The sequence below is a fragment of the Phlebotomus papatasi genome, chromosome 2 (genome assembly GCF_024763615.1).
Source record: "Phlebotomus papatasi isolate M1 chromosome 2, Ppap_2.1, whole genome shotgun sequence".
Lineage (NCBI taxonomy): Eukaryota > Metazoa > Arthropoda > Insecta > Diptera > Psychodidae > Phlebotomus > Phlebotomus papatasi.
This window is the reverse complement of record NC_077223.1, coordinates 110,843,953-110,904,900: the sequence shown is the minus strand read 5'-3', so window position 1 is coordinate 110,904,900 and position 60,948 is coordinate 110,843,953. Positions and strand designations below refer to the sequence as shown.

The 60,948-nt window shown below is 31.1% G+C and overlaps 1 protein-coding gene across 6 annotated transcripts; it reads left to right on the top strand.

Annotated features, from left to right (window-relative positions):
• Window positions 1-681: 681 nt before the first annotated feature.
• On the top strand, window positions 682-54,983 carry LOC129800844 (glucose transporter type 1). 6 transcript variants are annotated; one of them, XM_055845536.1, is made up of 18 exons: window positions 6,249-6,484; window positions 10,891-11,189; window positions 12,608-12,757; window positions 16,448-16,567; window positions 16,637-16,781; window positions 26,603-26,768; window positions 26,994-27,131; window positions 27,401-27,657; window positions 27,726-27,850; window positions 29,815-30,093; window positions 30,606-30,883; window positions 32,044-32,166; window positions 40,158-40,382; window positions 40,885-41,024; window positions 41,370-41,399; window positions 44,366-44,469; window positions 48,544-48,774; window positions 54,837-54,983. In XM_055845536.1, exons 3-18 carry the CDS (start codon window positions 12,625-12,627, stop codon window positions 54,950-54,952), a joined length of 2,610 nt encoding a protein of 869 aa, XP_055701511.1. In that variant the 5' UTR covers window positions 6,249-6,484; window positions 10,891-11,189; window positions 12,608-12,624; the 3' UTR covers window positions 54,953-54,983. The 6 variants fall into 6 exon arrangements, with proteins under 6 accessions (XP_055701505.1, XP_055701511.1, XP_055701506.1 ...); XM_055845530.1 differs by lacking the exons at window positions 6,249-6,484; window positions 41,370-41,399; window positions 44,366-44,469; window positions 48,544-48,774; window positions 54,837-54,983 and adding exons at window positions 682-810; window positions 42,034-42,239; XM_055845531.1 differs by lacking the exons at window positions 41,370-41,399; window positions 44,366-44,469; window positions 48,544-48,774; window positions 54,837-54,983 and adding an exon at window positions 42,034-42,239 and having other exon boundaries at window positions 40,179-40,382.
• Window positions 54,984-60,948: the final 5,965 nt, after the last annotated feature.

The window sequence follows — 60,948 nt, the reverse complement described above, 5'->3', positions numbered from 1 at the left end:
GAGTCCGACAATGATGCTGCAGTGTGTGTCTTTGCTAAAAATTAATTGTGACATGACACATCATTTGCATACCTCACAGCGTTTGACAATTTAAATTTTGGCGCTTAAAAAGGATTCGTAACGACTTTTCTCGTGATGATCGGATGGGTGTTATTTTGAGGTGATTTTAATTTAGAGATTATTTTGTTGTTATTATCTAATGGGGGGTAGCTTAATTTTGAGGATAGGAATAAAAGTGGCTGAAAGAGGGGTATATTGCTGGAGGGATAAAAGCGTAATAGTAGGGGTGATATGATGTTTTGGGGTGCAAAAGGTAAACAAACTCTTCTCTATGGAGACCACCTGTTGCTTGACCGTCCATGTCCTTTCAGAAAAGATAAATTTTGCTGACCTTTCTCTCTGTCTCCTCCTCCGCATTTCTATTGTGCTGGTCTCTCTTTTATTGGGTCAGAGGCATTTTATCCGATAAACCATCGACATCTTACGCTACAATCGTCAACGTATCGTAAAAAGGACACTGGGTCCTTGAAGAACATGCGGCGTCAGTAAAAGCTCCGCTAGAGGGCTCCACAAATGGCGGGGGTGAAGTATTTTCACCACATTTCACCCCCGAAAACAATGAGAGGGACAGTTGACTTATGCTCTGTCCCTTTTTAAATATAGATATTGATTCCGAAGTTGCAACCCGACATCAACACGAGTGACTTCACCACATACAATCGCAAATCGGGAACCTTCTTTTGCAATACTGTTTAGGGCGGTTCCGCAGACCAGACTCGTAGCCGTGCAGAAAATCGCAAAAATCACACAGTGAGTACCTCAATATCCAATTTTTCACAAGTTTTACCCACCATCGCTATCGCAGGGACACTCAATAACTTAAAATTCAGTGAAATTGCATATGGATTGAGGTGGATTGTGCTAAAATATTGTGCTCAACAGAGATTACTGAAATAGTGAAAGAAGTCCCCATAGTTAAATGGTGTTCCCATTTTTTTTTCAATCATATAATGCACCTAAACGAGGCAATAAAATGCAGTGCAAAAAGCACCAATTGAGTGAAAAAGATAAGGAATTGTTGAAAAAGTAGGGTAATAATTGAAAAATAGTGCCCAATTTGAAAATAAATCATTGAGAAAAGTCGGGAAAATCGAGCAAAAAGTGCACATAATAAATGAGTATACCCTGGAAAATTTTAAGTATATGTGTAAGAAAATGAAGTTTTAGTTCAATTCTGTAATCAAGTGCTTACAATTATTCATTTATACCCCGCATATACTAATATACTTAGAACGGTTTTGTGAGGTCAAAAGTCATACAAATATAAGTGAATAAGTGCACAAAATTGGCTGAACTTTTCACGAAAAAAAAGAGAAGAAAAGCAGGATAGTTAGGTGTACTACATATATACATAATTATACCTATTTTCGTTCTGATTTACTGAAGTGCGTGTTGTGTGCATAAGTGGTGAAAAGCTCATTTTCGCTATTTCATTCATCGGTCACCTATTTTCTTTCATCTTTTTGTGGATTTTCTGTCCAGGCTAAAAGACAACCTATATCTTCTTCCTCCAACCATTCTAGGACAGCTCGAGTTTGGCCCCAAAACTTGTGGTAAATTTCAAACACGTAATCCATGTAACTTTGTAACTACTTTAATTATCTGTACTCTCCTTCTAAAATCCTTTTTACTATTTTATCTTTTCTATTTCGCTTATACTCCTTCTTATACCAATATAAATATCATTGAAAAGTTGATACAGAAAATAATCTATGTCACTGAGACTGAGATTCGATTTATGTAGGCTATGTAGGTATCTCGTGTTGTACGATTTACATCCATAGACTGAAATTGAGAGATGAGAGAATGAGAGAGAGCATGAAATTGGTTCTCTCCTGGTTCTCCTTGTTAGAAGTCAGAATTGCACAAAAAATTGGTTCTAAAATTCTTCTTGTACAATTCTTTCATTCTCTCTACTACTCCCACAATTGATAATAATCTCTTTGAAATTTTAATTATTATATACCCAAGTAGGGTAAAATTTGGTTATTCGGTATTAGGGTAAAGTTGGTACAAGTTGGACAATGGTACAATTTGGACAGGGCTTTTAGTCTTGATAAATTTAGTACTTCATTTTTATTTGTATATTTTTAATGCTTTAGTTTTATAATTTGGTTCCTTGTGCTTAAAACCAAATTTAGTACTGTACTTATCAAGAAAAAAGTTATGTCCAACTTGTACAGGCGAATTGTCCAACTTGTAACACTAATTCCAAATTATATCACTTTACCCTATATCTATTTTCGAATTTTGAGATTTTCTCACGGTTTCATATGGTCAAAGGAAAAATGAAAACAACGAAGAAGTACAAGACTTTACATTCTTGAGCCAGGGGCCCATCAAGCCTAATAAAAAGTGAAGCTATTTTTCACTTTTCCTTGTAAAAATTTTGCAGCTATTCAACCACTACTTAAACAAATTTTCTCATAGTTCTTGTATAATTTTGGCGAACATTATGAAATATGTATTTTCAGATAGCTTTTAATGCACGATTTCGAAATATATCAGACTGATAAGTCAATTCTCTTTAGGAAAACTTGCCAATAGTTTTCAGTGCCTCTATGCAAAAACGTATGGAAAAATGAAATGTCGAGAGGCCCCTGCTTGAGCACTTCTTTGTTGTTTTTTCCTTTTATCATCTAGAACTGTTAGGAAATCGGACAGTTCCAAATTAGACATGATCCCAAATTACCCCATCTTAACCTATAAAGCGCTCTACCTTTGGGCGACTCAAGCTTCGGACAACTCAATCCTTTTTCTATGTCTCTAATGGATTTGACCCAGGGCTCTTTTCAGGAAATTTTAAGAATTGAACTAGCTATTGAAATATGATATTACAACAGGTCAAATTCATTAAAAACATTATTGATTAAAAGGTTGTTCGAAGTTTGAGTCGTCCGAAGGTAGCACGCTTTCCCGTAATATTGTATGATCTGTTATAAGTAACACCCAATTAGCATTTTCTTCTCAATAAGCACCTTGAAGAATTCTCGAAGTACGGTACATAGAACATATTTATTAAAAAAAAAGCTTGTAGAACTTCCTAAACAGTTCTAGTGACCCTAATATGTAAAAATTAAGGGGCCATTAAGAGGCTTGATTAGCCCTAAGCGTTGAAGTTAAAGAAAGTAAAGCATTCTAATAGAATATCTTTTAAAACTTTATATTTTCTAAAGATTGCATTAAATCTACAAGAAAAACTTGCAGGGGAAGGCCTTCAGGCTTCGAACACTTTATATTTTTCCCATATTCCTTCAATGAATCTGACCTATTTTTTCAAGAAGTGTGTGACTTCAAGCTAGCTAAGAAAATATATTGCTTTTAGATCACATTTATTAAAGGAATATGGAAAAAATATGATGTGTTCGAAGCCAAAGTGTGTACGAAGCATGAAAGCCTTCCCCTAGATGCATTTGAAAATTATTAATTTTTCTTTTATTTATTCTTTTTAATCATATACAGCTTTTGAGCTAGAGAATCTTGAAAACAAAAATTTACTGACAAAGGTTTTCAAGGAATTCAGTGTTTGTGTTATAGCGGCCACCGACTAGTGTTTAATTTAATGAATTTAAGTTATATTATTTTTTTATTAAGAGGGTTCACAGAATTATATCCTTGTCAGTAGCATATAAGACCATTTCAAAGCCTTGGTTTCATACGGCAGCTAATTTGCTATAGTTCGGCAGACTTCAAATCAATGTTAATCTAAAGATTGCAAAGCCTATAACTAGAGAAGGTACTTTTCATCATTTTTTTCCTTGAGGTGGTTGAAAGCAGTACTAAGACGGCAATGGTCACAAAAAAAGGGAGAATCTATAACCCCAATACATATAATCCTTAAAAATGGGATTTTCGGGACTATAGAAACCTATAATAGTCCCAAAGTAAGAGACGCGATACGAAAACGGTCGCGCGGCACTAAAGAAGGGTCAACAGATTCCATATGCGGGCTTCAGACCTAAGGCTTAGTCATATAGTTTAACTGCTCTAATTTCTTATCAATTACGATATTTCGGAAAAACTTAACTTAGGATTGGATGATTAAAGATAAGTGACCTAGATTCTCAAAAATAATAATAATGCTCGCTATGGAGGATTTTGAGACCTTCGGGAACTGGGCTAGACCTTTAGTCTGAAGACCGTTTTAGGACAGGAGTTAGGTCAATAAAAAAATGTTTTTGAAATTCCGATTAAGACTATATGTACATAATGAAAAGAAATAAAACTTACGATATGGTAACTTATTATTAAAATAAATTAACCTCATTATAAAGTGAGGGTTGCTCCCCATTGCGAAAATAAGACGTGCTCAAATATACTATGACCATTTGAATAAAGTAAAGTTATGCTGACTTCACTTTGATACTTGGGCGGTAGATTCAGTATTAAAAGTTTTGACGTCACGCTGACTATTAATTATTACATGTTTTACGATCAACAAAATGAAAAAATATAAAATTCCATTGAACATTGTGATACCAGTCTACAATGAGAAATATTTCCTCTTCAATTATGTTTATTCCTTTTTTTCGCAAAAATTGGTAGAAAAAATTTCACATTAAATACTTTTTTTTATTATTAATTTGTTGAAAAAATACTGAATATATTCAATGTTGCCAAAATCAATATTACAAATGAAAAATAGCCAAGAAATTATTGCAGTGCCAAATATTGCATTAAAAAAGCAGATATTTCTTTTATTATTGTAAGAAACTGATACTCCGAAAAAATTGTTCAGTAATATGAAAAGCTTTAAAAAAGCATAAGTTTTTTCCGTAGAATTGAGTAGTTAAGTGAGGCAGAGAAACTTCCAAGGAAACTTGGCAGTATCTTGCTCAAATAAGGCAATCTTAATAAAGCATTATCCATAACTAGTTATACATTACAGTTATACAAGTGGTTATTCAATAAAATATTTAATTGATATTCAATTATCTAATTGACTAGAACAATATTTGTTAATAAAATAAATATCCTTGTAGAATTTTTTATTAAATCCCTTTTAAAGTATTTAAGTTCAGTTGGGCGTTTGCCGATTGACTAAAGCTTAAGGGGGTCTCAAAAAAACTAAAAAAGAGAGTGTATTTTCCCTAAAGATTTTTGTCAAGATAATTGAAAAAATAAGGAATTTTAAAGTACAATATTTAAACTATATTTTTTGAAATTTTCACTTAAAAATTTTCAAAATTCACAGACAAGATATTGAAAGCATCAGTTCTAGCTTTAGCAAATTAATGAACTTGATGGAAGATAATTTTTTTGGAGTATCATAAAATTTATTTTTAAATTATTTTGATTGCAAATGATTACAGAGGAATACTTAATATTTTGGGAAAAATTATTAAAAAAAATCGAATTTAAACAGAAAAAAATAGATTTTAGTCAGTAAAAAAAAACAATTTTGATCATTATGCCTCTGGCACATTTTATAGATCGGTAGAATTTCACGAAAGCAAAATTCGCGTCCATTTCTCTTTAAAAAGATTTGCATAAGTCTATCCCACTCTTTTGAGCTCGAAATTGGACTGAACTAAATTTAATTTGGTGTGATGTTTAAAAGAAGAAAAAGAGTGCTATAGAGTAGGATAGACATATGCAAAACTTTTAAGAAAGAAAAGGATGTGAATTTCGACTTTATGAAATTTTCTTCTTCTATTACCTTACAATTTTTACTAAATTATTGAGCACAAATGATTTTGGTATATTTTATTTAGCATATTTTTTTGAGTGTTTGAGTCAATTTGTGAAGTAATATAATTTTAGGCAGACTTGTATTATGAAATAAAACATTTGATATACTTGACATTTTTGCTCTTATCATTCACTTAATAAGTGTTATTGCACACATTTTGAGAGCTTTTAAAGGAACTTTACCACATGCCCAACAGGCCCAACAATAATTATAAATATAAATATATTAAATGAAATATATTAAGCATGAATCAACACTAAAATAATCGTGTTTAGTACATAGAATAGAAAAAGTTTTCATCTATCAAGTGAAACATGCCACTTAACGCTCTACGAAGAGCGAATTGCCGTGTTATCATATCAACGAACTTTTATTTGAAACTGTTGACCGCCGTTTTCCATTCAGAAATGAAATGATCGCACTTGACGGCTTTCCAGTTCTCTGAATTTATTCACCGATTCTCCGGACTGGAAGATTATTTCCAATCCAACAAGCAGGTGGAAAGCAGTCTCTGCCTTTGCGTTCATGGGAATGATCGTACTACCCATAATCGCGGTGTTTTGGTGTTTTGTTTTTGAAATATTTAAAACTATTAATTCACTAGAAAAGTAAAATTAAATTGGAAATTCCGTGGCTAAATTGGGAAAAATTGAATTTTTTGTGCAGTTGAATTAAAGAACTTGCAGCATCACATAAAATTTCATCAGTGAGATTCATGTTCGATTGCTACAGGTGAATTGCTATGAAATGTACTTGAGTACTTTTATTGGCCAATCACATTGTATTTTTTTGGATCTTATCGACAATGAAATTTAATGTGACAGTCATCATCCAAAAAAAAGGCATTTAAAATATTTCTCTTCACGTTTTTCGCATTTCGTTTAAAAAATTAATGGATTCTGTGACACGTTTGCTGCAAAATCAATGCAGAAGAAAATAATTTGCTTTTACACACAGACAAACTCACTTTTCTCATAATTATAAATCTTCGTTGACACTGTAGTTATCATTATCACACAACAAATATGCAAATACAATTTGAAGACTTCGAGTAGAGAATTTATCTGGTTTGGTAGTAAGATACCTTTTCCTTTAGACCTGTTTTACGCTCAAAGAATAAAAAAATATATGTCAGGTACATTCTTTCCAATGACATTCATGATAGGCGGTTATGGTTATATACTTGGGTAGTGATATGGTTTTATTGAAGAACGAATTGAATTGGTAAAGCAAGAAAAATTGTTAATAAGATACCGTGATATTTCCTTTAATTTTTTTTACAATTTCTTGTGTATTTTTACATTTTAAAAAGTAGAATGTGAGTGCGATCTACTCTTAGACTCAATTGGGAATTAAGGGATATTGTGATTAATTCAGTGTGTCCTGAGTCCTGACTTTCAATGTTTGTGAAACATTGAATTCATGAGTTATTAAATACTTTACATAAAAAATTAATATCAAGCTGTTTAATTTACTAATAACTATTCTATTTAAATATTATTTTTTTAATCTTTACAATATTACGGCACTTGAGAATTGCAAATTTTTTTTAAACATTATATTAAGGGGTTACATGGGTCAAAAAGACTGGATATCAATCTCTATCTTTTTTTAACGTAATAATTTTTATTTCAATTGAAGTTCTTAAGTATGTAGGGTGGAGTAACCACTTATCGCCACTTTTAGGAAAATGTGAAGTTAATCTGATTACAACTTTTGAACCCTTATTATAAGATAATTCAATTTTTACACAAAGTTATTGAGATGTATTGGCTCCAGATTCGTCAAAAAGTAGTACTCCAATTTAACGCTGGACTACTTAAAAAACTGATTTTTATTAACAATATAAAAATAGCCACTTCGTCGCCACTTTTTACCACATTTCGCCAGTTTTGTAACCACTTCTCGCCACCCTCTTGGAAACGTTCACACTCGATTATTTTAGGCAATGTTTTAAAAAGAATACATTTAGTATTTCTTTTTCCTCATGATCACCTTATTATTACTCACTTTAAAAGAATTTTCTTTACTTTAATTTGGGAAATCAAGTTATAAGACTATTGCAGAAAGTAGATTTGACAACTGAGAATCTACAAAGTGAAGTTAGCATCGCTTATTGAAAAGCAATGGCGATATTTATATTAATTGAAATATTAATTAACTAAATACAAATTTTATGTATTCTACGAATGAAATTAAATATTCAACAGACAGATTATTTGTCCAAAAATGTAAATTTTGTTCGATGAAAATTTGATGACACTTGTTATATTTGGTAAGAAATATTGGATTCGATGCACTTGCTTAAAATATTGCTCTAAAAAATGCTCAAAATCGTTAATCCGAAACGAATAATTATTATTTTTCTACTCTATACGTAGCACCAATAAAAATACAAATTACTTTACGGTTCATTTATTTCATATATCGTGAAAAATAGCGATTTCAATATAAGTGGCGATAAGTGGGGCATTGACGAGAAGTGGTGATTCCACCCTAAAAGTACAACATTTTAAGTACCTTTATTTTCTGAAATTTTCTTTTAAAATCTTAAAAATTTAGTCGTTAAAGCGTGATTTTCAGAGATCATTTTTAAAAAGTTGAACTCGCACCTATTTGAACCTTGAACGTTACATTTTTTTAAAAAGTAAATTTGGATTTTTGGCAGAATTTTATACAAAATAGTACTATTTTCAGAATATTTTACAACACGTTTCATCTTATAAAATAATTTATGATCAAGGCAAAAGAAATCCACCGTTCAAGTGCGAGTTCAACTCATCAACTAACACGAAATATTTAGTTTTTTTAATGTCAGATGAAAAAAAATCAGAAAATATAGTTGAAATAAGTACATTTAAATGCTTTATATGCCTAAGAGTTTCAATTATTCTTTTTTTAATTTTTATGAACAAAACGTGAAGCAAGTATGCTGTTTTTTTTAGTCTGAGTGAGTGACCCATTTAACCCCTTAAGTAATATAAAAAAAATTTCAGCTAAAACACGATTTTTTAGGGTATATGAAATGGAGCATAACATTAAATAGTTGCAGTACCATTATCTCACGTTATTTATTTAGAATAATAAAGTTATTTAGCCGGAAAACTGTAAAATTTTACTTTCTTAACGTTAAAAACTATAAAATTTACAATAAATTTTAAGGTAGGATCTACGGTGAGTATATATTGACGAAATTTATTACATTTCTAATATACATTTACATGAAAAATAAAATTTTATTTAATTATTCAATTTAGAAGTTTAAAGGCAGACACATTATCATGAAATTTCCGGTTTCCCCATCAATATAGTTATCTTCACGTCGGTTGTTGCTTCACAATTATCATGAAAGTTTTGGCAAAAAGAAGCTAAAGATGTTTTTCTTTTAATCTGCAACCATCTTGGAAATTAATTATACTTATAATAATTAGACCCATTTTTGTAAAGATTGAGGCCTGTTAGTCAGTAAAATTGATCATTGTACTGACTTAATTTAATTTTTTATTGCTTATTTTTTGTATTAAGTGTTAATATTTTAAAAAAAATAAGAAAAAGATGTGTTTAATCCAATACGATTTGATAAAAAGATGTACTCTCTCCATCTCACTCTCTCTCATTCTGTTTCTGTCTCTTTAAGTCTAATTATGAAATATAGCCTTATCTACAAACGAAGAGTACTTGTTATCATAATACAATATATCAAAGCTAAAATCACTCTAATTGAGCAATTTTTTGTGACTGATACGATTGGGCAGTATTTCATTTAATACAGTAAACTCTCTCAAATTCGGGCATGGGACCGAAATGTCAGCCGAATTAGACAGAAATTCGGGCGACAAACTTTTTGAAATGCAACGATTGTTTTTATTCATGTGCATATAGAAATTGAGTTTACACACTGATATATATCGTAAATTGCATGAAAATCCCTCAATAATGCAAAATCACATCAAAACTAAGACAAACCATGCCAAATTTGAGCATATTTGATTCATTTGATTATCATAATCAAACTTGAAAAATGACAACAAAGTTTTTTCAAATGAAACTGGTGCCCGAATTAAAAAGTAGCCCGATCTTAAAAGAGCCGAATTTGCGAGAGTCTACTGTATAGCGAGAAATCATTTTTTTTTCTAATAAAAAAAATCTAATTCGAATCGGGGCAAAATTAGCCAGGAATAGAATAAGACAGTGGACTTTTCTAGCTTGTCTATTGAGCAAGGTGTTATTGAATTAAAATGGAAACACATCTTCATGTTTTCTAAAAAATGTAATAAGTCTAATCTTGTTATGCTACAATTCATAAAATAATCAATGAAGTTAGTTCCATTGGAGTCGATCTGTACTATCTGCCTTTTTTTATAATCATTTCTGTATTTTTTTTATACTTTTAAAGAATAAAAAAAAAGATTACAACGATAATCATTGGTCTACTTCGTTACCACAATTATTGTTGTTAAATTACAAAAATATGTACTTTATGAAAATGTATAAGAAGGTGTAATGTAAATTTTATGTAAACTGTGTAAGCAGATGACAAAATTAGCAACTGATTTCACATTTGAGTGCCTTGTCGTATACATTTTTTATACAATAACTTACACAGTAAAAAAATTTAGTTACTATAAAATGATCTTCATTGTAAATTTTACATAAACATGTAATTGTGTTTACTGATACATATATTTTTGAGTAATTTGTATATATTTTGTTTGAAAAGTGTGTAATTTGTGCACATTTTGTCTGAAAACTGTGTAATTTTACAAGAAATATGTAAGAAAATGTACGCATCTGTGTAATCATTCGCAGTTGGTTACAAAGTACATGAAATTTAAACTACAGATTTTCAGATTACGCTGAATTTGCTGAAATACATATTGGAGTAACTTTACAAGAATAATCGTGGTAAAAAAGTAAACCAACGATTATCCTTTTTTTACACTGTAGCAGTACACACACAAATATTACACATTTGTGTAAACTTACAACAAAAATCACGGTAATACTGCCCATAATTCTTTACTGTGATGCATAACATTTTGATATATTTTTAATATGGCAATTTTTTATAATATTTTAATAATCATAGCAATTATTATGTAAATGTTTCAGCATTTTTTCTCTTTTTGTATTCGCAGTTATTATTGGAATGAAAAGTGCAAGTGATGGGCTTTGTAAGAATTGGACTGCAATTTGACAAATTCTGGGAATAGAGAAGGAGATTTCTGGATTAACCCAGCACGATAATCAAAAGGATTTAAATATAATTTACTGAGTTTATTTGTTAAACATTGCAAAAAGTGAACTATTCAGTGATTTTCTTAGTGTATTTAAAGACTGAGAAACATATGACACAAGAAAAGTGAAAAGAAACATTAAACAATTGAAAAATTTTCTTTTGGCTTTAATCAACGAGATGGCTGGCATTAATGTTCAGGTAAGAATAAATCAATTATCATTATTTACTACGATAATGAGTTGATATCTATTTCATTTAAATTTGGGTAAGTGTGCCAAATTTCGCCCAGCTTGCAATTCCGGCCACCTTTTTTGTTTTTCAAATATCCATGAATTTTTAGTTATCACTTACTTAAGAGATTATAAAATGCAAATTAATAACAAAAAATGTGGCTTCGAGAAACAAGATGACGTGAAAAAGACATTGGAGGAATTCCCGAAGGGCAAGGAACTATGAGAATGAAGGTGGCCGAAATAGGACACGAAAGCTATGTATACATTTTTATTCATTTTAAAATGAATTAAGAATGATTTTAGAGTAAATAAAGACGATAAACTGTATACAAGGTTCCAAGCAATACTCCTTAAGAAGAAGGAATAAAAAAATCAATTTGTTTTAAAAATATTACATTTCAAACTTGAGACTTGGGCGCTTGCATGCAACTATGTCGAAATTTGGCACACTTACCCTATATTTTTTCCGGACAATGGAAATGACTTTTTTGTGGAAATCCTTATTTAAGACTAGCAATAAGTATTCCACATGCAAGAGTGAAGATAAAATATTTATGCATGAAAATTAAGTGAAGAATTTTGAAATAAGCTGAATATACGTGATCTGCAGAAATTAAAATATGCGATAAATATTAAAATTTTAAATACAAAAATAACACTGAATTTAGTGTGCAATATGGAGATCCTGAAGTCATTTCAAACTTAATAAAAGAATACTGTGTTACAAATAATAAATTATTTAATATCTAGATAGCGGAGGGTGAGGCAACTTCTCAAATGCATGACTGTTGATAAAACTAAATTTTGAATAATAAATTAATTTATGAAAAATATGCTGTGTATTTTTAAATATCCAGAACTTAAAAGAGAACTACTGTAAAATAAAAGTTTTGTCAAATTAACAACTAAAGTTTGTCAAATCGGCAGACAACTGGATTTTGTTAAAAATTTGTCAAAAGTATGTAAAATGCGAAAAAAGTTTTATAAGATTGGTAAACGACATCCTTTTGACAAAATTTTAATAAGACCTATTTGTCCACTTAACAAAACTTTTTTTCCAGTGTAGCTAAATTTAGAAACCTGGAATATATAGTTTAGAAACGTTTGGCAAATGAGTCTTGGAAAAAGCTTAAGGTGCCTAAAATTGCCCCACCCTCTTCTACTTTCAAAACAAATTTTGTATCTTTGTTTGTTAAAAGTTTGTAAAATCTACGAATGGACGCCATTTTGACAAACCTTTATCAAACATTATTATAAAACATTTCTCTCCGTGTAGAATCGTTCTCTATCAATATTACCAGATATTATTTATAATAAATTAATTGATGTTTTTTTGTGATATCGTAAATATTGTTATTCTTACTTTGAATGCACATTCTGAAGCTGGCCGTTTGCGTGTCATGGCGGCAAATGGCACTTCTTCGATGATCTCACCTTCGTCTTCCATTTCAAACGGCCCTGAGCCTCAATTGCCGCCATTACCGCCACCGCTTCGTTCGGCACAAGTATTGCAACCGTTATCAGTATTTCCAGGTTCGCGACTTAGTAATTTTTACAAATGTTTTGTTCTTTTTATACCCTTGCCTAACAATATTGTTTATTGGATGAAAAATGGTATATTAAATTTATAAAATTAAAACTAATATTTTAACAAAAATAATAATTAATTCTATATAAAATTTAGAAGTGATAATAAAAATTTAATTTTATTTCTTAAATTTAAAATGCCCATTTTTTCAAACCAATAAACAACAAATTTGTATTATGCGTTTTACTCAATGTTGCTGGCACATAAAGTAGTGTTTACATAAATATGAACCTATCAACACACGTTATTATTCCATTTCCTTATGTAAATTCCTTAAAGTACTTTATATGCAAATTCAAATGAATTGGGAAAAACTTATACCATATTCTCTCTTTAGACGAGATTGGAATTTTCACCATCAAAATTAGGTTATTAGGCATACAAAAACTATAACTCGGCAAATCTCTAAGTTTTTATTGTAAAAAGTGAATTCTATGACCTAAAAAAATATTTACTGATCCGCTTTACTATTAAACGCGACTAGAGAAATTTTGCAGAATTTTCAGAAGATATTATGCATTTTAAATAATAGAATTAGAAGAACTTTTTTTTAAAAATATTGTTTGCTTTATTTTGCATATCACTTTCACTATTTTTTCATTCTCATTCTGATATTTAATTTTCAATTTTATCTCTTATTTTCATTCATACAATCCTAATGTCTTATTCTTGATACTCCTGGCATGTTTTAATAAATGTTTTATGTCACATGTCATAATAAAAATTATTATTATGGAACATTAGTGTCATAAAAGATGTATAATCAGAAGAAATATGGGTGGCATTATTCATAAAATGGTTTTTATTGACTTTTCAAAGTTCTATCTATACAAAAATTTTTGTTTTCTCAACATTATTACTATATTTCCAATTAATTTGTTGAATTTTTAATGACAAAAATATTAAAAATGTAAATTGTGCTTGGGGGTAACTTTTTCTTCCGTGTGAGTGGTGCTGTCAACTGTTCTCAATTTTGAATTCTCAAGTTTTGTTTTTTTATGCTCCTCAATTTTAAATTTTTCTATAAAAAGCCGATATAGGCCATTGACTTGAATAGGCCATAAATTTTAAAATATTTTATTATTAATTTTTGAATAGTAAAATGTATTTACGGTGACTGTTCTTGAATTAAATTCTGCTTGTACGTAACAACAAGTTAATTAATTTACCAATATCAATTGTTAATTTAAGAATTAGGTTATATCTTAATGTTAGAAATTTTTGGTAGAGACTTGTCGCATTTTCTGTAGAGGGAGTTTAAAGCATTGTAGGGTTCATTAAAGATCATCAGTCATGAACAGAGATTTGTTTTGAAAGCGTTCAAACGATGACGAATTCATGATTTCGCAATTCATGATTGCTGCGTCTTTGGAGGGATTGAAAGGAAATCATCATCTATAAACTGTTCCTATAACTGTTAAATGTTCTCAATTGACTAACTACACTGAGAGAAATCCGAAAAAGTTAAAATAACATTCCGGAAATGTTAATTTTACCCTGCAGTATTGATCCAAAATCGGTGTAAATATTACCCTTTTTAGGTGTATTAGGGGTTAAAGGTACTCTTTTTCATGGTAATTTTACCCTTAATAAGGTATAAAATTAACACTAAAAAATGTTGATATTATATATTTTTATACCTAAAAAGTGTTAAAGTTCTGAGGAAAAAATGTTAATCGCACCCTCTTTTTTTCTCAGTGTAGACAGTGAGAAAAAATAATCGATTAGAATTGGCCAATAGGGAAGTAACTGGTGTTCCATAAGGACATGACCAGGTCACATACATCCTTGGCAACGCCCTAGAAGATTTGAGAAGATTCTAGTTTTTGTCATTAGGAATAGATGATTCTACGAGAAAAGGATCATTAAAATATTTTCAAAACGAATACAAAACAGCTACTACAATGGAGCATATTTAACCTAATCTTGTTGATTTTAGCATGAAATCAACTGTAGAAAATAATTTAAATTGCGGCAAGTCGCCACCAAAAATCTAATACATGCAATTTTTATCATTATTTAACTGAGATAAAGTCCTTATTGAAATGAGTGTTTAAATAACTCTTTATGAGACTATATAGTACATTCAAATCTTACATTTAATGTTGAATCAAAACAATGTTATTTTTTAAATGATTGTTGTGACAAATCTCAGAATGGCTTGGCTTATAAAATTATATAATATTTCAAATATAATGTTCCGATATTTGCATATCGAGCGTTGGATTAACACTCATTAGTGTTGACTGAAGCGTATCAGTGCAATACTTCACTGTTCATCACTTTTTAAACAAAATGTTGGCTAAAGTATACACTTAAATGTTTTCGATTTAAGAATATATTTCAGTCAAGATGAATTCGGATCAACAAATAGAAATGTGCTTAAAAGTGATTCATAAAAACGCATATACCATATGCAGTGAGGTACCTTAAATGACCCCTGCGCCCAGGGGGGGAATTCTGTAGTCCTGTGAAGTGATCACCTGTCATAATTGGTGAACGCTTCACTAAAGTGATCGCAAAAGAGATTCTGTAACTTGCGATAGCTTCACGTGAAGGGATCACTTTTAGGTTATGTTTTTCACTTGTCAATTTTTCAGTGAAGATGATGTTATCACTCGGTGAAGCCACTGAAATTTTTTTTCATAATCAGCTTGAAAAACAACACTACATCATTTCTAATACTCAATTCTAGTGTTTTCCATTGTTATTTAGTTCAAATATTGATGAAAATCTTAAATTTAATAAAATTTCAACACATTTCCCCTCTCTGCTTCACGCAAAGTTACAGAATAACTTTTCTAGCAGTCGTGAAGAGAAGCCCGTGAACCTTTCACTAGTGAATCGTTCACTAGTGAAGCGTTCATCGAGTTACAGAATTCCCTCCCAGGCCTTTATTTAGACCCATTATTCATCTATATTTGTCTATCCCATAACGCGAGCGTCCTGTAACTAAGAATTTCATGTTAAAAAAAAATAGAAAGAGAAAATTAAAAAAAAAAATAGTAAATTTATTCTTTGTCTGAATTGTGTTGTAGTAAAACAGCAAATCAACTCTCCATGTGAACAAAATAACATGTATCAAATAATATCATAATAATCATACTTTGTAAGGGTTGAAACAAGCCTAATTTATCCTCAAATTCGATAAGGTTTGTCAATAACCTCGATGAGTGTTTGAATAAATTCTCATGGGTTAATTTGAGCATTGAATGCGTGTTATGACAACACTCATTTCGTGTACCTTTAACCCCTTTAACACTCAACCTTCTCTCAGTGTTTGTTGGAAATTGGTAAAATTAATAATTGTATATCAACAATTGGTAAAGTTTAAAAGAATCTATAATGCCGACCATATTTCTTCAGGTATTGAAAATATGTACCTTTTTGTGCGATTTGTATAATTTTGTGGTTAAAAAGAAAGAAGTATTTCCCATTAGTGAATTACCATGGCATAATTTTTAGTTTTTACAAGTTGTGTTGTTGAACTCTTATGATTTTTCTTTTTCTAAAAATAACAAATGTGTGTAGTGCAATGTATTATTGCTTAGAAAGATGACTGGTTCAATAAGCTAAATACTTAATTTGGTGGTGGATTTGTATTAACATACGTATTCTAATTAAATTGAATGCAGTGTCAGCTGTGAGTGAGGAAGCAACGTACGATTATGTGTTTGGTGGGCCGCCTGTGGATAGACCGGCCCTGTCATCATCACTCAAGCTGACCTCTCCCCCAATTCGGCTGCGATCAGACGGTAAAAGTGCAATTTGTGACGAGTGTTTGAGTCTCATACATGTGGTCTACGTCTAAATGATGTTTGTAGATCACAAAAGTGGCCTAGAAGATGAACGTCCTTATCGTCGATCATTTGGACATACTTCAAAGCGTTCACGAAACCTAGTTGGAATTTATTCGGCCGTAAAGGGACATGGGGAGGACGAAGCCACTCTTCGACAATTACTTATTGAGTATGTATATTTTTTCTGCTATAATATAGCATAATTGCTGATTTTAATTTTCAACTCTTCCGTGGAAATATTATTTGTTAAAGGAACTGTTCTTTTTTTTCAAATTTCTTTGTAGAATACTAAAAAAAAAAACATTTTAACATTTTCTTTTCTTGAGCTCTTATATTGATTTGTTATTCTTTATTTTTTTTACCCTTTCATCCCTCTTCACAGGTATGAGGAGGATTAAATTTTGTATTTAAACTTGATAATAATTAATTAAAAAAATATTAAACACAGAAAAAACTTATAATACTAAAAATTAACACTACGATTTATGTTACTACACTATAAAGCATGATCTTGTTTGTTATAATGAATTTTGTTATTTTATAGTATTCTTCTTATTTTCATTTCTCCCTCTTTAAAGCTCCTGCGCACAATATGCTCATATATTAACGTATGTTTGGTAATTACGGCAATAGATATTTTCCTTAAAGCAAGAGTTATTTCACTGAGGTAACACCGATGTCCTTTATATGCATTTGTAGACTTAAGGGACAGTTAATATGGTTGGAAATAGTGTACAGCTAATTGGAAGTTAATGAAAATTTTAAGAAAAGTGATATTAACATTTTCTTTAGAATTAAAAATCGAAAAAATGAAACTGCAACTGAAAGTTTTCTTTTTATAGTTTTTTGTTACAAAGATGATATAAAACGTGAATTAAATTAAAATGTTTAAATGGAGACCTTGTGAGCCTTGATTAAGTTAGATGATTGCTTAATGTTACTTATAAGACAAACTATTTATTTTCAATTCGAGTCACCAAATTAAGAAAAAATAACTTTTTGTGTGTTCTAAGCGGAAAGTCACTAAACTAAATTTGGCTACTCAAAGTTAATAAATTATTTGTTGTTTTATTTTTTATAACCAAAAAATATTAAAACCGAGATACACGATAAAGAAGATATTACTTTTACCATCAGCGGTGGTAGCATAACAGGCAAGCGCGTAAGACTTGATAGAAGTGCCCCGGGTTCGATTCTGCCTGATAACGCTTCATTTTTTTTATTTTTTTTTATGTCCCATTGTTCTTTTTATCAGACTAATTTAGTGGTTTTTACTTGGTATTGTAGTAATAAAAAAATTGCCAGACGAGTAAAACACGATTAAAATAGTGAAAAGTTTCTAATGACGCACGGAATGACAACATGATTTCGGAATTTATTTTAGCGTTTTAAACAGACATTTTATATCAATTCTACAAAAAGTAAATGCGACTAGTGAATAATAAAATACGATTTGAACAATAAAAGTAAAAGAAAACGGAATATAAGAGGGAAAATAAAGCATCAGCAAATGGATTCGAACCCGGGACACTTCTGTTAGATCTCTTGCGTTAACTCGTTGCTCTATCACTGCTGATACTGAAAGTACAATATTCTTTATCTTATGTGGCTATTTAAATCTTTTTTTGTTTATAAAATAATTAAGAACAAGAATTAGGGGAAAGTGGTCATCTTCTGTACGCACTAGCCTTCGAATATTTTATTTTTTGGATTCTTTACAAAAAACTTATAAAATATAATTTTTTGTTTGGAGGTGTACCATCTGTCAAATAAATACAAATAAAAATTAATATCTAAGATATTAATTTCTTGTTTTAGAAAGAAATAAAATGGCAATTTGAAATTTTTGAATCATATTCTGGACTTATTCAATCGTTCCACAGAGAATCTTATTGACATTTTTGTACTTTTAGTTCAATTTTCTTAATTATTTTTTTTAAATCTTTTATTACCAGAATAAAAATTTTAAAATGTGCAGTGCTGGAAATATTGATTGATATTTTTGTGTACAGATTTTGAATCATATTATGCCCCCTTATTGTCAATGTTTTGTCAAATATTCGCTATACAGTAGACTCTCTCTCAATTGGGCATTTGGGGAGAAATGTCATCCTGTTTATCGATAGATTTGGGCGTCAAAGCCTATGTAAATTCCACAAAAAGCGCTCAATTATAAAGAATCACGATAAAATAGGAAGAACTACAGCAAATTAGCTTCATAATTAAACGTGAAAATGATTGAGAAAGAGCCGATTGAGCGAGAGTCTACTGTATTCTCTGATATTAGGGGAATGAGGGGCACATTTGAATTGGGGCAGCTTTGAAGTTGGTATTTTTTCTCCCATTTTTAAATGAAACTGAGCCTTATCATGATATAAAACCCAATTTCAATGCTTCCCCAATTCAAAAGCGCCCCACTTTCCCCTAACAATATTTTCCTAATATTTTATGAAACTCAGTGAATATCCCTTGCTTGAAATGAGTATTTTATTGAAATAAATACTAAGTAAAGCTGTATTTTATTCTTTTCAATGTTATATGTGCAAGTAACAACATTACATGGTGATATATATATTTATGCGACAATAGAGAGAATAATGTTAAGTCGAAATATGTTTGCACGTTTATTATTATTATAAAATATTTTTAAAAAAAATATATATCTTCGTCAGCTTATTTTAATAATTCTGAAATAGATTATACTGACGGTTAGGTTCTGGAAGGATAAAAACCTTCTGGTGATTATTTCGTCCCAATTAATTGGAAAGTATTACATTTATCATTTTATTTAAAATATGCACTTTTTTAGTGCATAAATAAAATTGATAGTACAATGTGTCGTGTCGTTATTTAATTGTTTATACACTTTTATAATTATATACAAATTATACAGATTATGCCGATTATGCCCGACGCACAATAACTTTTGTTTTGTAAACATGCTTTTTTCGAAGTTTCGAAAAGTATCTTGCGAAGCTGCCTATAATTCGCTATGTATAATAACTTTTGTTTGTAAATATGTTTTCAAAATCGTCTATGAGAGTGAGCGAGATAATTAGATCTACATTTCATTCACTCTCATAAATGTCAAATATATGTTTACAAAACAATATTGTGCGCTGGGCATTATACCGAATGACAAGCGCACAAAAGCTTTTGTTTGGTCAATATGTTTTTGAAATTTCAATGAGAGTGAGTAGATCTAGATATAGTCATCTCGCTCACTCTCATAGACAGTATCTAAAAGATTTGAGTGAGCAACATTTCTTGATGTTGAGCTTATTATCTCTCTCTAAGATGTCAAAAACATGTTTACCAAGCAAAGTTTTTGTGCGTTGGACGTACTGCCTAAGCACAATAACTTTTATTTTGTAAAAATCCTTTTGACATTTCAGAAAGAGTGTATGAAACCTAGATCTAGTCAACTCGCTCACTCTCACAGACATTTTTAAAAACATGTTTACAAAATTAAAGTAATTGTGAATTCATTGTAATTCAAAGTATATAATAACTTTTGTAAATATCTTTTCGAAACTCTTTATGAGAGTGAGCAAGATAACTAAATAGATCAGGTCTGACTCACTCTCATTGAAATGTCAAAAATATATTTACCAAACCGAAGTAATTGTGCGCTGGGCATTATGACAAATGCACAATGACTTTTGCTTTGTAAACATGTTTTCAAAATTACTGGTAAGAGTGAGCGAGATGACTAGATCTAGATCTCACTCACTCTCACTACAACTTCAAAAACATGTTTACAAAACAAAAGTTATTGTGCGTACACCATTAGTATACGATATTATTGATTTTCACATATCTTTTCGCTCGCTCAATGAATTTTGGAATAGGGTACATAAGTAATAAAGAAATTAATGTAAATTTCTGTTTAAGTCCTACGGAAGAGACAATGGAAGGTCTAATTTGCAGGTATGACTAATGAAGATTATTAATTAAAAAAAAAACAAACAAACCAGATTTTAAATATTGCGCTCTTTTCTATTCAAATGTGAAGCAGTGAAAAGCTCTTTAGTATTGAATGTTTTGAATATTATACTTTATTTAATGTAAAACAACCTTTTTATTTTGTTTAATTGTGAGTTTTTGCCAATGAATAGTTTTAATATGCGATGCGAATGTATTTTGCTTTAAAATGAAATTTTTATTTACTTTGTTTTTGATACATTACAAGACTTGACAGAAGCATTTTTGTTTTTAAAATGTTTTTTCATTCTTTTGTGTGATTTCTCTTTAAAAAAAAATAAATAAATAAAAAGGCAAATAAAATACGCTATTTGAGAGCTTTTAAAATAAGCTGATGATGAACTTTTAATGGTACAACTTGTTCTATTTAATCTTGTCTATAAGAGTGGTGTGGCCATAAACTAATACATTTATTAGGTTACTACAAAGTTTACAAAGTAATACTACTTTGGCAATGTTGCATATTTGAATTGTTAATAAGAAGTTGCAATTATTAAACTAAGTTTTGGTATATAAATTGAGTTTCATCCTCCTCATTGCCTCTCATTCATTCATTGTAAAAGGCATATAATTTTGTTTTTGGTTAGTTTATTTGCATTTCTGAATTTATTACTTTCATACATATATTATTGACTTTTGGCGTTAACCTACAATAATTGCATTATCTCTTTTTGTTGTAGATTTGCATAAATTGGTCAGAATAATATGAAGCTGAGCGAATAAACAAAATTATAGATAGAAAGCAAAAAGAAAAAAAAATCATTGAAAAAAGAGTATTTGCTCCAAAAGAGATGAAAAAAGAAAAACAATTAGAACTATAAAGTGCGACGTGAATTAGTAATGAGAATATTGCAATAACCTAAATTAAATAAGAGGCAAAAAAAAAGATAGAACCGAAGAAGAATACTGTGTTAAGAAAGCAAAAAGTCAATCTCATCATCCCTTAACATCATCTCTTCATCTTAGTTCATCATCAAAATGATGGGCACTATGCCTCCAAGGTATAATTCTTTCATTTAACTCTTCATCCATTTTTATTAGTTTTTTCTTTATTCTATTTTTATATGAATTTATGTTTCATATACATAAAGTGTGTTTGTGAGTGTGATTGCGCAAAAGACAAGAAAGCTCTTCTATTTTTGTTTCTTTCCCAAAATGTTATTAATTGTGCTACAAAAAATGCATCTTCTAAAAAAAGTTAAATTGCAAATTTTGCTATTTTTTCACTTACAACATTGGAGCAATTTTCGACACTTTTAAAATTTAAATTTAAACTACAAACAGATCTGCGATGTTTTTATTTTGTCAATCATTATTGTATTTTCTTGAACGTATTTAATTGAAAGAATTTTAGCGTGAATAGTAGTAAAAATTTAACAATAATCAAACAATTTTAGAATTTAAAATTAGAAAATTAACACGGGTAATTAAGACGGAAGACAAAATCGTAAACCAATGCAAATGAGGAACATCACAAAACTGTTTGGGAGCTCTTTTTGTTTTTCAAAGTTGCCTCTTGGAATTTTAGCTGGAAAAGTTTAAACGTTTTTTTACTGGAATTTTGTTTTTAGAGTTATATGAGATGTTATAAGGTAAAAAAGGACACATAAGACTGTTCCTCTTTTATATCTCATCCACAAAATGCTTCATGTGTTTTAATGTGTAAACTAATTTATAACTTTTTTTATTCAATTACGTAAAACGTTTTTTCTTTTTATTTTATCAAATCCATCCAAACATACACATAATACAACAATAGTATAATTCGTTTATTTAATGTGATTCATAATAATTTTTTATGACATAACTATATCATATTTTGAAAAAATGTGAAAGCTATTAGAAAACTACATACAGTGCTGTCTCGCTATATGCACAGTTTGGGTACTTTTTTTGACAGTTCTCTCTCTGAATATGCACAACTTTTTTTGAAATTCCCAACGGTTTTTTTCTTTCTTTTAAAACATTATTATTTTTTTATTGTTATAGAATTCCCCGTGTTATTTTAACTATAATATGAGACAGAAAAAATAAAATTAAGATAATTAAAAACGAGAAAAATTAGTTACCAAGAAAATAATTTTCTTTATTACTTTGTCAAAATGTAAACAAATTGATTTTGAATGCAACCGACACAAAAGCTGTGCATATAGAGAGTGTGCATATAAAGAGACAGAACTGTAAAGTTATAGAGGGAGGTGGGGCTACATTGAAAATGCTGTTATATGAATATTTATAAAGGGAGGCGGATCTAGGGGGAAGTAGGGCACCTTTGAATTGGGGCAGCTTTGAAATTGGGTTGGTTTCTTCTATTTTTCAATGGAATTGAGCCTTATCATGATGTACTTCACAGTGATGGCTCACAGTAACCATTTGTTTCATTTAAAAATAGAAGAAAAAAGCCCAATTTCAAAGTTGCCTCATTTCAAAGGTGCCTCATTTCCCCTAGAAATAATTTAATATAAAACCAAATTTTCTTTAGAAATATGAGAAGAAATAGCATTTTCAATGTATCCCCAGTTCAATATAGCCCCACCTCCCCCTAACCACTAAGTGAAGACTAGGAGAGATTACAGTCTAGTTTTTAAAGTTTTATGTTGAGAAAATATTCAAAGTGCAGCCCATCTTTTTTGCAGTAGAAAAGAAAATTATTGCAATTAAATTATAAATATTTAAAATTTTTGTGCAACATAAAAACATTATTTTTAAAGTCTGATAGGGAAAAGGGCGCTACCTTCGAACGACTTAAGCGTCGGACAACACCATTTTTTCTATATACCTACACTGACTGAGAGAAATCCGAAAAAGTTAAAATAACATTCCGGAAATGTTAATTTTACCCTGCATTATTTATCCGAAATCGGTGTAAATTATGCTTTTTAGGTGTATTATGGGTTAAAGTTACCCTTTTTCATGTCAATTTTACACTTAAAAAGGTGTAAAATTAACATTAAAAATGTTGATATATTTTTACACCTAAAAAGCGTAAAAGTTACGAGGAAAAAAAGTTAATCGCACCCTCATTTTTTCTCAGTGTAATGGATTTGATCCATGACTCTTTTCAGGAAATTTTCAATTAATTTATTTTTCCCATCAAAAATTTCAAGTTTAAAAAATTAGGCCAATAGGTTATCTTCCAGAACTGGTTGGCGGTATAGGGAGGGGAAAGCCCGCTACCTTCCGATAGGTCAAGCTTCGGAAAACTCATTTTTCTATTTTTCTATTGAAACACATGGAAAAAATGAAGCTTGAATCGTTCGAAGGTAGCGCGCTTTCCCCTACTGTACCAATTCAAAATCATTAACATATAATCGTGATAAGACTGTCCTGGAAGAAAATCAGAGGTGATAATGATAACTTCTTTGCAATAGCATCGACTATACAATCCATTCTGAAAAATTGTAATGATAGCTGTAGTTTTTGCAGCGAAGTAACGGTCACTTCCTTTTAATAATGGTACAATAAATGGTTCAATAATGTTTAAAAATTCATCATTCACTTCAAAGAGATACAGATTTACCGATACTTGATCCGATAGTAGCGAAAAGTTATCATTGCACCCCAGAGCTTTTTTCGGTTTTATCAAGGGGTGACTCTTATTGAGAAATCCTTGTCAATTGTCTGAAAAACGCTTCGCAAAATCCTAGAAATTCAAGAATTTAAGGATATGAAGTTACCCCTTGCTTTTTACTAAACATTGTATAACATTAACATGTCCTAAAAAGGTGACAATAAGGGGTATACCCTCTTTATTCTTTCCAGACTATGGAAAATTATTTATGAAGGAAATTCCCTCGTGTAGAGGGTGCATAAGATGTGGAAAAGCATTTGATAGTGTTCTGCCTTCAATAAAGTCTATGCATTGATTTTATATGCATAAGCTGCAGACGTAGTACCCTCAAGTTTTGCCTAAAAGCTTAAAGATCTGAGGGTTTTTTCTAAGATGATTTGAAAGGAAAATTAGAAAATAATAATCAACTTTCAATTTTGAAATGGTTTTCTAATAAATTCATGAATCAGTTTAAATCGGTACTCAAGTAGCAAAATTAGGTGTGATTCCTTCATAATCACACATATTTTATTATACTGTACCAATAAAGTGAATAAATCCCTGAAAACACGTAATTTGAAATAATTTGGGGTAGACCTAAGTTCTAGCCATTCTCTTACCTCAATATTAATGGTCTTCCTATATTTCTCAATAAATGTGACTCATCGCACCCAAATTTTAAAAACTTGGAGAAATTTCTCAGTTTTTAAATAATATTGCGGAGTCACATTTATTGCGAAACAGGTAAAATTTAGTCATTACGAAGCTTGGGATTGTACGAAGCATAGCAAATTTCCCTTATATATTTATTTCGTGGTAGGATTTAGGTCAGTGAAACGTAAGTTTTTGAAATTTATATTACCACTCTATTTTTTTTTCTCGGTAGTATGCCATAGTTATTGTATTTTCTTGCTCGTTAATTCGAATTGAAATAAATATCATTCATTAACTTAACTTCACCTTCAGATATGTCTTTTTTGAATATATGTGTAAATATTTGAGAGGATTTCAATATTTTAACCCTTCAAAAATGACTAAAAATAAATTTTCTAGCAACAGAGCTTTTTTAAAGGAAATATCAAAGAAAAATCTAGCGGAAATGGCATTAACATGTTCCTTATAATATATTGTTATGGAATTTACCAACTTTAAATGGCTCTTCTCAAAAGTTGTCTTTTTTGAAATAGCATAGTAAGAATGTGACCGTCGTTAACTCAAGTATTATAGCTTCACTAGAAAGAGTCAAATATTAAGGAAATCCCGTGCAGCTTAAAATGTACAGAGGAAGGACTCGCGCTAAGGCAATGAGTGTTGTATTGTTGCAGGATAGTCTGCAATAAGTCATTAGGGGAATGTAGGTATGGTTCGCACACTGTGAACCTTAAAACGATGTGAATTTTCTCTTTGGCTGCAAAGAACTAGTACGTCATAGCCAAGGGGCTGACATTAGCTCTGAAAAATGCGACCAGTTTTAATGTAAATTTTCTCCTGTTTTCGTACACATTTCATGAGATTTCTCCAAAACTACGTAGGTTGCCAATTTGGGGTTTTCGGTTGCCTTTTCGTTATTAAGTTGGCTTTTATTTTGTATTAGTGTTATTTGATAATTCATTCTACAATGACAAAAAACAGCTAATAAACTCAAAAAATTTTTCGGCGCTCTAGCAACATATGGGAAATATGAAACGTCATGCCCCTGGTCATAGCCTTAAGATAGGAAATAAAGAGAAAATTCGCATCGTTTGAAGGTTCACTCTGTGCAAACCATGCATTCATTCCTCTACCTGACTTAATTTGTTGCGGGTATGCGTTGCTCGCATGAAGTATACGAGAAGATGACAGAGTCTATGGGGCATAGCAATTATCCTGCTATGAGCACGTGATCACTAGCAGAATAGGGAAAAATGAAAGTTCACAACAATATAAACATTATTAGGGGATCGCTTTCTGGCTTCGCACATACTCTGGCTTCGAACGTTTCATATTTTTCCCTTATCCTTTAATGAATCTGCCCTATTTTTTCAGGAAATATGTTCGAAGCCAGAGAATTCAAAATTAGATTCTGTTCAAAACTATCCCATTGTATCGTACTTTTTTGGTCAATACGTTTCAATATTTTATCCTTCAAATAAGCGAATTCGATTTGAGGACGAAAATGTTAAATAATTTGCTTTTTATCAGTTTCTATTCTACTGTAAAAAAGATTTGGGTCACTGCTTATTTATCATCCTTATCCTCTTTAATCCTAAATATATAAAATATGTCAATTTTTTATTTTAATTTGTTTGGGAAAAAATACATTGAGGTTGTGCATAAGTCCATTAAGAAGAGCGACAGTGAATTCTAAAGAAAATTGGAACTTTAGAATATTGAATTTATATCATCTTTAGTGTATAAGTTAGAGAGATTTATGGCACATGACCTAAAGAGAGAATTTCTTGTGTTCTCTGTTATAGTTTACAAAAGCAAGTTAGCGTGATGAGTATGAATTTATCAGCAAAACTGGATGAGTTGCAACGTGGTGATCGTCACATGGAGACAACAGTGGCCCTGTGTGAGATTCGTTCTCAACTGCAGGAGCTCACAAAATCCGTAGAAAGTTGTCAGAGTGAGGTTTCTGAGGTAAATTTTGGCACTAGAATTTGTTCTATATTTATTGTGTAATATCGCATGGAAAAGGCATAAAGTAGATTGGGTTATGCTTCTCCAGTCCACACAAACCAGATGGAAAGGGTGTGCAAAATGCATGAAAATTCGCCCCTTGATGGAGAGTGTTGATTCTAATACATAAAATTGCAGCTGGAGGAAAACCAATTTGAACATTGAGGTGTGATTTGTGTTTTTCAGGTTAAACGTGATATGGTAGCAATAAAACATGAACTGGATACAGTTCAGCAGGTCAAGGAGGAGATTGAAGAATTGCGGGAGTATGTAGACCGTCTTGAGGAGCACACTCACAGGAGGAAACTTCGATTGCTGGAGCAAGTTAGTGTTGTGGCAAGACTGGACTTTTCCCTTTCAATTTATTGATTTTATGTATTATTTTTTATGTATTTTGTTTTTTTTTCAATTATTATTTTCAAATAAATGCTTTTTGCAACATTATTATTTGCTTTTCTTTAGGCGTGACCTAAATTACTTTTTGGTGAAGCTTGCTTAGGAAGTTCAATAACTTTTCTAAAGTTAAGCCGCCATTTCTTCTTTATTCTCCTTTCGTTTCTTTATCAATTAAACCTGCACTACATTCCTTCCAGGGGTTAACATTCTTCCTGACATACGCAATATTTGCGGCTGTGCTCGGAATGCTTCAATTCGGCTACAACACAGGTGTCATCAATGCACCAGAAGTCAATATCGAGAATTTCATGAAGGACGTATACAAGGATCGCTATGGCGAAGACATTACGGAAGAGTTTATTCAACAATTATATTCAGTGGCTGTGTCAATATTTGCCATTGGAGGCATGTTGGGGGGCTTTAGCGGTGGCTGGATGGCTAATCGGTTCGGAAGGTAGGTGCCCTACCCTTAGTTATTAAGTTTATTACATTTAGATTAACACTGTTTCTTTCCCATTGCAGAAAGGGTGGTCTCCTACTCAACAACATTCTCGGTATTTCGGGAGCTTGTCTTATGGGCTTCACCAAAATGAGTCATTCATATGAAATGCTATTTCTCGGACGATTCATAATTGGCGTCAATTGTGGTAAGTTATTTACTTCTCACAGACATTTTTTTTTTTATTTAAAAACAACAAAAATGCAAACGGTTCGTTCAATTATTTAAGTAGGAAGTTTTCCAATTAAATTCCGTAACAGTATTCAGTAAAGCGGTCTTCAGACTAGAGGTTTAGCTCAGTTTCCAAAGGTCACCAAGTCCTAAATAGCGAGCAATTTTATTGCTTTTTGCGATTCTATAGGTGCCTTATATTAAATAATCCAATCCTAAGTGAAATTTTTCTAAAAAATCGTGATTGATAAGAAATTAGAACAGTTAAGCCATTTGGCTAAGCCTTAGGTCTGAAGCCCGTATAACGTAACAGTATTCAGTTAACAAGTGTATAATCATCAATTAATTGAATTATTCTTCAATTTTTTAAAGTTTTTTTTGTTTAAAGAAACGTTTTTAGGATTCAAAAACGATTTGTTAATTACGTTGACTTGAAGGAACTGTATTTGTTATATAAATCTTTGTTTGTTAGATTTAGTAAATGAAAAACTTGCACATTATGGACCACTCATTTTGCACATTGTGCCATTTTTAAGAGAATATGACTGTTTCTTTTCAGACTGATGGTCGATACCGCCAATTTTATCAAAAATTAGTTATCATGTCACCCTTGGATTCCCAAATACTTTGTTGTGAAAGAGATCGTAATAATTAAATAGCTCGAAGGACCAGTTATATATTGCATAGATTCTTTCAATCTATAGAAAAATGTACCTAGAATAATTACCAAATATCAGAATCTTTCAATCTCAATAACAGATTAAAAGTTTCAAAAATATCCAGCTCAAAGGACAATGTTTAATTGATCTTGGCTCTTTAATTTGACCTCTGAATAGATGAAAGGGGCATATTATCTGAAGGATTCAGTTGGACGTATTAAATTGTGGAGGACGTACCTTAAAGTAAATTGTCACTCTTATGAAAACTTCTGCTACTCAAATGGACTCTCTTTTTCTTTTTAGTTATCTTTAAAATAAAACACTAAGGTTTAGCACCCCTGTCTTGCCAAAGACTTCTTCCTCCTCGTGAATTACCTTTAAATGATAAAATATCTCAATTGCAATCCGTCGCTAACGACCGGAAAATCGCCACAGGATTCAGATTGTGACCGCCACGTTCCAGGGAAACACTATTACTTTGAACAAATCAATTTTAATTCACAAAATTCTCAGAAAAATCTTCTCAACATGCTAATTCCGCTTTCCAGCTTTGACACTTCACAAGACATATAATTTAATTTTTTTCCGCTAGGGGCGCAACTTTCCGAAGTTGTGGATGCTTCGCGTCACTTCTCACCACGAAATTTATGTGAATGTCCAGACAAATTTTTGAAAAATCCGCTAATGTCACTGTGCTGTGGTGAAGTTTATAAAAATTTGAAATCATTTCCAATAACTTGTCCGATTATAGGATATAATTTATAATTTTTTCTTCAGTAAGTTTTCTAACATAATTACAGATCGAATGTTTTAAAAGCTTTCAAAAAGCTTTAAAATATCACAAAAATGGTTCGCCCTTTTTTATGAGGAATTTTTGTGAATTTAAGGAATTTATAATGAACTTTTATTGTCGTACTGTAATTTTTGTTTAATCTAGCTTCTTTATGATGTCATTTTGAATGCAATCATAAAGATAAACTGTTTATGGACGAGCAGGTACATAATAATAAATTGTTAGTACAAAATATAACACGATATTGTGTATAGAATCAAATTGCAAAGTATTTACATTTAATATAATGAGATAGATAAGTAACCTTAAATTGAGGTCACTTGCGTATATATAATAATGGTCAATTCAGGTTACTGATCGGCTTAAAGGGTATTATTTATAGGTGAAAGAACCACTGCATTTTATTGGGTGATTAATTGACTAGATGGATTATACAAGGGGAAAAGTGCACTATATAGCAGATGTTGCTCATTGTTATTTTCTTTGCAGGTTTAAATACATCCCTTGTTCCAATGTATATCTCGGAAATTGCTCCGTTAAATTTACGAGGTGGTTTGGGTACTGTTAATCAGTTGGCTGTGACAGTAGGTTTATTATTGTCCCAAGTGTTGGGCATCGAGCAAATACTGGGTACCAACGATGGATGGCCAGTACTTTTGGGTTTGGCTATTTGTCCGGCAGTACTGCAATTGCTTCTTCTTCCTGTTTGTCCAGAATCTCCCCGATATTTGTTGATCACGAAACAGTGGGAAGAAGAAGCGCGTAAAGGTAAATATTATTGTTAAACTTTTTTTCCACATGTACATTTAAACTGCCATGTTCAGATTTGACATTTGACATTTATTGCACTTTCTTCATCCTTTCCTGCGCGCCACTTAGCGGCCAATTTACACAACAATGATATTTCAGAAAATCTTTCAAATTTATACAATGTACGCTTTTTTATTCAGATGATTGGGAAACAAGGCAAAGCTGCGGATTTTTTAAATTTGTTCAACGTCTCAAAAATATAATACAAGATTTTTTTTTTGATTTTTTTTGTAGAATTGGAATAAAAGTTTCAAAGAAGATTACAAAGACATAATTAGAGAATTCTATGCTATTATATTTCATTTATTAAACAAAAAACATCACAGGATAATTCATTTTCATTGCTGAACACACAAGCATATAATCTCAAAATGATTTTAAATGTAGCAATCGAGAACTCATTCGGATTACGCCGATCTGGTTTAGAGAGCGGACACTGTCATTTAAAAATGCTGATGTTTCTTTTTTAGCACTGAGACGTCTTAGAGCATCCAATCAAGTGGAAGAAGATATTGAAGAAATGCGAGCTGAAGAGCGTGCTCAACAGGCAGAAAGTCATATTTCCACCATGGAACTAATCTGTTCCCCAACCCTTCGAGCCCCGCTTATCATCGGAATTGTTATGCAACTCAGTCAACAACTGAGCGGAATTAACGCCGTTTTTTACTATTCTACATCACTTTTCATGAGTTCTGGCCTCACGGAGGAGAGTGCCAAATTCGCAACTATCGGAATTGGTGCTATAATGGTGAGTGATTTAGTATTGCCTCTTGCAAGTAGGCTGATATACCGCCACATTTGGGTTAACGGAGAAAACCACCCTACTAAGTACTTATTAAGTACTTATAAAAATCTTAACTCCATGACTTAATTTTAAAGAATTGTCAAATGTTCAAGAATAAAAAAATGAAAGTATGGCCAATTTCAGCGCTTTGTGACGAATGGCGAAAATAATATGGTATGACAGCCCTAACTCTAAGTGCTTAATTAAGTCCTTTTGGAAATGCCTTAGTTAAGTAGTTTATATTAAGAACCTGCAAAGTACTTTTTACTAGCACTTATTTAAGGGCTATCGACTCAGAACTTCCCATGTAGTCGCCTTAACAGATTCGAAATATTTTTATCAAATCATCATATTTTTTATTTATCAAAAAATATTAAAAATATTTTTTTTGCCTCCTTAGTATAATGGACACGGTTTTCTAGCTTTGTTAAATTTCTCTCAAGATGTTTAGAAATGTGTCTGGAACAAGAGAATCAATAAGAAAATAGGTTAATAAAAATAATATTGAAAATATGGTAAAATTTGACTCTCCGAACACGATTTTTTTGGTTTAAGTTTAAAGTAAAGCTGTACCAGAGTTTCTTGCACTTTGTAGCCAGATTGGAAAATGTTGCGAATGAAAACGCACATTTGATAACATTTAAAAGTTATGTTTTTCTGATATTTCTCTATTTTCATTTCCACTTTTTGCCGCCAGATGCTATTACGTTTCTCCAAAGAATTCCTGAATTAAGGACTTAATAAGTACTTATTAAGAAGTTATTTTGTGCATTTGGCCAAAGCTCTTATTTAAGAGCATGGACAATGTTTTTAAAAATTGTATTGCACTAGTAACAATTTCATAATAACGATAATTTAGGCTCCTAATAAGTTGCATAAGTTTTGCATAATGTTTTGAAATGTTGCATATAGTGCATATTACCCTTTTTTAAGAAATTAACGTCTGAAAGTCTCCCAAACTTTGCCAAAATGTCTCTAACTAGAAAGTTTTAATAGTTTTCTGAATTTAAACAATTATTACAAAAGCCTAATGACTTTGAAGATGTCTTTAAGCTATCGTACTATCGGTTTTTTATTGACCAGAAGGTTAGTGATATAAAGGCTATAAATGTAATTTATTTCAGGTTGTTATGACACTCGTCTCCATTCCGCTCATGGATAGAACTGGACGAAGAACACTGCATCTATATGGATTGGGCGGAATGTTCATCTTCTCCATTTTTATCACGATATCATTTCTCATAAAGGCAAGTCTTAGTTTATTTCCTTTACCTTTTTCTATGCGGAAAATCCATGGATTGACATTTAGGACCTAGACCTAAAGATTAACCGAGATACGGCTTATTGTAATTGTAATAAATATGATTATTCTAAATTCTTATCAAAATTCCATTAAGGCGTCTCTCGACTTAAGTCCTAGGTCTGCCAGGGCCTTTATGTATAAGAACCACTCAAAAAAGGATAATTAGTCGAAGTTCAACGAGATTGACTTGTTGAGGCAAATATAAATTTCCAGATACTTTGCTCATCCCGTTGAATTTCAACTAATTTATTTTCACAAAATACTCCAGATAAAATTTTATACCAATTATGAGTGTAAAATTGACGGTTTGTATAAGTAACTTACACAATTAGTGTAGAATTGATCGATTTTTGTTACATTTTTGTGCGTTTCTCTATAACCTAAAAATATATTTTTGCGAATAAAAAATACTAAATTGTATTTTAACAATTTTTGACGTATACGTTATATTTTATACTATAATAAATTTGCATGGAGTTTTATTGATGTTTAGATGATCATTTGTCGAAGTTTTCTAACTAGAAGAGAAGAAACTATCAAATGCTTTAGTGCAAGAGCAAGAGATAAACTAGATAAAATACTAAGAAAAAGTTTGAGAAGTATTTCTTAACTTTCACAAATGGTATAATTTTATTCTATTAACTGACGAAGAAAAACTTTACAGATATTTATTGTAGAAAATACTACGATTATATTCTGTAATGGGCGTAACACGATTATCATAGCAATGAAATTCCCCATTATGAAAAAGAACCAATCAGTAAAATGAAATGAAATGGTTATCAAAACAAAGTTCATTATTTAAACGTAAGTTATATTACGATTATCATTAAAAACAAGTTGAAATTTCTTTACTTAAATTTTCAAAAATTTAACAAACCAAAATCGGCTGAAAAACAAACCATTTAAGCCATAAATTGCTGAACATATCACGTTACTCCTATTAGTCCATTATGCATGATAATCGTAGTATTTTTCAGAACGATTACCCTTCTTTTTTATTTCAACAAAATAAATTATAACACTATTACATAACAGTCGTTGTAAAATTTACCTTTCAGTCGACAAATTATCTTTTTACTACGATAAATCTGTGACACATTACACATGATAATCGTAGTATTTTTTACAACGATTATCGTTTTATTTTTGCAAATTTACTATAATGTAATTTGGACTCCTTTTTAATGGTAGGATCATTGTGAAATTTACCTTTCGCTTAAATAATTAATTTTTTAGTGTGATAAATCCTTGAAAATATTACTACTACGTTAATAGTGTTAATCTCATTAGTTCATTACACATAAAAATTTTGGTATTTGTTTTATAAATATTATCTCTCCTTTGGAGTGCAATAAAAGAAACAACACCTCCTTTAAATAATAATGTTGTAAAATTCAACTATCGGCTGAAAAATAACTTTCTACTACGATAAATCGTTGGAAATATTACAATGTTAATCCTGTTACTCCCTTTAGCGCCCATAGTAGCCGAAATAATTTTTTACAACGATTTTTGTATTTAATTAAAAATAATTCAACTTATTTTAATGATAATCGTTGTACAATTCATCTTTCGGTTAAGAGATAAACTCTTTACTGTGATGTATCTTTGGAAATTGCTACACCAATCATATTATTCTCATTAGCCTATTCTGTATGATAATCGTAATATTCTTTACTATCCTTGGACTTTTCCGAATTTCAGCTAAAGAAACTTAAACTCTGATTTCTTGAGAAAAATTTCATTACTGCTACTGCCACAGTTAGAAAATTTCGACAATTGTAATAAAATTTTAGAACAACTTAATACAAATATGCCAATGTGCATGAGTTCAAATCGTACAAATTCTATCTAAAAACTTGACAATGATGGATAGATATTGTTTATGAATGTATTATGCCTGATATATGAAGAGATACTACTATAAAATGTTACTTATTCATTTGACGAATTTTTGTTTTCTTTTTCGATTGAAAAACTTCACTTTTTGGATACGCTTTCTTGATTTTGACTTTTGAGGCATTTTTGAAATATTTCTTAAAATTTTTCTGAATGTTTTTTTCTCTTTTTTTCTTTTCTGTGTGTCAATTCTTAGCAATGTATATTTTGTTTTTGGGAAGAGTTCCAATGTAATGTCCAGCGCACAATCACTTTTGTTTGTAAACATGTTTTCATAATTTATGAGAGTAAGCGAGATGACTAGATATAGGTTACTGTCACGGAAAAAGTCAAAAACATGGTTACAAAATAAAAGTTATTGTGCGCTGAGCATAATGCTCATAATGCACAATAACTTTGGTTTTATAAACATGCTTTTAACTTTTCTATGAGAGTGAATGAAATCTATTTAGTCATCTCACTCACTCTTATAGGAAATTCCGAAAATATGTTTCGATTACAAAAGTTATAGTGCTGAAGCATTATGCCTAGCACATAATAATTTTTGTTTTGTAAACAAGTTTTTGAGGTTTCAGTGAGAGTGAAAGAGATTTAAATCTGGTCATCTCACTTACTCCAATAGGAAATTTCCAAAATATATTTACTGAACAAAAGTTATTTGTCATTGGGTACCATAAAGTACAAGAACAACGTAAATGGTTTCCCGTCCTTCACACTTTGTGTTTATGTCGTATATATGTTCACAAAACACTGTGATTTACTATAAAAAATAAACAAAGTTAAAAAAATAGTTTGTCATTCGGACGCGAAGATATTTCAGGGCGATCTTTCTTTGTTAAAAAGAAAAACAATATAATTTTACACAGAATTTTAGAAAAAAAATGTTAAATTATTATTAAATGTTGTAATTTGTTATTCATCGATGTTGAAGATATTTCTTTTGAGATTTTTTCCAATGTGTTTGATTTTGTTTTCCATAAGACAAGTTAACCCAGTTTTCTTGTTAAATTAAGACGATGTTGCTTTTTGCTAGTGATGCTTAATTGTTCTTAATTTCTTTTGAAGATTGGAAGTATTTCTTTTATCACTTAATATTTCCTTAAAATTACATTCAATAAGTCTTGCTTATTGTCAAAATTTTTGGTCTGATTTGTGGTTTTTTTAGGCAAGATATTTTTTGATTTGCGTTGTTAATGCAATATATTTTTTGTTAAATAGGCATAATATATATGCAAGTGAACGAATGAATAAAAATTTCATAAGTCAAATTTATAAATTTTCATAAATAAAGAGATTTAAAAAATAAGTTTTTAAATGTTCAACAAAGTTCATTCTTTCACTTGCGTCCCGACCCCTGTTAGACAAAAAATTCTCGATTTGTCAGGCTTTTAATCCTCTTCAAAGTACTAACAAAAAGTGAAAATATGCGAATTGTATACTACTTAATTTTATTTTAACTATAAAATATTTATTTTAAAATGAACATTTGTTTGGTACGTTTGGTTTATTTATTTATTTTTTTATTTTACAACGATATTCCTACCCTAAGCAATTTCTATTTTTTCTCCTATTTATGTTTATTATTTTTCTATTTATACAAAATATATATACTTCACAAAATAAATGTATATAAAATACACAAAGAAATACTGAGTTGAGAAATGCACATAAATTTTCTTTTTGGTTGATAGGTTACATGTCAAGCAAAAAAAAAGAGAATTAAGCAATTTTATTTTTATTTAGTGTTTAGAAGTACTTTAAAAAGTGCTAAAACAGGCATACAAAAAGTATGTCTCTAAAGAGAGATAGGTTTTTTTTTTTGAAAATTATTTTTCTCCCTCTTCTTAATATAAGAATTTAAAAAAAAAATGATGAAATTTATTACACTTTACACAGCGCTTTAGCGAAACACTGTAAAAGTTCACACACGCGAAAGCAATTTTTGTTTTGTCTTCTGTTTTTAAAAAATAAATCGATAATATTTTTGTATTTCTTAATTTGATTTACAAATGTGATTGTTGTCTCTCTTTGAATTATAAAAATTATTATTTTCCACGTATAGCACCGTCCTTAGGTGAGATTATCTATAATATCACCTAATTTGTCTTACAATTCCACTCTATTCGTGTGCAATTGTGACTTTAACTACAAAATTTTATTAGAACTGGAGGCATTTTTGTTTATTTCTTTTAGGTTTATATTTCTTGAAAAACCAAGAAATTATGTGCATATTAAGTATGTACATATAATCTCTGGAAAAATTATAAATATCCTGAAAGGAAAGTCTTTTATAAATTCTAAACGTTTGTTACTCATTTTATATAAATTCCCGCGAATTTATTTTTAAATTTATTTATCTCTTAAGAGGGTAATTAAGACAGAAAATAATATTTTTATATTATATAATTCTTATAATTTGTACAGTGGTAGCGGATGAGGAACTGACAAGCTTTCCTTATTCCATTAGAACATTAGATTGTCTTAGTTGTTCAATTTAGAATCCTTAACCCTTGAATTCAGGCAAGGATTTTGACGAGCTAATGGTGCTATTCCAATAAAAAATGAACTTGTTTTTTTTTTGTAGCACTTTACTGTTTTCAAGTGCTTCATCATTATCGACTTTGTCGCGTAGATTTCTTGATATTGATGTCTTGACTGTTTTCCCTACTCTTGGCCGTGTTCTGAAACCATCAAACAGTTGTGACAGGAACTAATAGAGAAAAGTCGATTATGTAGAAACATTTGAGAACAGTAAAGTGTTGAAAAACATGTTTTTTCAGCACTTTACTGTGCTCAAGTGTTTTTAAATACATACCTAACTGACTTCTTTGTATTGGTCCCGACTGTTTAGTGGTTTCAGAACACAGTGAAGACTGGGGAAAACAGTCGAGACAGGAACCAACAGAAAAGAAAACTCAATAGTGCAAAAGCACTAGAAAAAAGTAAAGTGCTAAAAAATGCTCATTTTTTATTGGAATAGCACCATATTTCCTAAATCCAGACTAGTTTATTTTAAAGCAGTTCTAAGGGGAGTGAACTGAACTCATTCTGGCTGAGAATAGAACTGAGTTAGGATAATCTTGGCTTGGGAGTCGGAAAAACCTTGGTTAAACCCTGACACGCTCTTACACAGTCTTCAGACTTAAGGATTACCATATAGCTTAACTATTGCAAATTCTTGATAGATGACAATTAAAAAAAAATGAACTCTGTTAGGGATAACTGATCCATTAGCTGTCGAAAAATCTCTGCAGTTACTTCTTATTTAGAAATTAGAAACGTTTGGGTACAAGGCTAAATCTTTGGTCTGAAGACCGCTTTAGGAAGATATACTAAGCTACAAGGAACTCGGTGAAACTTTGAGAACGTACGGGTAACCCTTGGTAAACGCTTTAAGCTCCAAATAGACTCAAAAAATCTTTTGGTTTATTAGTTTCCGACTATTATCCGTTAGTTATTTAAGAGTTCCTGATAGTGAGTTCTCTATGAATTCTCAAGAGTTTCCTAGAGTTCTCAAGCGTTACCCGAGTTCTTGATCCATTTTTTAATGTTACCCATGGATTTGAAAGTGATCAAATAATCAATTTTTTCTAAGTTTTCCTGACAGATCCTACACTGAGAAAAATCCGAAAAATTTAAAATAACGTTCCGGAAATGTTTATTTTACCCTGCAGTATTGATCCAAAATCGGTGTAAATATTACCCTTTTTCGGTGTATTATGGGTTAAAGTTACCCTTTTTCATGTTTATTTTACCATCAAAAAGGTGTAAAATTAACATAAAGAACTATTGATATATTTTTACACATAAAAAGTGTTAAAGTTATGAGGAAAAAAAACTTAATCGCACCCTTTTTTTCTCAGTGTAATGGCTTAAATAGACTCAAGCTTATCCTCGAGAATATACAGTCTGTAAAATTTTCCAGTAAAGGATTATGTAAAGGACTTCTAATCGATGATCCTAAACCCTCAGTGTATAACAGTTTGCGATAAATCTTTACTGTCAAATTTTGTAGGCTAAATATTCTCGAAGATTAGCTATTTGGGCCCTAAAGATCCGAACAGATTTAGGCTGATCCCCAAGAATATTTAGCTTGCCAAATTCAACTGTAAAGGGTTAGCTAAAGTATATAACAGTTTGCATTAAAACTTTACTGTCAAATTTTATAGGCTAAATATTTTCGAGGGCCTTTAGGACCTGTAGAAAAAACTTAGGAACTAACAGGAAATTTTGATTATCTGATTATTTTAAATGTCATTGATAAAGTCTGGAAAGGCATAGAGAACCCGGGTAACTCTTGAGAACTCTAGGAAACTCTTAAGAATTCATTGGGAATCCACTATTAAAAACTCTCGGACAAACCGCAGGACACCTAGGAACCAGGAATAAGTTCTGAGAAGAAAATTAAGTTTATAAGTTACTCCATTAAAACAATCATTTGAAAAGGTCATGCCATTTAGGTCACATTCCCTAGCAAAAATTTTAGGATTAAATTACACTGAGAGAAATTCGAAAAAGTTAAAATAACATTCCGAAAATGTTTAATTTACCCTGCAGTATTGATCCGAAATCGGTGTAAATATTATGCTTTTTGTGTATTAGGGGTTAAAGTTACATTTTTTCATGTTAATTTTACACCTTTTTAAGGTGTAAAATTAACATTAAAAAATGTTGATATATTTTTACATCCGTAAAGTGTTAAAGTTATGAGGAAAAAATAATCGCATCCCCATTTTCGCTCAGTGTTCATACATTTCAAAGGATAACAATGATCCTTTTCAAATGAAACCAAGGGATAGAAATGAAATAGTCCTTTTTTATTTGTTTTTCCTGCCAAAAATTGCAATTTTTAAAAATTGGGTCAGTAGGTTATCTTCCAGAGTTAGTTGGCGGCATAGGGGAAAGCTTTCGGACAACTCACTTTACTGTTATCTTAATGGATTTATTCCGAATGTAGGGAGCTTTCTCCCGCTAGGATCTTTTATTATTCTAGGGCTTTGTGAATTCGGTTTATAATAGAGAAAATTCTGTTTTTCCTAATTTAACGTTTAGAAATTTGGGAAAAGGAAACATTATTGGGTGATAGATAGGATCTTGAAAAATGGATATCAAACACTGATTATTTAGAATATAAAATTGAGTTATAACGTCGCAGGAACACCTGTACGGCAGGGAACACTTATTTCCAGTTTTGTCAAAATTTTGAAATTTATTTACTTTATCTATAAAATATTTGTACACTGAGAGAAATCCGAAAAAGGTAAAGTGACATTCCGGAAATGTTAATTTTACCCTGCATTATTGATCCGAAATCGGTGTAAATATTACCCGTTTTAGGTGTATTAGGGGTTAAATTAACCCTTTTTCATGTTAATTTTACCTTTAAAAAGATGTAAAATTAACATTAAAAAATGTTGATATAGTTTTACGCCTAAAAAGTGTTAAAGTTACGAGGAAAAAAGTTTATCGCACCCTCTTTCAATGACGTTATTTCATTAATCTACCCTTCCTTATAGGGATATATGTTGAAATTTCGTATCCTAAATGGTACAGAATAGGGTACTGGGGTACTAAGTAGATTGTGACACAAGTTCCTAAAGTGCCATTAGGTGTTCCTTCGACCCCATAATTTTTTAATTTTTATTTTCAATTAAAAATGCATTTTTATTAGATAATTGAAAATGTAGGAAAGTTAATAAGCCAATGACTAATTAAATTATATCTTGAGATTGATCCAAATAAAACATGACACAAGAATTGCCTCTATACGAAGTATTTATCAGGCAAATACACAATTGACAAAATCACTCAATATGAATTTATTCTTAATTTTTTTTACCCTTTTCTTTGTTGTCTTGAGTAACGCATACTTAAAAAAAAAGAAGCCAAGGTGATAGCACACAAGAAAGGACAAACATGATCCTAGATATGAGTGTGCTATCATGATAATTTTTGGTTAAACAGAAAACGACGTAAGAAAATATACTGAAAAGCCTCCCAATATCGAGAATCGGTAATTACCGCCTTGTATAGGAATTTTTTGGCTATGTGCAGGAAATGATCGACTGGATGTCCTACCTGTCGGTGGTATCAACATTGGCTTTTGTGGTATTCTTTGCCGTGGGACCCGGATCAATTCCCTGGATGATCACGGCTGAGCTCTTCTCGCAGGGTCCACGTCCTAGCGCCATGGCCATAGCAGTATTAGTCAATTGGATGGCAAATTTTGTGGTTGGAATTGGATTCCCCAGCTTAAAGGTAAAATTAGGTTTTTTGAATTAATATCGACTGGGTTTCGGGAACCCAGTAAAAGCTTTACGACGTTATCACACTTGCACATTAAAATTTTAATGTGATTCACATTAATTGTTGCTTGTGAGCGTCCAAATATGTTATTTGTGTCTTTGAGTCACTTAATATTTGGGGTTTTTCTATTTATTGAAAAAGAAGTGGACTTGGACTGCTAAAATAAGTTTAAATTTACCTAAAGCATAAATATTTTTCACATTAAAAAATTAATGAGAAAATCGCATTAATTTTTCGCATTAATGCTATAAATCAATTTATATCAAATTTTGCGGGCCAAGTCTACCTTTTTATCAACAAATAGATCAAATTTTGAATATAAAATGATTCAAACACACAAATTACACATTTGGACTCTCACCAGCGACAATTAATGTAAATCATATTAAAATTTTAATGTGCAAGTGTGATAACACAGTTAGAAACATAACATCGTTTTTAATCATTATTTCAGACTGCCCTGGAGAATTACACATTTTTGCCGTTTAGTGTGTTCTTAGCTATTTTCTGGATATTCACGTATAAGAAGGTTCCTGAAACAAAGAATAAGACATTTGAAGAAATTCTAGCTCTCTTTAGACATGGAAATGGAAGGTGAGTGTACAAAATTCCACAATTACTATGAAGAATCACAAATTTCCACAAAATTTTTAAACTAATTTATGTTTTTATCCTCAATGTCCTAAAGAAAGAATTTTTAAAGATTAGTATTTCAAAAAGTCAATAAGTTTAACCGAATTTCCTAATTATTCCATTTTTATTTATTTATTTATTTTTTTTTTAATTCTCATATTGACACATAAACAGACAATATTTTAGGAATGAAACGAAATTGAATTGGCTAAGCCTCAGTACGGCATCGGTTTCAATTTGACAAAATCATTTTGCGATCAATATTAATGAATATATTGAGAAATTAATTAAAAATGAATCATTTAGAGGAACTTTTCGTGGTACTAAGTTGTATGGGTAAGTCCTCAGAATTTCTGAATTTCTCAATAAATTTTCATTCAAAAACCAAGAAAAAAAGACAAAATATTAAAAATTAAACACGAGCAATTCTAATAAGCCAAAACCAGTACAATAAATGCATGAACATTTCTTGTTAAAGGTTTAACTTGAAAAAAAAATGGTTAAAGCTAAAACCCGATTATTAAGTTAAAAAAAACTCCGATTATTTGTTGCTTTACTTTTTTCAATATTTACATTACATTTTAAATCACTTTTTCACTTAATGTACGGCCTTAAGAAAATTTCATTTTCTTTCTTTTTGTCTTTGAGTATGACTAATTTTCATTACTTTCATGTCCTGGTGCAAATTAGTGCTTAGGATATCTTTTTTTATTATTTATTTTAGAATGAAGAATTAAATGTGCATGGCGTCTTTTGTATTTTATTATTTTTCACGAGAATTTTTACCTTTGGTCGTTTGGGATAAAAATCGCGTGTTACATTACATTGAGCAGAGTAAATTAAGGAATATTAATTCTAAGAAATACACGACAGATACTCACAAACTATCTGGCAAACGATAAAAAAAGATTAGGAAAATTTAAGATTTTCTATCTGTATTTTATTATTAACAATATTACTCATAAAACAGCATTACAGAGTCAGAAAATGTCAGCGATACTCAATTGGAGCAGAGTCTAAGCTCGCGACCTGATGACCACAAAACGCACAAATGATTCTATTTTTAAGTTTATTTGATTTTCTAATCTTTTTGTTAAAATTTTGTTTATAATTTTTGTCACTTTTCGTGTTTATAATTTCTTTTTCTTTATGATTTAATAAAAAAATTGAAATATTTGGAGTTTGTTTTTATTTACCCTTATTATTTACACCTTTATTTTTTTTTATTGCAATATTAACACACTGAAATTAGACCATAATTCCACTAGGTATTTTTCTTTGTCCAAAGGAGTTTTAAGAGGAAAATATATACGTGATGGAAAATTAAAAAAAGCACGATTTCTTAGCATTTTAAAGTCCAAACTAAGATTTCATAATATGAAAGTTAGTTTAACAATTAATTTTATTCTGGATAACATACCAAAACCTAAAAGTTAAAACTTCCAAAATATAAGGGAGTTCATGAAGGCGGTCAGAGTAGAAATTTGAAGCCTCGGTCTCTTTTGTCATGGAAAATATTGAATTTAAAATTGTCCTTACTAGCTACAGTGGCAACAATTCAATTAAGAACAGAGCCTCTGAAGCTCTTATAAGCTCTAAAAACTGCATTTGTTATATACATATATTTTTATCCTTAAAACAGAATATACAGATAGTAATACCGAATGATAAAGACTTTTTTCGAAGTCTTTTTTTTATGTTGAAGTATTTTTGAAGAGATACTAGATATAATTTAAAGACAGTAGAAATTTTGGTAAAAAATCAAAATTTAAATTTAAATTTCCACTGTCGCTACTTAGCGAAAACTGGGGCAATTATAAACATGGGGTAGTTCTAAACACAGTTTTTTATGTTCAAACCACTTGGACTTAATATCGAATATTTCTTCAATGGACAAGGATCCTTCGTTCTCTTAAGTCTAGTATTTAATTAAAAACGCAGTGTTTACAACTACCCCATGTTTACTACTGTACTAAGTTTCCCCTACCTGGCACATGAATGATGGCAAGATCTTTAAAAAGTTCTTGCAAGATAAGTGCCGTAGTATCGACCATGAAGGTTGGATCATCACTCCAAAATAAAACAACTTTTGGAAAATTATTCGTTGCTTTTTACTTGATTAGTTTTTGCAAATTATTTTTGTATTTAATAGGATTTATTTTGCAAAAGAGTATTCATTAAAAGATACGAACGATTTTCGAAAAAAAAATAATAATAATTTTATTATTATTTTTACTGATGCTTTACTTATCTTACATACAAAATAAAAATTTTGAAAAGAAATCTTTTGAGCTCAATTTATTCTACTTAATATATATCTTTTGTTATAAAGATAAAATTATATTTACATTATAAATATTTTTTTGGAGCCTATAAAAGATTCAGATACACTGTTCCTAATTGAATTATTTCTAAGATGCATCACTGAGAAAAAACGGGGGTGCAATTAACTTTTTTTCCTCATAACTTTAACACTTTTTAGGTGTAAAAATATATCAACATTTTTTAATGTTAATTTTACATCTTTTTAAAGTTAAAATTATATGAAAAAGGGTTAATTTAACCCCTAATACACCTAAAACGGGTAATATTTACACCGATTTCGGATCAATACTGCAGGGTAAAATTAACATTTCCGGAATGTTATTTTAACTCTTTCGGATTTCTCTCAGTGATCCTTACTATCTATTTTGAATTATTTATTTACTATTAAATTCAAAAAGAGAACCAATGTTTAGTATAATCTGAAAAAGCTTTTCTACCTTTGTACTCTAATGGTTAGTAAAATTAACGCTAAGATGATGGTGACGCAGAAAATATTTGCAAATTGGGTTGTAAATTATGTTATGCATTTCTCCAATCTAGAAACACAAATCTTTTATAAAAGAGTTTCTTATATAAAATTCTATGTGTTTTTCATTATACTTTTGGACAATATAAGCTCCATGTGGAGCCTGTAAGAGTGAAGATTGACATAATTAACAGATGTATCAAGGATTTATTGTAGATTAATAAGGAAACAAAAACAAAAGACCAAGCCACTCCATGTCATAACATTACTTCCATATCCTGATCATCATGCATATCCTAATAATTTAATTAATACACATCATACTCGTATACCATTTCCTCAATTTATTTCTCATATCCCATTGCTATAGAAACCATTTGATCAATGCGAAAGACATTACATATCTCCCATGAATTTTTTTTGAACACAAAGAACAAAAAATCTCTTGCTAATTTGCACTATCAAAATTATCATTTACTCATAACGTAATCGTAGAGTGTGCGAATTTCAGGAGTATGCTAAACTGCGTAAATAGTTTGGAGCCGCAGAGTATGAATTCGGGCATCGAGCATGCGGCGCTGATGATATCTGAGGAAAAGACCCAACATGATTCACGTAAGGCGCTTTTTGACTTTTATTTTTCTAAATTATTGCATTAAGTTACACCATGTTAAAGAAAGACTGAAAAAAGGTCATCCGTGAAAGAATACAAAATCCAAAGATATAAAAAAACATTTTCTCAGAAACAATTTCAACATTTATCAATAATTTCCATTTTTTATTCACTAAACACAACTGCGATTTCTTTTAATTAACGGTGAACATTTTGTTTGATGTAGTTTTATTAAAATCTTTCAATATATCATAATAGTAATGAAATAATTTGCAGCATTTTGTAAAACGTTTCATTTTTTTTTTTTAAATATTGTAACCGAAATAGATGTCTTTTTTTGTTGTTACAAAAATTGCTATATGTTGATGAATTATAATTTTTATTGGCGTCATTGTGATGTTTTCAGTTGTACTTCTCATATTATTATTTAAATTAACAAAAGAATCATTTTTTATTTATGAAATTATTTAAATGTAATGGATGAAATCAATAATATTGTTACAATATTGCTCCTCTTTTTCATGAATTAAATATTTTTTGTGTGTCAGGTGCATGAAATTATATCATATTTCATATCAATTCTTCATTTATTCATTAATATTTTACATGTTTTTGTGATGAGATTACAATAAGAAGTGGAAGAATATCGAAGATACATTTACACATTAGAATATTGTAAGAATTACAGGTGATATATGATTGAATTTTATAATCTTAAGACAGATTTAACTGGGTAAATGTAATATACAGAATCATCTTTCTCAAATTAGGCAAACCCATCGATTAACATTGTGATAAAGTTATAAGAAAATCAGCGTTAAATGTAGAAATGAATATTTATTTAATTTATTGCTCCATGATATTTTTTTAATGACTAATGGACTACGCACAATCATTTTTGTTTTACAATCATTTGAAAAAAAAAACATATTGCAAAGAATTTCAGCTAAATTGTATATAGGGCAAAATCTATTACATAAAGATCGTAACACATTATTCCTTTTTTGGTTCATTCCTGAGATATTTCCCTACTCTGTTATAATTTCCTCAAGCATGTCTCGACTAAAATAAAAATCAGAGGGGGAAAAATATAAGGTACTTAGAAATATCCTCGATAGAGGCAAAAGTTAGAAGTTTACCAATGAATAAATAAGGTAAAATGCCCTCCAACAGGTTCCTCGACTTGACCAGTAGAGTTATTTTTTCAATTTATTTATATTTGCTATAATATTTAGCGTATGATCCAACATTAATAGGTCAATTATTCCATAAATAATACGAATCAGTGACAATTTCATAGAAATTAAGCATCGATCATTCAAAAATTTACCCATTTGGTTGAGTGGAGGATACCGATCATTTAAAATATCTTTAAAGAGATATAACATATGTATATAACTCTATGTAAAATACATTTTAGATTGAAAATACCAAGTCTAAAGCGTGTTCACGAAAATATTTTTCCATGAAAAAATGGCTCTTACGCATTAATCAAAGTACATCTTAAAAAAAAAATTATATCTTTGGAAAGATATTTTTGTTTAATCCAATGGACTTGACAAACCCGTCTTCACGATCGCGGATGATTTTCTTCTACTTCCTCTTAAAATCCGAAAAGTTTTCAGCTGACTGAGCATTTTTCCTGAGATCGGTCTTCAAGATTCCTCAGTATTTCTCAATCAGATGGACGGGATTTGTCCGTCCAATGAGAAGCATCCCGATTTTTGTCGGTTATCAAACTATTTCTCTTCTTGATTTTCTGGACTAAGTTCCCACACTGAGTGAGAAAAAAACGGGGTGCGATTAACTTTTTTCTCATAACTTTAACATTTTTAGGTGTAAAAATATATCAACATTTTTTAATGTTAATTTTGCACTTTTTTTAGGGTAAAATTAACATGAAAAAGGGTAACTTTAACCCCTAATACACCTAAAAAGCATAACATTTACACCGATTTCGGATCAACCAAAACCTAGTACCAAGCCGTTTGCAGCGAAAAGACAGAAAAATATTGTTAATGATAATTTTGAGATTTTTTCATTAATAGCTCCCAACTGTTTTCCAAATCTGATGCGTGGAAAATTAGACAAAATAGTGACAATATCCAAGATAATAGACTAACCAAGAGCCACTGAAGAAGACACGGTACAGTGTCGAAAGCTCTGGAAACATGATTGTTTTAATTTTGGATTAAACCATCCCACAGCGCCGACGCACACCGGAAGGACAATTTTGTCCTGAAATAGCAGAATTCAATATATTCCGGATTTCTCCAGATTCTAGATTATAAGGATTTCCCCGAGCTCTTGAACATTTCTGAGAATTCGCGAGAATTTATTGACTAGGGGAAGTGGGGCAGCTATGAAATTGGGATGTTTGTCCTAGTTTTAAATGGAAATGAGCCATATTTAATGAGCACTTGGTTTTCTGAGTTTCTAGTCAAGATTTTATAGTTTTACCTCGTTTCTGGTTTAATAAACCCAATTAAAAAATATTTTTCACTTGGATAATAATTATCCAATTTTTTTATATAAGATGATAAGCACTGAAACAGCCCTCGGGGCAATTGTAGCCACTCTTCCGTGGCGGGCTAAAACTATCATTGATTTTTCACTAATACATGGATAATTTCTAGATGAAAATGTACTATTGATATTCCAAGCAATATTGCCATTTGTATGAGCAACTTGAGAAATAGATTTTTCAGGATGTTTGCATCAATTTTGTCGCAATTACAAAAATGTCATAAAAAAGTCGGCTAAAGCCTTTTTCATTAAAATTAAGTGACATATTTAGCATCAGTGTATCAAGCGAAACAATATTTGGTATCTCCAATTTGAAATATCGTCTGGAAAACTGGTGGCAATTAGTACCCTGAAAGTGGCTATATTTACCCAGGCCGGGGTACGTGTAGCCAATGTGTCATACTTTTTTCATTATCCTATCTAGAAAAAGTCAAGGATTTTAGAGCTTTAAACTACACTGTTTCATACAGCCAATATCCTAATGTTATTTATGAAACATTAAAACATTAGACAAACCTTATCATTTTTTTCACAAGTCACTCGCGAAAAAAAGCTTCATTTGCTGGATAATTTACCCCTGTCTCCCCTATATACTTAGTGGGAGAATTTTATTCCGAAAGGAAAATTTCGAAATAAAATACATTTGTTATCGACCTTTATTATTCGAAAATGGTGAATCTTAATATTCTTAAAATGTAATTAGTTAAATTATTTTTTGTAACCACTTGGGATATCCCATTTTTCTAAATTTTTGCTTAATAGTAATTTCATCTTTAATACTAATAGGGGAAAGAGCGTTCCTTCGGACGATTTATGCTTCGCACAAATAAGGTTTTTCAATGTGTTATAAATGAATTTTGCCCATTATAAAATTATATTTTAGTAGCTAGTCCAATGCCTCAAATTTTAAGAAGAGCTATGGGTGAAATCCAAAAGCAACATAGAGAAAAAATTGAAATGTCCGAAGCTTGAGTCGTTCGAAGGTAGCGCGCTTTCCCCTACTGTTTTTTCTAACGTTACATTTTTTGCAAATATTTCAAAAGTAAAAGCGAGCAATAACCTATTTTTACTTCCTTCATTCGGACTGATATAACAATTTCCTTAAACAAAACTGATTGTGCGTACCCTGTATTTTTTTCTATTAATTTTTAGAGAATTCTTTTTATCTGCAATATTTTTTAAAGATTTCAATCACCTATAGTTTTTTTTTTTAAATAATTTTCTTATCTTGCTTAGGCGATATTTCACTATTTTGTCAGTAAATCAGATTTACGCTTACAAATACGACAGGATTTTTTTTTAAAATAAAATCCACTTAGTTTTTCGCATAGTTATAGTGCTTTGCGAATTAATTGTAAGAAATGAAAGCCTAAGATAAAGCGCCCTCAAAAATTAGACTCAGCCAATGAAACAATCTAAGCACTGTCCAATTTGGATTCTTTTTGTTAGTCATCAGAATCTCTAATCACGCAAACGTTTCATTGTTGAGAATGCAAAACGAAAAACAAATTTACTATATTACACGGGAATGTTCTGGGCCAAATTTGAAGTGTTTGGTACAAGCCTGGAGCCGTCAGCAATGGCTCTCATGACGGATGGTGAAATACCGCTGACGGACAGCACGAATCTCCTGGGGCCTTCGAGTCTCGTAGGTATTGTGCCATATCGGGTCAATTATGGAACCAATTCACCAATGCCAAACCGGAGGCAACAGACCTTAAGTGTGGCACCGCGGGATAGCTTCCGGAGACATTCTGCCCACGGAAGAATCTGCTCACAAGGTACAAAAATACACATGTGCACAGCACCTCAAAATAAAACCCTAACTCCTGAAAAAAAAACATTAATACTAGTCACTGAACACTAGAAATCGTATCACGAATTTCAGTTGAAAATTTTTCACAAAAATTGTCCTTTTAGTTTTATTTATTTTTTTAATAAACTCTTACAACAATTCCCATACACAAAAACTCCTTTTTCTTTTAAGTTCACAGAGAAAAAAAATACCCTAGAATCAATACTTTTTTGGGATACTTTTGGTATTAAAAGGGCTCCAATACCTCGTGGTATTAAATTCTAGGGTATTTTGGGATTAAATTCAAGAAAATCTCTGTCATTGATTTAATACCATAAAATCATTAAATTTCAATCGCAATGAGTATTGATTCTATCCCATTTTGGTATTGATTCTATCCCATTTTGGTATTGATTCTATCCCATTTTGGTATTGATTCTATCCCATTCTGGTATTGATTTTAATCCCATTTTGGGATCGATTCTATCCCACTTTGGGATTGATTCTATCCCACTCTGGGATTGATTCTATCCCATTTTGGGATTGATTCTATCCCATTTTGGGATTGATTCTATCCCATTTTGGGATTGATTCTATCCCACTCTGGGATTGATTTTAGGGTATTTAGGTATTGATTAAAAAAATATTCCTTGGAATCAATACCTCGTTAGTATTGATTTTAGGGTATTGTGGTATTAATTTTATCCCATCTTGGTATTGATTTTAGGGTGTTTTTACCCCATTTTCCGTATTGATTTCAGGATATTTTTATCCCAATTTTCGTATTGATTTTAGGGTATTTTCATCCCTCTGGGATTGATTTTATCCCACTCTGGGATTGATTCTATCCCATTCTGGGATTGATTCTATCCCACTCTGGGATTGATTCAATCCCAGAATGGGATTGATTCTATCCCAAAGTGGGATTGATTCTATCCCACTCTGGGATAGAATCTATCCCAGAGTGGGATAGAATCAATCCCAGAGTGGGATAGAATCAATCCCAAAATGGGATTGAATCAATCCCAAAGTGGGATAGAATCAATCCCAGAGTGGGATAGAATTAATCCCAGAGTGGGATAGAATCAATCCCAAAATGGGATAGAATCAATCCCAGAGTGGGATAGAATTAATCCCAGAATGGGATAGAATCAATCCCAGAATGGGATAGAATCAATCCCAGAGCGGGATTGAATCAATCCCAAAATGGGATAGAATCAATCCCAGAATGGGATAGAATCAATCCCAAAGTGGGATAGAATCAATCCCAAAATGGGATAGAATCAATCCCAGAGTGGGATAGAATCAATCCCAAAATGGGATAGAATCAATCCCAGAATGGGATAGAATCAATCCCAGAATGGGATAGAATCGATACCAAAATGGGATAGAATCAATCCCAAAATGGGATAGAATCAATCCCAGAGTGGGATAGAATCAATCCCAAAATGGGATAGAATCAATCCCAGAATGGGATAGAATCAATAGATATAGAATCTGTTTCCTAATAAATAATACCAGAATGGGATAGAATTAATACTTTTCCTAAAAATAATGACAAAAATGCTGCAATGGGATTAAATTAATCCCACGAATTCTAAAATTCAATCTCAAATTGAGATAGAAACAATACCATTTCCTCCTCAAAAAATTAATTTCATAAATTTAATACCAATATGTCCTAAAAGTAATCCCAATATTTCTTAACTTTGTTCTAGAAATTAAAATCAATCCCAATATGCACCTATTTTCAAGAAAATTTGGGATAATTTTGGTATTAAAATGGTGGGATTAAAATCAATACCATGGGTATTGAATCTGGATACTTGAAAAATTTTCTCTGTGTTCTCAATGGGGTTTCCTAGATAACAAGAGAAAACTCCACAAGTATTCTTGATCATGTAAAATCAAGTTCTCAATTCTGTAAAAGACGCACTCATAAAATTCATTCTGCGACTGAGTAATACAAGACACAATACACAAGATTTTGAATATGAAAAAAAAAAGAAATAAAATTCTTGTGTTAATCTTACATCAGAAATAGCAGGAAAATATTTTTATAATACACTCGTAGACTATAATAAATTTTTCTATATATTTTTTTCTCTTGTACAAAAGTTTTATGGCGAGAAAAGAAGCAGGGAGGCAAACCAGAGAGATGAAGATCTCGCCAGAAAATACTTTCTTGACCAAAAATTCCACTTCAATGACAATGGAAGACGCATATCTTAGCTAAGCTTTACAAGGCGTTCTTTTATCTCTAACCAGATAAAAACAAATACCGAAATGCAAATTTTAAAAGTTTATACTCTTTAAACTTGTAAACATGATCTCAATATTTAAATATTTATTTTAAAGAAATTGATTTAAGAAAAATGCAAAAAATAGTGATTTATAAACTATCTAAACGATCTAACCAGATATTTAAAAAATTAACAGAAAACCATCCCAAAAATTGGAAATTATTGGAAAAGTCGAAAATTTTCGGTTATGGACGAAGTTCCCTCACGAACTATCTCCATGATAAACTCCAACTACAAGGTGGCTGAAAAAATGCAACAAACTAAGACAATTGATTATCCTTATTTTTCGTTTAACTTTTTATTTTAAATAAAAATCGGCATTATTGAAGAGGGTGTCGTCGAAAATTAGAAGACGATATTTCTTACAGTTTGGCTTATAAATAAATAATTTACAAGTACTTCATCCTTTCTTTACCGGTTAGGACCGATGCAATCGGGTTTGATATTTCAACACTCTTCCAAAAAATGCAGATTCGACCAAACCGGTTGAGAAATAAGCCCTCTGAAGCAATGTAGGGTAGAGTCAGCCCTTTTCGCAATGTAAGCACTTTTTCGCCACCTAATATAAAACAACTAATTTAAGGCATTTAAGAATAAGTAGCATTTTAATTTAACATTCATAATGTGTTCTGTTCTAATATCCCAATACGTTATTACGTCTCTTAATTAATTGAAATTCGTTTTAAAACAGATGGCGAAAAGTACTGAAACAAGCATAATTAGGGAAAATGCATAGTTTTCAATGACATTCTCTAAAATTCTCGAGACGTATCCTACAAATATAGATAGATATTGCTTCAAAGTACCTTTATACAAAAATTCATTTTATTCTGACAAAAATATCACACCTTACGAGGCCCCTAAAGCTTAATGGTGGCGAAAAGTACTGACTCTACCCTAGCGTCGAAAAATTTGATGTCGAAATTTTTCCGTTCATAGATTTCAATGGATAAAAAGTCCGCATAGACTGCTTCCAAAACTTATTAGAAAATAAAATAAATTGCTGGTAATGATTTCGCAATAAGCCTTGCTTCAAAGTAAGGGGGATTGTGATTTTGAGGGCGGAGGGGGGTCAGCAAAGACCGGAATTAGATGGCTTTAATAGTTTGCTCTATAGCCTGATAACAAATGGAAAAAAAGCAGATTACATTTAGATTTAAATTGCGAGCGGTCCCTAAACAATAACAATTAAAGTTACCGGTCTTCCCAGGCCTCAATTTTAGGCATATTTATTCCTATTATGAGCCTATTTTATTATATGTATTACATAATAACCATAAATCGTATTATATAATTGATTTCTCTTTCAATTCAAACTGTAAAATGTTCTTATAACAGATCCATAAGTATTTATTCAAAACAATCCTGATCACAAATTCAGGAACAAACCTATACTGTACCTATGCTGTTCGAAATATTAGAATGTGAAAGAAAAGGCCTTACACGATATTGAAGTACTTGGTTCTATGGGTTATGCAATATTCTGTAATTCTTCTAAGTAAATTTTTTTATTAATGTAATTTTATGGTGAAGAATAATTTTTCCGAAATTGTGGGAAAAAATCATTAGAAACTGAACAGGGATTCAGAATATAAAGAATAATAAGAAGATTCATTAAAAAAAATATAGATTTTTTACTGGGTTTCTACACATGGATAGTTATGTTCTTGTTAACTACACAATAAAAAAAATTAACACTATTATAGTGTGTAATCTTGCACACCATTATAGTGTTAAATTTGGAAAAAGTTTTTAATTTAAAGTTGTTGAATTTCAAGATGTTGAATTCGGAATTGTTGAATTTTAAAATTGTTGAATTTTTACGTGTAAATTCAAAAATTGTTGAATTCTGTTTATTGTTGAATTTTCTTTTCATTTCGAAGATTTTGATTTTTTTTTGCCTTTTTAGACATTTTTATTGTTTTTTTTTCTGTACTCGGGATCCCCCCTAATGCGAAATGATTACATCTGATGCTCGGATCTTCACGCATTATGCATTATGCATAAAAATATTTGATGTTCTATATGACTTTTGCCCAATGAAAAGCATCTCGACTGAAGTATAAGTCTTAATTGGAAATTCAACAATTTTTACACAACTTATGTTTAAAAATTCAACAAATTTGTTTGCAATACACAAGGCTTCACACTATAATAGTGTTAAAACTTATAATCAAACTATAATAGTGTTAATTTTTGATCATGTGACAAAAAATACCATAAAGTTGTGTATTTTCTCACACTATAATAATGTGCAAACTTTAATCATACTATAATAGTGGTAATTTTTGGAATTTGCCAAAAAGTTTTAAATCACGAAACATTGTTGAAAAATTTTTATGATTATAACAGTGAGAAATTTTACACAGATCGTAATTAAATAATTAATTTATCCGATTTCACATTATTATAGTGTTAAAATTTTGCACATTTTCAAATTAAACAACATTGTTGAAAATTTTTCAACTATAATAGTGGTAATTTTCAATCACTTGACAATAAATTACCAAAATGTTGTGCATTTTTAAACATTTTTAAATTAAACAACTACAATGGTCGATTTTGCACTACTATAGTAGTAAAATTTTACACATTTTTTTTACTGTGTAATTAAATTTTACTAATACCTAAAAATTTGTAGCTATAACAATTGCTCTAATGTATATTAAATATAAGTATTACTTGTGCCAAATATTCAAAAATATTTTATCTAAAATTAGTGACTTTTTTTTTATTACAAAAATACAAAAATGTTTAAATATTGTGATCATGTTGATGAAATTTAGACGATTTTAGATAATTTTGTAATAATACTAAAAAAATCAAAGAAATGACATTCCAGACCATGTCATTTATCAAATTTTTTTTATCATTCAATATTCTTATGTTTATTTTTTATAATTTTGAATTTTTCTTCAATTTGCTTCAAACCCATTCAATACTTCGCAGAAAACAAACAATTACAGAAAATAAATATATATATATATTTTTAGGAATTGTCAAGGGTCATGTGAACGCATGTTATGAAGGTTCTGAAAACATTTTCCCCATACACAGAAAACAGTTAATATTCAAAATATTGTCTTTGTATTAAATAGTGTTCCTAATTCCAAATAATAATGAAAACAGAATTCTTTGATACTATGCGTATTCAATGGAGGATTATTGAAGTATGAGACAATTGATTTGTTTTGTACTGCGTAAGAGGTCAAGTTCATTTTAATGCCTATTTTTATTCTAATAAATTCATTTTAAAAAATAAATCAACTACGAAGTAATCTTTCGATTTTCTTCATTATGTTACTGCTATTGTTGCATTGCATTTATATCTTTCTATATTGCGAAAAGGTATTTCTGTGAAAAAAGATCTGCGAATAATAGGACATTTTCAGTAATATTTAAGACTTTTCGATTTTTTTTTAACCTTATTAGTACTTTTATCTAGGACTCGTAGTAAATGCTTGGCATGATTAAATATTATGCATGTTAGTTAGTTCCTTCATGGTTCAGGCTTAAGGAATGCATTTAGTGTTCTTATTTTTTTCCTTAGATCTATATAGATTCGAAATGCTTTCAATTCTTTTAAATATATTTTTTTTTTTTGTACTTCAACAAAGCCGTGAAAAAAGGTTATGACAATTTTAGAAAACACACATTTTCCTAATATATGGTGTTAGCTGGATGGAAACTACGGGAAAATGGAATTATTAACTTGGCCTTATGTGTTTTTCATTTTGCTTATTAGCCGCTTCCGAGCGCTGTTCCGAAGGCGCGAGAAATGCCCAGCAGGGGCGGAACGCTGTCTCTGTGCCCCATCACCTTCGACAGGGAGCAACTTCATGCCCGAACAGCGGGCTCTGACTGAGGAGCGTCTCCCCGCCTAGCGGCAGCAGTAGTAATGGAGTCGAAGAGCCTCCTCAAGTTGCTGAGGAGAGCATCACTGCTACACCACCCACAATGAGCTTGCGAGATGACGAAGCGGACGCTGTAAGTCTCACACCTAGCACAACATCCCATCGCGGTACCTGCCGTCGTCATCCTCATCGCCACGGTCACCATCATCACTTCCGCCATCGCCGCACGCCATCCACATCTTCAACAGCTAGCGCAGGCTGCAGACGTTCCCACAGTCCAGGCGGGACACGTCACGATACCACCATGTCTCCGCCACGAGTCTTCGTGGAACGTTGCTGCAGTGCCCTAGATGATGAAGTAGAACGTTACTTCTACGTGCAGAATCGACGGGCTAGTGGAGGTGGTGCAGCCATAGTTTACGGATCACATGGCTCACTAAGTCGCCTCTCGCGGTGCAATTCTATGCGACGCCGACGTAGTCACACCTCCATTGCAGCATCAACTGAAGTACAACGCACCCCACTACCACCGCGTACCTTTCGCGCCATCAGTCCCAAGCCTGTATCAGAAGGAGGTGCACGTCTCCTACTGACTCCTAGCAAACTCACAGTCGAACCCGCTTCATCCCGCTGCAGTTCTGCGCTAAAGTGTAGTAGCAGTGATACTAGTGAACTTCCCGACTACGTCTATGCACCGTCACCAATAAAATGGCACTTTCCCTCGGATGTTGAGAAGATGAGCGATGGCAGCAGTAGCAGTGGATCTGTTGCATCTGCAGACTCCCAAATAGGCGCCAAGAAGCAACCTGATGTAAAAACAGTGTCAATCTGGCGGACGGACAATGACGAAGCCAATGCCATTATTTTTCATCATGAGAGCGAAATCGTAGAAAACTGCTGTCGACCACCACCGCCGCAAGACGAGGAGACAGATTCCGAGATAGAATTTCGATGTGACAATGAGAAACTCAATAACTGCGTTGCTAGTCATCCACCTACAACAATTGAGATGTCACACAGGAACAGCTTCCCTTCTGCCAATCTTTCACTCTATCGCATTTCATCGGATCTCAGACGCTTTCAGAAGAGTTCCAATTTCATTCACACTACCAATAATATCAATAGATCATCCAATGGTAAACTAACAAACTGCGAACCATCAACGAGTCGTACCCTTGTTGAACAAGCAGCCAACAACCTCACAGATATCTTCAGTCGTAGTCTCGAACAAGCCCTTCTACGGTCTAGCAATGAAAGGGAAACTAAGTACATCAACAGTACTACATCACATACCACTTTGCCACATTGCACTGATCTCATATTCCGGGCATCACCACCACTCACAACCACGCATACAGCTGCGGTTCATTCACTTGCCAGGCGATATGATAAATCACCAGCTAATATATGTCTCACAAATCAAAATCGCTTCACATTGTACTTCAACGCTGACCGTCGTCAGTCAGTCAATGTGCTCCTGCCTACCACAGATTCCAATGGCCACGAACATAGTCCTACTTCCAGCGATGAAGCCATCCTCGATGGTCAACGGCAAGCACCGCTTGATCGGCTTCGGAATTTATCAGGAGCTGTAGGACTATCTGGTCTGATGCGTGTAGTTCGACGAAGAGCTAAAAAATGCAAGGAATTTCTGCGCCGTGATTCAAATAATTGATAAAGCAGAGGATCATTGCAAAATCGGCAACGCAGAAAAAATGCCAATGACAATTTCTACAAAATAGCCACTTTTTAATGAAATTAACAAAACATTGATGGATTTTACTATTTCTACCCGAATGGTTTACTTGACCGTATCGCTGCAAACAAATTATATATTTCCTGCTACCTAATTTAGTATAATATCCTCACAGTAAAACACACACAGCGTCAGTAAAACTCTGATATGTTTTCCTGACGACCTACAGCTCATAATTTTGATGTTCTCTGGCTCTCTATGACTTGACTTCTCAACCAGAAGTCTATATGCTTGTCTAGCGTCTAATAATGAGTGTTCTAATCGAGATTACCTGCTAAATGTGTAACTTCTCCGCAACTTCGTGGTGTATCATGTTTAAAGAAAACGTTACTGAAGTGGAAACCCTTGCAGTTAAGGAAGGTCATTGCAAAGAAGATCCCCAAACTTTAGTGAAACAGGTTCTGTCAAACGAGAATTTAGAAGTAAGTTTGCCACATGATATCTGTGGCTTTGGCAATTCTTCTTATACCGAATATCTTCGACCAAATTTCACATAACAATTCTGGGGTGGAATGATAACCTTTCGATACTATCGAATCGATAGTATCGATAAATCTATATCTGTTACATTAAATGAATGTCGACTTTTTACAGATTGTTGGGCCATTCATTGCAACATTCTTAAAAGAATGAAGCTATTGATAAACATCTATATTGGATAGAGGAAGCGCAGCTATCGTTTAAAGTTTTCAGAATCGACAGTTGAGAGTATCGAAAATAAGTTATCATGTCACCCCTGGTTTTGAATTTCGATTTAGACTTATTTTGACAGAATAATGTCTTTATCCATTACGCAAACGACAAAAATAGAATCACAATTTTTATCTAATTAATTTATACAGTATTTTCAATACGTTATCTACAACTTTGAAAATTTTCGCGATACAACTTCAATTTTAATTTCGATTTAGACTTAATTTGACAGTGGAATGTTCATATTCGTTACGCAAATGACAGAAATAGAGCTGGGTCCGTCAGACTTATACAGAATTTTCAACCATTTTTTCTTAACCCGAAATGGATTCGAAATAATATTGTGTAAAAAATTTGATTTAGACTCAGTGTGACAGTAAAATATTGACAGCTGTACTGCAAACGACAGAAACAGAACCGCAATTTCGATTAAACGAATTTATACAGTATTTTACATATAATATTTACAGCTTTGACAATATTTCTTAACCCCAAATGGCATCAATATAATTTTGCGTTATAGTTTCAATTTTGAATTTTGATTTAGACTTGGTGTGACAGTAAAATATCCATAATGCATTCTGCAAGCGACAGAAATGGAGCCACAATTTCGATCTAACTTAGCTATTTTTCTTATACCGCAATGGTTTCGATCTAATTTTGCATAATAATTTCGATTTTGAATTTTGATTTAGACTTAGTATAAGAGTGAAACAAGTATATCTGTTACAGAGATAGAATCACAGAAGAAATACGATAGAAAAAGAGCCATAATTTTTTTCAAACGAATTAATGCCGATCGAAATGAATTATTTGTTGTAATAGGCAGAAAAGAATAAAATAAAAAATATACTTATAAAAATTCATAATTTCTACGACTTTACTAGTAACAGTTTAAGCAGTACTTAATTTTTAAATAAGTAAATTCCCATAAATTCTCCGTGATTTTTATTATTAATTTATTCATTATTTTGTTCGACTAAAAAAAGAACTATTTTGTAGAAAAGTCTCTTGGCATTTTATCTGTGAAACAAAAGTAAAATTGTGTTATTACTTTTAGATTTATAACTGCAGAAATGGTCAGAAGCAGGGAGTATTTTCTGTTTTCCGATAATTTCGTAAGCAATTTACAAAAAAAAAAAACATATATCTTCCAAATGGTTGATATTTAGCACATTGCGCAGTAGAGTCTCTGTAACGACGATCATTTTGGAGACTCTACAGTGCTCTCTGGAAAATAAAATTCTAAATTCGTAGTGCGTAAAATCCGTAAATAATTATGTAAGTATTGAAATAATCCGCATTTAACTCTTACGATAGAAAAAAAATCATTCAACAATTTTAATATACTTATGCACTAGGGAAAAAATTGAAATAAACGATAGGCAAAAAGATACACATGAATTAGATTTTAGTCTACACCTAGGAAAAATTGAAAATAATTTAGTCGTAATACATAATGTCGAATAAAAAAAAATCACGAAGGTGATTGTTAAAAACGGATGTGGAAAATTTGAGAAAATAGAGTTATGTGGGATTGTAGAATTGTAGAATCTTTTTTACGAATTTTTGCCTAAGTTGAACATTACATACGTGGCTTTGTCTTTGCACAAAAAAAAGAAACAATTTAAGTAAGTATTATAAATATAAATAAAAACAAAGAATTGAATATGGGAGGATTGAATGTAATTAAATGAATGCAAAAATTATGGAATTTCTCAAATCACAATAGACAAAATAAAATACCACGTAGGAACTTTAGAAAAAAATCTGAGGATAGCAGAGCTCATGTAAACGAGGGTATTTCGAAGTAGTTGATTCCTGAGATAATACCTCACTAAACTGTTTATAAACTCACCAAGTGTGTCTCGGCTAAAAAAAAATCCACCAGACTTTATATTTTCAAGAGGTTTTAGTACGGATTCCTTACTAATGAGTATTGTTGTCTTAGGCTCTGGGATAGCCAATTATCCACTCCTCAAGGATCAGAATATAGAGGTCCATGCTCATGTTCTTTTGATAGACCAAAGATTGACTGTCCACAAATATTCTTTTTGCGGTCCTGTAGGGGAATTCTGTAATTTTCTTGGCATTGTCACGCGTGAGTTCGAAACCTGACAATGCCATTCGAACTTTTTTTGTCATATCATATGAGTTCGAAAATGCAATTCATTGAATTTTTAATGAAATCCCTTGATGATTTTATAAAAATACAATACGTCTTGGTTGATTTGTTTAACAAAATTCATTGTCATTTGAATTACCAGAAATCTCAAATATGTGACTTCTGACAATGCCACGTGAGCTGAAATGGCAATATCACGGCTACAGAATCGCATTTTCGAAAAAGCTCTCCTAAGATTCGAACCCAATTTGTCATATGGCATTGCCAGGGCGTTACAGAATTCCCCTCCTGTTCTTACGACCCAGCGTGTACAGTTAGCTGAACAAAGCAGGGTTTTCAGCATATTTTTGCTGAATTTTGCGAACGCAATTTGTCATATAGCATTGCCAAAGTATTACAAAATTCCCCTACTAGCATTCAAAGTTTGAGGTTTTTCTTTTTAATTTTAAAAGATATTAAAATTAAAAAATTAGAAATTTCTAACAGAAACTCCAGGAATTTTCCTATTATTTTTTGAAAATGTCTTAACAATCAATCAAACTCGTTTTATAACAGCTTTATAATAGCAAAAGCTCATTGCTTTATAACAGCTCACTTCTAAAAGCTCAGATATTCGAAAATATTTCGAAATTAAAGCTTTTTAGTGGGGATTTTATGCCCCAGAAGGTAGGCAATTGAAACTGGGATAAAGTTCAATGGGGGATTTACATTTCGAAAAGGGAGTCATCGAATCGAAATACCCTCGTTTAAATGAGCCTAAAATGGCAGTTAAATATGCCATCAATTCAAAAAAAGCGATTATCCTTCACTCACAGCTAATAACGACAAATACGTAGACAGAAAATCTAGTTTAATACATAAACGTTTATATTATTTTAAATGGAAGTATATAGGTACCGAAAAAGTGCAAGAGGGGAATTGTTAAATAAATAAAATCAATTTTAATTTCTGGGTTAAAAATGTGTTTAAAGAAAGAGGAAATACTAATAGATATGGGAACTTTACTAATGTATATAAAATGCAGACTAGTTGATAGTTGCATAAACATCATGAGAGTTTAGGAGATATTGCATTTATCAAATTCAAAAAAAAAAAAATGAATTATCAGCCAACAGTTTTACATGAATTGAAGAAAAAAATCAAGAAAATATAGATAGAGAGATTAGAAAGACAAGGTTCACAGCGTCTTTCTCAAAAAAAAAAATTATACACTTACAATTTTAAGCTAAATTATCTCAAAGTTGATCTCAACTGAAGACAAGAGTGAGAAAAAATTGTGAAAAGTGTGACATATTAAAAACATGACAAAAAAACAAATCAGAATACATTTAAAATTTTGCATAAATACCAATTACATTCGGTAAAATATAGAAAGTAAAAGAAAAATATATTCGTAGAGGGAAAAAGAAATGAAATACAATACAAAAAT

Excerpts from the sequence above, each read along its gene's own strand:
- LOC129800844 (XM_055845536.1), top strand. The coding sequence starts at position 12,625 with ATGGCGGCAAATGGCACTTCTTCGATGATCTCACCTTCGTCTTCCATT. Across the intron at positions 30,094-30,605 it reads GGAAGAAGAAGCGCGTAAAG|CACTGAGACGTCTTAGAGCA; the intron begins GTAAATATTATT and ends TTTCTTTTTTAG. Across the intron at positions 41,400-44,365 it reads CGTGGTACTAAGTTGTATGG|GAGTATGCTAAACTGCGTAA; the intron begins GTAAGTCCTCAG and ends TGCGAATTTCAG.